At 41.6% G+C, this 72,089-nt stretch overlaps 3 protein-coding genes and 1 pseudogene across 4 annotated transcripts; 3 read left to right on the top strand and 1 right to left on the bottom strand.

Annotated features, from left to right (window-relative positions):
- The first annotated feature begins 7,478 nt into the window (after positions 1-7,478).
- On the top strand, positions 7,479-17,506 carry LOC139396410 (5-hydroxytryptamine receptor 3A-like). The gene is made up of 8 exons (XM_071143448.1): positions 7,479-7,574; positions 7,679-7,723; positions 8,000-8,106; positions 8,312-8,481; positions 10,809-10,930; positions 12,557-12,767; positions 16,354-16,503; positions 17,283-17,506. The coding sequence occupies exons 1-8, from the start codon at positions 7,479-7,481 to the stop codon at positions 17,504-17,506; spliced, it is 1,125 nt and encodes a 374-aa protein (XP_070999549.1).
- Positions 17,507-28,947: 11,441 nt separating this feature from the next.
- LOC139396409 (5-hydroxytryptamine receptor 3A-like) lies at positions 28,948-33,751 on the top strand. The gene is made up of 6 exons (XM_071143447.1): positions 28,948-29,043; positions 29,157-29,201; positions 29,822-29,928; positions 30,139-30,308; positions 32,224-32,345; positions 33,509-33,751. The coding sequence occupies exons 1-6, from the start codon at positions 28,948-28,950 to the stop codon at positions 33,749-33,751; spliced, it is 783 nt and encodes a 260-aa protein (XP_070999548.1).
- Positions 33,752-34,098: 347 nt separating this feature from the next.
- On the bottom strand, positions 34,099-70,741 carry LOC139396413 (exocyst complex component 7-like; annotated as a pseudogene).
- On the top strand, positions 50,010-59,710 carry LOC139396412 (5-hydroxytryptamine receptor 3A-like). Of its 2 annotated transcripts, none has more exons than XM_071143450.1 (8): positions 50,010-50,105; positions 52,053-52,097; positions 52,182-52,288; positions 52,503-52,672; positions 56,566-56,687; positions 57,633-57,843; positions 58,219-58,368; positions 58,828-59,710. In XM_071143450.1, the coding sequence occupies exons 1-8, from the start codon at positions 50,010-50,012 to the stop codon at positions 59,049-59,051; spliced, it is 1,125 nt and encodes a 374-aa protein (XP_070999551.1). In that variant the 3' UTR covers positions 59,052-59,710. The 2 variants fall into 2 exon arrangements, with proteins under 2 accessions (XP_070999551.1, XP_070999550.1); XM_071143449.1 differs by having other exon boundaries at positions 58,807-59,710.
- Positions 70,742-72,089: the final 1,348 nt, after the last annotated feature.

The following is a 72,089-nucleotide window of genomic DNA, read 5'->3' as shown; positions in this document are numbered from 1 at the left end:
TTTGTGGTGGAGGTAGACGCCTCAGAGGTTGGTGTTGGAGCTGTCCTGTCTCAGAGGGGTGAAGACAAGAAGCTTCATCCGTGCGCTTTCTTCTCACACCGGCTTACCCCGGCTGAGAGGAACTACGATGTGGGGGATCGTGAACTCCTAGCGGTTAAGATGGCATTGAAGGAATGGAGACACTGGCTCGAGGGGGCTTCTCACCCGTTTCAAGTGCTCACGGACCACACAAATCTGGAATATATCCAGCAGGCGAAGCGGTTGAACTCTAGACAAGCTAGATGGTCTCTTTTCTTCAATCGATTCCAGTTTATCCTCACCTATCGGCCCGGGTCGAAGAATCTCAAACCGGATGCCCTGTCCCGAGTCTACGCTCCTGCCATTCGAGATGACACGGACATGCCTGTCCTTCCTGCTGCTAAGATCGTGGCTCCGATCTCGTGGCAAGTTGAGGATACCGTGAGACGAGCTCAAGCTTTCGAACCGGACCCGAAAGGAGGCCCTGCCAATCGGTTGTTTGTCCCCAAGGCAGTGAGGACTCAGGTCCTTCTGTGGGGGCACTCCTCTCGCCTCACCTGTCATCCGGGCGTAGGTCGCACCTTGGAGTTCATCCAGCGTAAGTTCTGGTGGCCTACCATAAGAGAAGACGTTGCCACTTTCGTCAATGCCTGCCCTGTGTGCTGCCAGGGCAAATCTTCTCACCTCCGCCCTCAAGGACTCCTTCACCCTTTACCTGTTCCCCACAGACCCTGGTCCCATATCTCGTTGGACTTTATTACTGGCCTTCCTCCATCCCATAGCAATACTACTATCCTAGTCATAATCGACAGGTTTTCTAAGGCGGCCAGGTTCGTCCCTCTGACTAAGTTACCTTCTGCCAAGGAAACTGCTGAGTTGGTAATTAATCATGTGTTCCGAGTCTTCGGCATTCCTCAAGATATGGTTTCTGACAGAGGTCCCCAGTTCGCCTCAAGGTTTTGGAAGGCCTTCTGCCAACTCATGGGGGCTTCTGCCAGTCTATCTTCAGGGTACCATCCGGAGTCCAACGGTCAAACAGAGAGGATGAATCAAGAGCTGGAAACCACCCTCCGATGTATGACTCGTAACAACCCGTCCACATGGTCGTCCTTCATTGTTTGGGCCGAATACGCGCACAACACCTTGCGCTCCTCCTCCACTGGTATGTCCCCGCACGAGTGTCAGTTTGGCTATGCCCCTCCATTGTTCCCGGACCAGGAGGCAGAAGTCAGAGTGCCTTCAGCCTTGAAGTTTGTCAGACGCTGTCGGCTTATGTGGAGGAAGACCCGTCTTAATCTTATGCGTTCCTCACAGAGGTACCAACAACAAGCCAACAGACGTCGCCGTCCCGGGCCTACCCTGCGCCCCGGCCAGAGAGTCTGGCTCTCCACAAGAGACTTACCACTACGGGTGGAGTCTCGCAAGCTGTCCCAAAAATACATCGGTCCCTTTAAGGTTGCCAAGAGAGTTAACCCAGTTTCTTATCGCCTACACTTACCCAGATCCCTTAAGATTAATCCGACGTTTCACATTTCCTTATTAAAACCTGTTGTTTTTTCTCCCCTTGTCCCGGCAGACAGACCTCCCCCTCCGCCTCGTGTCATTGGAGGCCAGCCGGCTTATACCGTCCATCGGATACTGGATTCCTGCCGGGTGCAGCGGTCCTGGCAGTATCTGGTGGACTGGGAAGGCTACGGTCCCGAGGAGCGCTCCTGGGTTCCTGCCAAAGACATACTGGACCCTGACCTCATTCGTCGGTTCAGGGCCCTCCACCCCGAGAGAGCTGGTAGGAACGTCAGGAGCCGTTCCTAGGGGGGGGATTCTGTCAGGATTTGGCCAGGGTTGTTCCGGTTTTTGGTCACTAGATGCCCCCATTGTGCTTTTTGACCTTTTGTTTTCCCTTGATCCCCATTATTATTTGCACCTGTGCCTCGTTTCCCCTGATTGTATTTAAACCCTTAGTTTTCCTCAGTTCTTTGCTCTGTGTTTGTATGTTAGCACCCAGCCCTAGTATTCTGTGAACTCTTGTTCCCGGTGGACTCTCTTGTGGAATTCTGTTTTTGTTCTTGTTTATTTATTTTTGAGTATCTTTTGAGGCTTTTTATGCTATTCCTACCACCTTGTGGATTTACCTTTTTGTCTTGGAGGATTACCTTTGTTCTTGTGGAATTCCTTTTGAGGTTGTGGAGTTACATGTTTTCCTGAAGGACTTCTCTTTTTACTTCATTAAATACATCGTCTCAAGTACTGCTGTGTCTGCCTCATCTTCTGGGTTCTGCCGACTATTCGTGGCTCAGTAGGTTAAGTGACTGTTTCTCACTCCGGAGACCCGGGTTCGTAACCGCTGCTGACACTTTTTATTGATCTATACAAAATATTAAATACTTTAGCTGACTGTCTAGCATAAAATAAGAGATATCTCTAAATCCCCAAAACATCACTACAACTCTACACATCAATACTGGAACAAGGATATTTGCAGACCCTGAGCTTTTAAAACAATGCATACACATACAGTTGTGCAGCATAAAGGACTTGCATTAGGTCATTAATAAACAGTTCAATACAAACAAAGACAGTTATGATATGTAACTATTTGTCATTTTAAAGTGTTTTTCATGGAAGGGACCCAAATGCCACTGTAATTCAAGAATGACCCAAGTGTAAATAAGACGCTGGGTTTGATCTTGAATAATCAAACCCATTAGGTTTCCTCACCATTGAGTGTACACATGGAAAGCTAACTGTCATTCCTGTAAAGCACCGCTCAGCACAAGGCCCTGATTAATCAATCCATTTACAATGTTTGTTTTATATTTGTTTATCAAATTGGTCAGAGAGGATATACCAAGTGAGTTGAGTTTATCTCTGCCCAAACCCTGACACATCTACTACTGTAAGTGTAACAGGGGTATTTCAGTAGCAATAGCTTCAGAGGAACTGGGCTGGAGACGGGATGGTTCAGGCCCAACCAATTTGTACTGTATTTGGCAGTGTGCTGGACACCTCTGACTGATTCAGGTCAGGTCAGGGTTACGACTCATTTGTGGCACAAAAATGAGAAGCTAGTTTTGAAGTGGGACCGGTTTGTCGGATTGAAATTAACATATTGGAGTAAGGGAACCGTGCTCACATCTACTGTATGCGTTGCTCATTTCACCCCGGAGGACTTCGATGGCTTAATATACCCAGTGGACTGCAGCACACAGAATGATACTGTCACATCTGCTCCTGCTACCCCCCCTAGTGGACATCCGGTGTCTTCTTGACCTGCAGCCTTTCCCCCAGTTCTCTCCCTCTCCCTCTTCTTCTCTCTCTGTGTGTGATTGTGTGGTTGGAGACAGGTGTGCTGGACTCAGAGCAGTTCCCCACCAGCTGCAACCCGTTCCATAATCAAGACCTCTACAAATACTCAATCCTGCCACTTCCACTCTGTCAGATCGTAGTCTCCGTTCACGCATCTAGCTATTTGTTGTTATTTAAGATCCTGCTGTGCCTATTTCCGTGCCTGACACTGTTTCTCTTCTCACTGCAGTTTTGCCGCTCTAACTCTGGTTCCACATCTCGTTACCCTGTTCTGGATTCAACTCATCACTTCCTTGGATTCCCCTCCAGACCTGTTTACCCTGTCCCAACGCAGCTCACTCCAACCTCAGCCTCCATAACTGGTTTCCTACAACTCATCCAAGCTTCGCTGGATCTGCACTTCATCTCTTAAGCATTAAGAAGGAAAGAAATTCAACAGATTAACCTTTAACAAGGCACACTTGTTAATTGAAATTCCAGGTGACTACCTCATGAAGCTGGTTGAGAGAATGCCAATAGCGTGCAAAGCTGTCATCAACGCAAAGGGTGGCTACTTTTGAAGAATTGCAAATTTAAAACATATTTTGATTTATTTAAATAGTTTGTTTACTACATGATTCCATATGTTGTATTTCCTAGTTTTGATGCCTTCAGTATTATTCTACAAATCAAAGTTTATTTGTCACGTGCGCCGAATACAACAGGTGAGATGCTTACTTACAGGCTCTAACCAATAGTGCAGGAAAAAAAAGGTGTGTGTGGAAATAAAACAGTAAAGACATTTGAAAATAACAGTAGCAAGGCTGTATACAGACACCAGTTAGTCAGGCTGATTGAGGTAGTATGTAGATCTGGTTAAAGTGACTATGCATATATGATGAACAGAGAGTAGCAGTAGCGTAAAAGAGGGGTTGGCGGGTGGTGGGACACAATGCAGACAGCCCGGTTCGCCAATGTGCGGGAGCACTGGTTGGTCAGGCCAATTGAGGTAGTAGGTACATGAATGTATAGTTAAAGTGACTTTGCATATATGATAAACAGAGAGTAGCAGCAGTGTAAAAGAGGGGTTGGGAGGGGGACACAATGCAAATAGCCCGGGTAACCATTTGGTTACCTGTTCAGGAGGCTTATGGCTTGGGGGTAAAAACTGTTGAGAAGCCTTTTTGCCCTATACTTGGCACTCCGGTACCACGCGGTAGTAGAGAGAACAGTCTATGACTGGGGTCTTTGACAATTTTTAGGGCCTTCCTCTGACAATGTAGAAAATAGTCCAAATTAAGAAAAACCCTTGAATGAGTCCAAACGTTTAACTGGTACTGTACATCCACAAGTCCTAATTGTCTCAGACCACGGGGTCTTGGTCAAAACATATTTTGCGAAACGCTGACCCTTAAGCCATTTGCTGATTCTGAACGGATGCTGCAGTAAATGTTCACACTAAACGGTTAAGTTACAGGTTACTGTTAGTCCACAACCAGCTGTCAAAACAAGCTGCTTCCTGAGCCACTAGTGAGGAGATGGCAACCTTTCTCCATTACCCAGAGAGGAGACGGCACCACTGAAACCACAATGCTGTCTGGTGCCCATGCATGAGGACATTTCAAATAAACCAACTCAATCCCTTTTGTATTATTGTCTGTATGAAGTCTGTATGCTCAACAATATGATAACAGCCTACGGTCCTATTGAGGTCCAGTGAAACATATAGCCAACTACAGGGTTTAGAGGCAGGTGGAGGTGCAGTATATCCACTTCTGCCTAGTCACAGTAATTAGTAATTACCTGTCTGTTGTGGGTTGTTGTTTACACAAGATGGTGAAATGAATCCTGGGAGGTTCATTTAAAAACTCATTATTTGGGGATTATGGCCAAGCACATCCTGTACAATACCGAGGATAATATTCTAATGTAGACAGTTTGTGGGGGTGTGTGTGGCTGTGGAAGACTGGGGCAACAAAATGTTAAAGAGCAGAGCCTTTATAAGGGTCATCCCAGGTGAGGCTTTGGCTTGAGAGGAAAGTAGAAGGCAAGTGGTGATCACTAAGCATCTAAAGGTAGGTTTTCAGTCCTTTTAACAGTTTCATTAGAGGAAACTCGTCTTAATTTATACTAAGACTGCGTGTGCTGACTCTACAGTATGTGCTTTGTGACAGGAGGACGTGCAGGGATGAGACCCATGGACCACAGTGTGCTGAAATGTTGCCTCTTCTCCCTATTCTTGCTAACAGGTAAGATATTGGGTTCCATTTTACTCTTCTTAAAACAGGCGCGAATTATGCTAGAATAATGTAATCTTTGTTCCTATTAGGAGATACGAAGTAAAGAGTGTAAAACACTTTTATGATATGCGATTGCAAACAGCAATTTTCATTTTTATTTCTTGTCACAAACAGATATTATTAAAGTCATGAAAAAGAAACATGTCCAATGAAAAATCAAATAAATATAACCCAGCTAGCACATTTGGTTCCTTGGAACTTGCGGGAACGTATGTTTTTGGTTTTACATTGGTTGTGGGAACACAGCCATACGTTTCCTGACTGGTAAAACTGAACGTTTTTTAAACATTCTGAGAGCAGAAGTGAAAATGTTATCTGTTCTGAGAACATTTATTTTTAGGTTGCAGGAAGGTTCTGATAACGTTTTACTCTGGTTCCTTGAACATTTTCCTGGGAGTTATATTTTATTATAATATCGAATTATATTTGATTAAATATGCAGACAGACAGATTAAAAGTAAGTTTACATTGTAATGCCTCTGACAGACAAATTTCTAGCTCCGTCCATAACTTTTGGACTTTATAGCATTCCCAGAAAGCATGGATTATTGAGTCATTGTTAGTTTTACACTTAAGACATGACTGAATGTGTAATTTTTAAGCATACATTTTCATTAACTGTAATGTCGTTAATTAAGCTCTTACATTCCCTCCATCTTGTGCCAACATCAGTTATTTTTAAGCCTTGGTTCCAATAGTTTATATATATATATATTAAGAGATTGACAGTTGTATATGCTCTCTCCAAGGTTTTGTATATCTTATATCATACGTACATCATTTTTTGACTCATATAGATTTCCTCAGGGTTGCTCTGATGTCCAGAAGATTTCAAATCTAAATTTCGTGATATGTAACTTTGAAGTTGCAGGTATTTGAAAATATCTACATTGGTCAGTCCAACATTGCGTTTTAATTCTGTCATGGAAATAAATATGTTTCCTGTTAAGCAAGTCATTTTATCAAATCAATTCATTTTATGGTTTCCATTCTTTTAGATTTTCATATGGACCAATTTATCGGAGAATTCTGAAAAGCTATTCAATGATTGTTCCATGGGGTTGTTTTTTTAGGGAGTAATATTGCTTCTTGTAAAATACGTTTCATTTTCTTCTATATTGTTATATTGTTCTGAACTATGACGTTGTTAATGTTCTTAGCTTTATCCATTGAAAATAGACAAAAACAAAAATAAATTATTTTTTGGGATGAGGATGCACATCTTTTTTACTCATATAACAGACCCCATTTCAAAGGTAACAAGCACTCATTAAGATCAGGTGTGGCCAATTAGTGGGCGCGACCAACCCACCTGAACACACTTTACAAGGTAGAGGATGGAGTTTTGTTGATTGCTGAGATCAAAATCGATATGTTTTTACATAACAATCTTCAAACATTCTCATTACAACAATTTTCTTGTGGTTTTTATAGAAAGTTTTCTTGTATTTTTTAAAAATTGTATTACTTTCTCAGAACGTAACTGATAATGGACTAGTGATAAGAGTATCAGGTTTAGATACAGTGCAATATACAGAGAGCATGATCACTTTTTACAGTGAGTCACTACTTTGAAGACATGCAACAACCTTATCCCATTTCATTTTGACTGTGTAAGCCATTTATTGTACTGTGTTGAACTATTGAAAAGCCTCTTTGGTTCCTAGAAAAGCGCTATATAAATCCAATATTATATTCTGAAATTAAATACCCATCTCTGGTTCCACAGTATCTGCATCAGGCACTCTATCCAATGCAGCAATTACTACTATCCAACCACTATCTAATACAGCCAGTGCCTCCCAACCAGCCAACACAGCCACTTCATCCAGTGCAACCACACCATCCTGTTTGACCCGTCGATGTCTGGCCAGCATGCTGATTGCGAAAGAAGCTCGGAGTCCGCCACAGTCTCCACGGTGCATCTCAATTATCCGTGTGCCGTCAATCGTGTACGAAACTCTGTCTGTCGTAAGTCCCTTTCCTTTTAATTGAGTTTTCTACAATGTGATGAGTTTCAGAGATAACATATTGACATTTCTATCACTGTGATGAATTATCCTGTTCCTAATAAGGATACAAAAAACCTCCGCTTCGAGAGTCGTCTGGAAGTCCCGCTGGTAAGTACCCTCTTAGGAAGAAAAAAAAAGGTGCTATAACCTAAAACGGTTCTCCGGCTGTCTTCATAGGAGAACCTTTTGAAGAACCCTATTTGATTCCAGGTAGAATCCTTTCCACAGAGGGTTTACCCTGGAACCAAAAAGAGTTTTCCTATGAGGACAGCTGAAGAACCCTTTTGGAACCCCCTATTATAAGAGTGTAGGCACAAAACATCCAGAGACATTCAAGTAAATGTGACATTTTGTAATACCACTCATTATGATTATACACTACAGTCTTGGGAAGACCCTGATTTATCATGGGACACATCAGTCTATCATCATGATGTGGTGGTCCTGCCTGTCAGCAAAATCTGGACTCCTGAACTCCATGTGACTAATGGGTGAGTCCACTTACAACAGAATACAATTACTTATGTTATGTTTCATTTTATAACAGTCAATTTATGTGTAATCTTCTAAATAGCAAGTGAAACATGGACAGAATTAGAGACAGTACTAATATGTTTTAAGTGGCCAAATGTTTAGTTGTGACAGTTTTAGTAGATCAATCCTCAGTTGTCTGTCCTCAACCTCTCATGTCTAAAGAGTGCAAACAACGATGAAGCACAGCAACAAGGATTTGCTGGTGCACAGCAACGGGACTATAGAGCACATGGTCATCATGAACACTGTGGTGGGCTGTGAGGTCAATCTGTACAACTACCCCTTCGCTTCAGATTTCTGTGCCATCGCCCTTAATGTGTGGGCAATTAGTGGTAAGTGCATCATTTCAAACCTAATTTTGTCTGCTAAATGGCTCTTGCACACCATTATTTACCAAAGCTCTTACTAACCAAAAACAACAAACCAAAAAACTTTTTTGTTGTCCCCTACTAAAGATTCCATCTTTAACTAAAGTTATCTCCCAAATTAAATAATGTTAATTCATAAGTTAATAACAAATCATAATTATATTAACAACATGACAAATGCAAGCTCTAATTCGTTGTATAGCCTAGTTGAAGGCGGTGGCGTGAAATAGACACATGCGTGGGTAAATGGTAAGCTTTCACCTAGCCTCAAAGCGGAAGTTCAGGATTTTACAACTTAATGTTAGATGGTTCCTCACCCTAAAAGTAGTATGGGCAAGGAGAAATTGTAATCCATGGTTCGGTTCTCTGAACAGCCACTACAAACTTTAGCCACCGCTAACAAAAAATCTATGCGAGTGAAAGGGGAAATCATGCAATTGTCAAAATGTCAATTTTACAAAATATTTTTTTTAATTTGTGGTAGTTTTTCCATCCCCTCCTGAGAACCAAGCTAAAACCGAACAAAGAGCCTAAAATCAAGGAATGAACGAAAGCAAATATGTTGTGGACCGTTACACCCCTAATGCCTATTGATATAAAACATTGTTTTTGTTATAAACTATGGTATGATCTCTGAGTGAGAGAACTGGTATCAAATACAGTGCCTTGCGAAAGTATTCGGCCCCCTTGAACTTTGCGACCTTTTGCCACATTTCAGGCTTCAAACATAAAGATATAAAACTGTATTTTTTTGTGAAGAATCAACAACAAGTGGGACACAATCATGAAGTGGAACGACATTTATTGGATATTTCAAACCTTTTTAACAAATCAAAAACTGAAAAATTGGGCGTGCAAAATTATTCAGCCCCTTTACTTTCAGTGCAGCAAACTCTCTCCAGAAGTTCAGTGAGGATCTCTGAAGGATCCAATGTTGACCTAAATGACTAATGACGATAAATACAATCCACCTGTGTGTAATCAAGTCTCCGTATAAATGCACCTGCACTGTGATAGTCTCAGAGGTCCGTTAAAAGCGCAGAGAGCATCATGAAGAACAAGGAACACACCAGGCAGGTCCGAGATACTGTTGTGAAGAAGTTTAAAGCCGGATTTGGATACAAAAAGATTTCCCAAGCTTTAAACATCCCAAGGAGCACTGTGCAAGCGATAATATTGAAATGGAAGGAGTATCAGACCACTGCAAATCTACCAAGACCTGGCCGTCCCTCTAAACTTTCAGCTCATACAAGGAGAAGACTGATCAGAGATGCAGCCAAGAGGCCCATGATCACTCTGGATGAACTGCAGAGATCTACAGCTGAGGTGGGAGACTCTGTCCATAGGACAACAATCAGTCGTATATTGCACAAATCTGGCCTTTATGGAAGAGTGGCAAGAAGAAAGCCATTTCTTAAAGATATCCATAAAAAGTGTTGTTTAAAGTTTGCCACAAGCCACCTGGGAGACACACCAAACATGTGGAAGAAGGTGCTCTGGTCAGATGAAACCAAAATTGAACTTTTTGGCAACAATGCAAAACGTTATGTTTGGCGTAAAAGCAACACAGCTGAACACACCATCCCCACTGTCAAACATGGTGGTGGCAGCATCATGGTTTGGGCCTGCTTTTCTTCAGCAGGGACAGGGAAGATGGTTAAAATTGATGGGAAGATGGATGGAGCCAAATACAGGACCATTCTGGAACAAAACCTGATGGAGTCTGCAAAAGACCTGAGACTGGGACGGAGATTTGTCTTCCAACAAGACAATGATCCAAAACATAAAGCAAAATCTACAATGGAATGGTTCAAAAATAAACATATCCAGGTGTTAGAATGGCCAAGTCAAAGTCCAGACCTGAATCCAATCGGGAATCTGTGGAAAGAACTGAAAACTGCTGTTCAAATGCTCTCCATCCAACCTCACTGAGCTCGAGCTGTTTTGCAAGGAGGAATGGGAAAAAATGTCAGTCTCTCGATGTGCAAAACTGATAGAGACATACCCCAAGCGACTTACAGCTGTAATCGCAGCAAAAGGTGGCGCTACAAAGTATTAACTTAAGGGGGCTGAATAATTTTGCACGCCCAATTTTTCAGTTTTTGATTTGTTAAAAAAGTTTGAAATATCCAATAAATGTTGTTCCACTTCATGATTGTGTCCCACTTGTTGTTGATTCTTCACAAAAAAATAGTTTTATATCTTTATGTTTGAAGCCTGAAATGTGGCAAAAGGTCGCAAAGTTCAAGGGGGCCGAATACTTTCGCAAGGCACTGTATCTGCTTTTCCAGGATGTGGCATGTTCCTGGACTTTGGGAATGTGAGCAAAACTAGTGCAAACCGTGGGGACTGGCTAACCGAGGAGGTGGAACTCAATGCTAAAGGAGGCAGAGATGATCGCAACTATCTTTGGGTTAGTGAGTGTTCCTGGTGATTTCAGTTGTATTTTATTTATGTGGGACTTGTAAAGGTACCTTCTTATTTTTATGGGCAAAGCTTAAACATTTACACTCAAAAAACAATACACTTTTTCAAAACAAATGATTTCTGCCTGGCTTTTTATTTTATTTATTTAAACTTTATTTAACTAGGCAAGTCAGTTTAGAACAAATTCTTATTTACAATGACGGCCTTCCAAAAGGCAAAAGGCCTCCTGCGTGGACGGGGGCTGGGATAAACACAACACTACATATAGAGAGACCTAAGACAAAAACATAGCAAGCCAGCAACACATGACAACACAACATCATGGTAGCAACACAACATGGTAGCAGCACAAAACATGGTACAAACATTATTGGGCACAGACAACAGCACAATGGGCAAGAAGGTAGAGACAACAATACATCATGCAAAGCAGCCCCAACTGTCAGTACGAGTGTCTGTGATTGAGTCTTTGAATGAAGAGATTGAGATAAAACTGTCCAGTTTGAGTGTTTGTTGCAGCTCGTTCCGGTCACTAGCTGCAGGGAACTGAAAAGAGGAGCGACACAGGGATGTGTGTGCTTCGGGGACCTTTAACAGAATGTGACTGGCAGAACAGGTGTTGTATGTGGAGGATGAGAAGTGCAGTAGATATCTCAGATAGAGGGTTTTATAAATAAGCATCAACCAGTGGGTCTTGCGACGGGTATACAGAGATGACCAGTTTACAGAGGAGTATAGAGCGCAGTGATGTGTCCTATAAGGAGCATTGATGGCAAATCTGATGGCCGACTGATGAAGAACATCTAGCCACTCGAGATAACCCTTACCTACCGATCTATAAATTATGTCTCCGTAATCTAGCATGGTCCTCTGAATCAGGGTTAGTTTGGCAGCTGGGGTGAAAGAGGAGTGATTACGATAGAAGAAAGTCTAGATTTAACTTTAGCCTGCAGCTTTGATATGTGCTGAGAGACAGTGTACCGTCTAGCCATACTCCCAAATGCTTGTATCAACCCCTCAGAGGTAGTAAACACACCTGTGGGGAGAGGGGCATGAACAAGGAAAGCTTGCTGGACACTAAGAAAGCTTTGTTGTAGAGTATTTAACAAACTCCTGGGAGGGACCAGCTGACTATAAGACTATCATCTACATATTTTTATTTTATTTTTTTACCTTTATTTAACTAGGCAAGTCAGTTAAGAACAAATCCTTATTTTCAATGGCGGCCTAGGAACAGTGGGTTAACTGCCTGTTCAGGGGCAGAACGACAGATTTGTACCTTGTCAGCTCTGGGATTTGAACTTGCAACCTTTCAACTGCTAGTCCAACTGCTAGTCCAACTGCTAGTCCAACGCTCTAACCACTAGGCTACCCTGCCGCCCCATATAAATGGATGAGAGAGCTTCCTACTGCCTGAGCTATGTTGATGCAAATTGAGAAGAGCGTGGGGCCTAGGATTGAGACTTGGGGTACTCCCTTGGTGACAGGCAGTAGCTGAGACAGCAGATTTTCTGACTTTAAACACTGCACTCTGAGGTAGTTAGCAAACCAGGCCAAAGACCCCCCAGAGACACCAATACTCCTTAGCCGGCTTATCTGTCTGTCTTCACAGGTGTCGCTGAAAATGCGGTCTGAAAACCCGTTTCTGTCCCTGGTCCTGCCCAGTATACTAATCATCTTGGCTGATGTGGGCAGCTTCTCCCTGCCGCTGGGAGAGAGCAAGCGCATCCCCTTCAAGGTTAAACTGGTTCTCAGCTTCATCATGTTCCTCAACATCCTCAAGGACCTTCTGCCTGGAGGAGGCCAGTGCAGCCCCATCATCCGTGAGTATCCTGTGTGTAATGCACAAGAATGAAACAGCATTTTGTTATAAACGGTGTGTATGTATCAGAGTTATAGAGCGACTGCGCCAAAAAACAAAACATTCCTTTTGCAAACAGCCAATCAAACATTTATTCTAGTGTAAAAACTGACATTTTTGTCATAAAATCAGCCTCTTCCAAAACTGAATTTGGTACCTAAGTGTGTCACAGCGTAAATTAAGGTTGGGTTTGTATTCCAATCATGTCATCAATTCATGCCCCCTTTTGCCCAGGTGGCACCGTGTTGTTTGTGGAAGAGTGGGCAAGTTTGTTTTGCATGGCCCGGTGCCCCTGGTGGGTGGAGATTTCTCCAATGCTGTGTAGCTCAGTTGGTAGAGCATGGTGCTTGCAATGCCAGGGTTGTGGGTTCGATTCCCATGGGGGACCAGTATGGGGATAAAATCTGAAAATGTGTGAACTCATTACTGTAAGTCGCTCTGGATAAGAGCATTTACTAAACATGTAAAATGCAATTGACTCGTAGGAAATGAACCAATGGAATGGTCGAAAATGAGAGAACCCTGCCCACCCGGGGAACTAGGCCATGTCAAATTATTCATATTTCCTCGTGCACCGAGAAACAGTCTTCTTCAGACAATACGGTGTAGATGGGTGGTCTGCCACATATTATGTTTGGCAGGAGCTTGATGTGCAATGCACATATTGATCGTGAAATACTCTACCCATAAATACCCATAAAATTGTTCAACAATCTTGGGCAGGATATGGATTAACTGTTACATCTCATGCTAGCTACTACTTCTGTGGGCTGTCAACCCTTAAACTGCCTGGTGTTGTTGGTGACTTGTGGTGAGTTGGTTACACTAGCAAGCAAAGTTAGCTAGCTACATTATTTGATAATACTAATGTGCCAGGCTAGCTATGACACTATCATGTAACTAACAGTTAGCTAAATACAAAGCTAACATTAGCAAGCTAGCTACCTTGATCTTGCAGTTAAAAAAGCTGTTAGCAAGGGATCTTGATTGGCTATCAGGGCAGATCTTGCTAACTATAGCCTATTCATTGCCATTTCAGGTTGGCTAGGATGTAGCCAGCTTGCTTTCAATAATCTTTCAATTCCAACTGGCAAGCCAAAAGATCCCTGCTAGTTAACATTAGCGAATGTAACTAACTATACCTAATTTCAAGTCAGATTTGCAAATTAAGCAGCTAGCAAGCTAGAAAAACAAGTAAAAATGAGATTTTACTGAGTTACAGTTTAAATAAGGAAATCAGTCAATTGAAATAAATTCATTAGGCCCCAATCTATGGAATTTACATGACTGTGAATACAGATATGCATCTGTTGGTCACAGATACTTGGATCAGAAAACCAGTCAGTATCTGGTGTGACCACTATTTGCCTCATGCAGTGCGACACTCCTTCACATAGAGTTGACCAGGCTGTTGCTTGTGGCCTGTGGAATGTTGTCCCACTCCTCTTCAATGGTTGTGCAAAGTTTCTGGATATTGGCGGGAACTGGAACATGCTGTTGGAACACAAGTTGATCCATAGCATCCCAAACATGCTCAATGCGTGACATGTCTGGTGAGTATGCAGGCCATGGAAGAACTGGGAAATGTTCAGCTTCCAGGAATTTAGTACAGATTCTTGCGACATGGGGCAGTACATTATCATTCTGAAACATGGTGATGGCGGCGGATGAATGGCATGACAATGGGCCTCAGGATCTCGTCACGGTAACTCTGATTTCAAATTACCATCGATAAAATGCAATTGTGTTTGTTGTCCGTAGCTTATGACTGCCCATACCATAACCCCACCTCCACCATGGGGCACTCTGTTTACAACGTTGCAAACCGCTCACCCACACAACGCCAAACACGCTGTCTGCCATCTGCCCGGTACAGCTGAAACCAGGATTAATCCATGAAGAGCACACTTCTCCAGTGTGCCAGTGGCCATCGAAGGTATAGGATTTGCCCTATGAAGTCGGTTACGACGCCAGTCAGGTTAAGACCCTGGTAAAGACAACAAGCAGGCAGATGCGCTTCCCTGAGACTGTTTATGACAGCTTGTGCAGAAATTCTTCAGTTGTGCAAACCCACAGTTTCATCAGCTGTCCGGGTGGCTGGTCTCAGACCATTATGGGATCAGCCGTCTTGCTTCAGGGGGAGATGTGGCGATATGCTGATATCTACAGTATCTAATGACGTCAAGTTCATAAACCCACTGCCAGGCATGCACAGTACAACCTGTGATGTTCTATACCGAACAAAAATATAAAACGCAACATGTAAAGTGTTGGTCCCATGTTTCATGAGCTGAAATAAAAGATCCCAGAAACGTTCCATATGCACAAAAAGCTTATTTCTCTCAAATTTTATGCACACATTTGTTTACATCCCGGTTAGTGAGCATTTCTCCTTTGCCAAGATAATCCATCCACCTGACAGGTGTGGCATATAAAGAAGCTGATTAAACAACATAATTCCACAGGTGCACCTTGTGCCGGGGGACAATAAAAGGCCACTCTAAAATGTGCAGTTTTGTCACAAAACACAATGTGTCAGCTCAGGACCGCTGAGCTGACTGAAGACCGCGGGCTTTCAACTCGCAGTAGTTGATATCGTTTCCACGGTAACATGTATTTACATCACATGATGAAACTTTTAAACTATGTTGCAAGGTACATTCGCAGCAAGGTTATGTAGAACGAGTATCACATGAAACATTCCAGACACTGGTTCTTGCCATCTTGGCATACTTTTGATTTGACAGAGAACTATATGCTAGCCTAAGGTTAGACAGGCTAGCCTAAGGTTAGACAGGCTAGCCTAAGGTTAGACAGGCTAGCCTAAGGTTAGACAGGCTAGCCTAAGGTTAGACAGGCTAGCCAGCTCCCCCCAGTTTGGCAAAACATATGGTCGATAAGAGTTTCTATTCGCCTCTTCTTTTCTACTTTAGCCTACACACAGAACTGAATTAGATGACCATCTTGAGATGGCGAGTCACTCAGGTGGGGTGAAACCACAACCCAAAGACAACTTTTGTTTGGCTTCAATCACGACCGCTAGCATTTCATGAGACAAATCTAAAACGATGCCAAATTAGGAAGTTCAGCCGCCCTTTAAGAATGTGCAGAAAGCTCACTCCACAGCTAGCTTGAAATGTTGCAGAGGGAGCTATGAAATTGGATATTTTTCTATAGCTCAATTGTTTGGTACGGTGTCGAGGTGGACGGCTGATGTGTGTTTGGGAGCAGTGATCCTGAACAGCAACAGTGATCCTAGTGATCCGTTGGGAGCAGAGATCCTGAACAGCAACAGTGATCCTAGTGATCCGTTGGGTGCAGAGATCCTGAACAGTGATCCTAGTGATCCGTTGGGAGCAGAGATCCTGAACAGCAACAGTGATCCTAGTGATCTGTTGGGAGCAGAGTTTCACTATTTCCAGCCCGGTATGTCACAGGGACAGTAAAGAAAGATATACTGGTAGCAGCGCACTGATGTTGGTTTCATGTATACAGGACCTCTCTGCCACCATATAACACTCACACATCTCTCTCGTTGTTTTCCATAGGAAAGCACTTCTGTTTCTGTTTGGTCATCCTGGTGTTGAGCACGTTGCAGTCTATGGTGCTCACACGCCTGGCTAAGTGTGGCACTCTCTGGCCCTGCAGCCTCTCCAAGTCCAAAGACTCACTGCTTAAAGACACAGACAATGAAGAGGGTAAACGTTTTCATTATTCTGTCATCTCAGTTAACCACAGAGCAAGATATATTTTTTTCTGGTTGCCAAAGAAGACGTTACCAAACCTCCTTATTAGGGCAGCCAGAGTTAATCAGTTAAGTGCACAATATTTGATTTACTATTAAATCGCATTGTGTGAAAGTGTTGAATACACTGAAAACATCATACATAATCTATACAGCAAAAATGTACAATACCATGTAAAAACAAGTGGACATTGAGATGAAATAATGCCCTTTCTTTGACCTAATTTTACTAACTGTTACATTAGACAGAATCAAGACGTCAATATTCTTAATGTTTCTTTGTATTTAAAAATCCTAAAATTACAGCTCCCTTTGGAATGTATTTCCCCTCCCCCAGTTAATTGTTGACAGCCCTAGTCTTTATGCAACCATTTATAACCTGACCATGATGTCATAATGACTTTATTGCAATCAGTCTACATTAAGGGGTAACCCCATTTAAATATATGCTTATAGGGGGAATTTAAACCATTTACTGACACTGTTACTGTTTGAGAGTTTTTATTTTTGCTATTTCCAATTGGTGGTCAAATATGACACCTGTTGGCACTTTTAGGGTTAAAAAAATAAAATCATCACCATAAACAAGTCGAGGTATTTTGTTAATGCACAACCATTCTTACTCTCTAGCTGCAGTTGACGTCTTACCCAGCCTATTTCTCGCATGTCCACAAATAATAATGTTAATCATGTTATCCCTTTTCCTCTCATTTACTTTGTCTGATATTAAAGCCTCAGAGGAAGAGAAGAATACATCCCTCCAGAAGGTGGTGAAGTTTCTCAACAAAATGGCTGCACAAGACCACAAAAATGCTATACACCATCGCTTTGCCAACAAAGTGGACTTGATCTGTTTCTGTATCTATCTCACCGTCCTCATTGTTTACGCAGTCATCATTTTATATTTCTCCTTTGGTTCTCAATGTGAGATCAACCATTTAGAATTCTGGCATTAAATTCTTTATTTGCGTTTAACAATGATATGTAAATAAATATAAAGTATGTGTGTATTCTTCAGTAGAGATTTAACAATATTTATTTCAATATGTTTGAGCTAAGAATTAAATTGATTAGGACTATGCATCCTACCTTTGAAACACCTCTGCATATCTATCCATTTTCCATTCTTCCTGTGCCATCCAAATTCCTGCATAGCCTACTGGTCAACGTACTGTAGTCAAAAATAATGCGAACGATGATGGTCAGCGATGAAGATAAGTCTAGCAACTTGCTGGTGCCGAGGCCCAGCATGATGACTCAATCACGATTTATGGTATTGTTTGAATGACAGACCATGTGGGGGCTATTACAGGGGTCAAACACCTTATCTGTGGCAATCTCGATGGAAACACATTACCATGGAAGTCCTGGGGGTCACTGACGCCAGGATAAGATGTAAAGACTGATGAAACTTGAATCGACTAAATTAATGTCACTGTGTGAATGAAATTGTCATGTTTGGATTGTTTCAAGAGTTCATAAAGGGCTATGTATTTTGGTATGTTTTATAATACTATGTTATGAACTTTGATATGTTTTATAATACTATGTTATGAACTTTGATATGTTTTATAATACTATGCTATGTATTTTTATATGTTTTATAATACTATGCTATGTATTTTTCTACGCTGTTAAGACTTTTGTATTCTCTTTATCGTGAAGATTACTGGTATGTACCATTTGCTAATTGTATTCTTATTGCGTAACTAATAAATTTGATTACTTTCAAATAGATACAAACCGTAGTCCTCACATTTGAGTAATATTCCTTGAATTATTATTTGGTGGAATGGTAAATGGTATTCACAATATACATAGCATATGTATCTCTAACTGTGCATCTCTGAGCTAAGGTTAACTCAATAATGTAATGCTAGGACATCGATTGCAAGATATTACCTCCTTGTCCCTTAGCCTCTTAATGATTGCCTAATGGTAAACCTACACACATCTTACAGTATTCCGAATGGTGACGCAAGGCTTGCAACCTTGGCAATACCCACTGGATCCGATAATGGGCCCATAGTGTTCACATGATAATGGAGTCAGGTGGTATATCATAGTAGGGTCATAGACCCCTACACTAATTCTGTCATCCTCAGACGAAGTGAATGTTCACTATTCTACATTACCAGGTTGTTAGCTAGCTAGGTAACATGACTAAACAACCCACTGGGCAAAAACTGGTTGAATCAATGTTGTTTCCATGTCATTTCAACCCCCCAAAAATGAATGTAATGACATTGAATCAACATGGACAACTGATAGGATCAGCAGAAAGTCATCAACATTAAGGGCATTTTTTTTCCCACCCAGCTTTTAAACCAAATCCAATGATGTGGTGACATTTGTTGTTGAATTCATGTTAGTTGACAACTCAACCAAATTTAAATCAAAACTAAACGTTGAACTAACATCTGTGCCCAGTGGGAATGTTGTTTGTTATCAAACCCCAAAAATAGCGACCCACAACATGGTTATATACAATGCGCATAACAAGAATAACAAGTAGCCTCTTAGAGAAAAGGGTTCCAAAAGGGTTCTGCGGCTGTCCCTATAGGTGAACCCTTTTTGGTTCCAGGTAGAACCCCCTGTGGAAAGGGTTCTACATGGAACCTTAAAGGATTGTACCTGGAGCCAAAATGGGTTCTTCAAAGGGTTATCCTATGGGGACAGCCTTGTTATCTAAGAGTGTAATATGGGGCACAACTTTTGAACGGTGTGGGCTACAGACACACAGTTTTCAGCAGTGGAAAGGTGCAAACATGATTGTGACGAAACCGTGCTCCGTTTGTCCTCTATGGCAGTCAGGGGTTGACCCTTAATGAATACATGGAAAGGGGACTGTAGCTGTAGTATAGATGCAGTGTGAAGGCCTTAAATTATCTCCTAACTAAGCAGGTTCTCAACCTTCCTGTTTCAAATTTAAGAGTATTATCTGGTGAGAACGCATTAATTAAATATACCGGTGCTGTTGAGTGGAACAAACTATGACAGCAAGTCAGAGCCATGCCGACCACAACTTCATTTAAAAAGAATGTCAAAAGCTGGCGAACTGCAGCCCCCCAAACGATTCCTTCTCGTTTGAGTTTGAGCAGAGACTGTGTGTATGTTTTGTGTCCATCATAACATTCAATAATACATTCATTGCATTTCATCTTGCACCATGCGATCAATTACCAGTCCTAAACATGTATTTTTCACCCTCTACAGTATGCTGTTATTGCTGCCAGCAGCATGATCTCTTTTACAGTTGTTGGTTGGAGCAGGTCTCCACAGCCGCTGAGCCGGAGGAGTTTGTATTAAAGGCTCTGCATGGTCAATCTGACAGTGGTCGTACAGCACTTACTGCGATACCGGCTCCGCAAAAGTCAGTGCAGACATACGGTGGCTTGCGAAATTATTCACCCCCTTGGCATTTTTACTTTTTTGTTACCTTACAAATGAATTAAAATAGATTTTGGAATTAAATGGAATTAAAATAGATTTTTGGGGGGGGATTTGTATCATTTGATTTACACAACATGTCTACCACTTTGAAGATGCAAAATATTTTTTATTGTGAAACAAACAAGAAAAACAGAAAACTTGAGCGTGCATAACTATTCACCCCCAAAGTCAATACTTTGTAGAGACACATTACAGCTGCAAGTCTCTTGGGGTGTCTATAAGCTTGGCACATCTAGCCACTGGGATTTTTGCCCATTCATCAAGGCTAAACTGCACTCCCTCCATACGAAGCCCCCCGACCACATTGGCGGTTCAAGCATAAATTGGCTTTTAATCCTGTTGTAGTCATTGCAGCCAGCAGGTCAAATGAACAACGAAATGAACGAGTCTCTCAGAAAAACTTGTCATGACTCTCGAGTCAGTATAAAGAGTCATTAAAAAGAACAAATTGTTTGCAAACTGCACATCACTACTGGAGAGACCCTACTTATTTATACAGTAGTTGGCAGTGTGATGGACCCCTCTGACTGATTCAGGTCATATTCAAATCAGAGTAATTGTCTGTGAGTAAATCTGGAATGTGGTTCAAGTTGAGGTATAGAGAGCAGCCATTCAAGGTCAACCTTTTCTGCAACAGTAAATTCCTAGGGGGTACTCCATGGTTTATCTTCTATTCTTTTACATTCTTAACATGGACATTCAATTGTGTGATAAAAAATAACCTTGAAATATAACTTCTATATATTCTGTGATGCAGCAACCTACTACAATATTTTTGTTATTGTTGAATTTTACAGTGTTAAATGATGATCATATTTGACAAAAAGGGAAATTATAATCAGTGTTTTACTGTTGCATTGAGCATTAACATATACATGTCCTAAATCTAGACTACAGTTGACCACACATATATTGAGCATTAACATATACATGTCCTAAATCTAGACTACAGTTGACCACACATCTGTTGTGCAACACTTCCCCTTACTGGAGAAGAAACAAATGTCTGTAGAAAACTGTTTTGTCAAAAAAAATATTGTTGACAAAAAAAAATATACATAACAACACTCAGCTGTCAAAACAATCAATATTATAGTGGTTTATTTTGATTATATGATATTAGTAGCTGTAAATGAAATTTTCTTCCAAGCTGTGCACGCACACCAGAGTTACAGTGCCTTGCGAAAGTATTCGGCCCCCTTGAACTTTGCGACCTTTTGCCACATTTCAGGCTTCAAACATAAAGATAAAAAACTGTATTTTTTTGTGAAAAATCAACAACAAGTGGGACACAATCATGAAGTGGAACGACATTTATTGGATATTTCAAACTTTTTTAACAAATCAAAAACTGAAAAATTGGGCGTTATTCAGCCCCTTTACTTTCAGTGCAGCAAACTCTCTCCAGAAGTTCAGTGAGGATCTCTGAATGATCCAATGTTGACCTAAATGACTAATGATGATAAATACAATCCACCTGTGTGTAATCAAGTCTCTGTATAAATGCACCTGCACTGTGATAGTCTCAGAGGTCCGTTAAAAGCGCAGAGAGCATCATGAAGAACAAGGAACACACCAGGCAGGTCAGGGATACTGTCGTGAAGAGGTTTAAAGCCGGATTTGGATACAAAAAGATTTCCCAAGCTTTAAACATCCCAAGGAGCACTGTGCAAGCGATAATATTGAAATGGAAGGAGTATCAGACCACTGCAAATCTACCAAGACCTGGCCGTCCCTCTAAACTTTCAGCTCATACAAGGAGAAGACTGATCAGAGATGCAGCCAAGAGGCCCATGATCACTCTGGATGAACTGCAGAGATCTACAGCTGAGGTGGGAGACTCTGTTCATAGGACAACAATCAGTCGTATATTGCACAAATCTGGCCTTTATGGAAGAGTGGCAAGAAGAAAGCCATTTCTTAAAGATATCCATAAAAAGTGACGTTTAAAGTTTGCCACAAGCCACCTGGGAGACACACCAAACATGTGGAAGAAGGTGCTCTGGTCAGATGAAACCAAAATTGAACTTTTTGGCAACAATGCAAAACGTTATGTTTGGCGTAAAAGCAACACAGCTGAACACACCATCCCCACTATCAAACGTGGTGGTGGCAGCATCATGGTTTGGGCCTGCTTTTCTTCAGCAGGGACAGGGAAGATGGTTAAAATTGATGGGAAGATGGATGGAGCCAAATACAGGACCATTCTGGAAGAAAACCTGATGGAGTCTGCAAAAGACCTGAGACTGGGACGGAGATTTGTCTTCCAACAAGACAATGATCCAAAACATAAAGCAAAATCTACAATGGAATGGTTCAATAATAAACATATTCAGGTGAGAATGGCCAAGTCAAAGTCCAGACCTGAATCCAATCGAGAATCTGTGGAAAGAACTGAAAACTGCTGTTCACAAATGCTCTCCATCCAACCTCACTGAGCTCGAACTGTTTTGCAAGGAGGAATGGGAAAAAATTTCAGTCTCTCGATGTGCAAAACTGATAGAGACATACCCCAAGCGACTTACAGCTGTAATCGCAGCAAAAGGTGGCGCTACAAAGTATTAACTTAAGGGGGCTGAATAATTTTGCACGCCCAATTTTTCAGTTTTTGATTTGTTAAAAAAGTTTGAAATATCCAATAAATGTCGTTCCACTTCATGATTGTGTCCCACTTGTTGTTGATTCTTCACAAAAAAATACAGTTTTATATCTTTATGTTTGAAGCCTGAAATGTGGCAAAAGGTCGCAAAGTTCAAAGGGGCCGAATACTTTCGCAAGGCACTGTAAGTGGCCATTTACTGACTCTGAATGGATCCTGCTGTAAATGTTCACAATAGCCAGCCAAGGAGACAAGCATGGGGACTAGTCTTGATAAATCAATCAGACAGATTTTGGTTTACACTGAATCTCCGTTTGGATATTGGTTAGGCTACAATTAGGCTGGAGGAAATGTTAGCTAAATTGAGTGCTGCTCATGATCATCTTGTGTAGTTGGCTCATTTATTAGAACATTTTGTTATTTAGTTTAACAAGTGGATTATTTTGCTCTTCACTTAGTATCCCAGGCCTACTCCTGACCAGAATCCTGTGACTTCACTGACTTGTCTGATAATCTATCAATGTGATTTTGTTTCACTGAATCTCCGTCTGTATAGGCTATCTGGTTAAATGATTTCTGTTTGGGCAAATAAGTGGAGGTGTTTTAGCTCAATTATTCGTTTGGTCATCTGTCACAGATCAGAAACATTTAGCATGCAATGATGTAGTCTAAATTCAGAGTTGGCCTATTGTTTTGCTCGATCGACTCCAAAAACCCGCAGAGGTTGTGAAATATGAACACGAGACTCACACGCTTTTGAAAATAGGATTACTATTATTTTCTATCAGTATCATGATGACGATAAGACCAGACACCAGCTCCCTAACAAAGTGGACTGAGTCTCGTTTAAAAATGGGCTCGGTTTAAAAATATCACTTTTTTACATGATGGCGGTTCCACGTACTTTCCCTTGACAAGTTGTGTGGGAAAAATACTATTTGTATTTTATTCTGTTATATTCTTACTATAAAGTATATGTATGTTGACTGTGATCGGGTAGGTGTGTCTTGTCTGTTAAATGAACAAAATAACAAACTATTGATTTTATTTGGCTGTACAGCCCCGTAACATAGGTCTAATTAAACTCGAAATATGCTATTATGTTCTTTTTAAAATACTTTTTATTAGTCAGGTTTCTTAGGACCTGCCTAAACAAATTAATAATATACATACAGTTGAAGTCGGAAGTTTACATACACCTTAGCCAAATACATTTAAACACACACATTACCGGGGGCAAACTACCTGCCCTCCAGGACACCTCCAGCACCCGATGTCTCAGGAAGGCCAAAAATATCAACCACCCGAGCCACTGCCTGTTCACCACTCTACCATCCAGAAGGCGAGTCAGTACAGGTGCATCAAATCTGGGAACGAGACACTGAAAAACAGCTTCTATCTCAAGGCCATCAGACTGTTAAACAGCCATCACTAGCATACTGACCACTTTAATAAATGGAACACTAGTCACTTTAATAATGGCATTTTAATAATGTTTACATATCTTGCATTACTCATCTCATATGTATACTGTATTCTATATTATCTATTGCATCTTAGCATCTGCTGCTCTGACATTGCTCATCCATATATTTATATGTTCTTATTCCATTCCTTACTTAGATTTGTTGTGGAATAGTTTGATATTACTTGTTAGATATTGTTGCACTGTCAGAACTAGAAGCACAAGTATTTCGCTACACTCGAAATAACATCTGCTAACCATGTGTATGTGACCAATACAATTTGATTTGCTGATCTAGGGTGTAATCATTAGTCCAACAGTTGCAAACGAGAGTTTCTGTTGGACAGATTCAGATATGTTTATCCCCATTTCACTCTGTTTGCTTCCATTTCAGAAATGTTTTTCAACAGAATGGGTGGAATGGGTGCAGTCCTGATCACACGTAAACACAGTTACATTTCATAGCAGCCAGATCATAGAATTCCTTCTCGCATCTACCTGCTGTCCTACTCAACTTTTTCCTTTGCTTGGTAACTAGGTAACATAGCATCCCTCTCTGTTTGAGCCATGTGTTTGGGATAGGCTAAACTAGCTAGCTGCATTCGCTAGCTAAGTGAATGTGAAAAAAATACTAAATATAACTAGCTTTCTCTCTCTCTCTCTCTCTCACTTGCTTCTCCATTCTTTAAGAAATCTATTTGTTCAAAACTGTTCTGTTTTCTTTCTCTCTCTTTGAGTCAACTACTCACCACATTTTATGCACTGCAGTGCACCGCTTCTGATCAGTCAAAGGTAGTAATTACATGTCTGTTGTGGTTGTTGTTTACACAGGATGGTGAAATGAATCCTGGGAGGTTAATTTAAAAACTCATTATTTGGGGATTATGGCCAAGCACACACTGTATAATATCAAGAATCATAATAACGTGTAGACAGTTTGTGGGGGTGTGTATGTTCTCATGGAAGACTGCCGTGACCACATGTTCCAGAGCAGCCTTTATAAGGGTCAGCCCAGGTGAGGCTTTGGCTTGAGAGGAAAGGAGAAGGCAAGAGGTGATCACTAAGCATCTAAAGGTAGGTTTTCAGTCCTTCTTCTAACCGTTTCATTGGAGGAAACTCGTCATTTCTACTAAGACTGCGCACCAATGTCTAACTGACCATGTACTTTGTGACAGGAGGACGTGCAGGGATGAGACCCATGGACCACAGCGTGCTGAAATGTTGTCTCTTCTCTCTACTCTTGCTAACAGGTAAGACATTGGGCTCCATTTTACTCTTTTTAAAACAACACAAATTGCACCAGAAGAATGTCATCTTTATTGTTCCTATTAGCATTCGTAAAGTATTCAGACCCCTTGACTTTTTCCACATTTTGTTACGTTACAGCCTTATTCTAAAATTGATTAAATCGTTTTTTACCCTCATCAATCTACACACAATACCCCATAATGACAAAGCCAAAACAGGTTTTAAGAATTGTTTGACCCCCTCCCCCCAAAAAAGAAATATCACATTTACATAAGTATTCAGACCCTTTACTCAGTACTTTGTTGAAGCACCTTTGTCAGCTATTACAGCCTGAAGTCTTCTTGGGTATGAAGCTACAAGCTTGGCACACCTGTATTTGGGGAGTTTCTCCCATTCTTCTCTGCAGATCCTCTCAAGCTCTGTCAGGTTGGATGGGAAGCATCGCTGCACAGCTATTTTTAGGTCTCTTCAGATATGTTCGATCAGGTTCAAGTCCGGGCTCTGGCTGGGCCCCTCAAGGACATTCCGAGACTTGTCCCAAAGACACTCCTGCGTCGTCTTGGCTGTGTGCTTAGGGTCGTTGTCCTGTTGGAAGGTGAACCTTCACCCAAGCAGTCTAAGGTCCTGAAAGCTCTGGAGCAAGTTTTCATCAAGGATCTCTGTGTACTTTGATTTGTTAATCTTTCCCCCAATCCTGACTAGTCTCCCAGTCTATGCCGCTGGAAAACATCCCCACAGCATGATGCTGCCACCACCATACTTCACCGTAGGGATGGTGCTAGGTTTCCTCCAGACGCGACGGTTGGCATTCAGGCCAAAGAGCTCAATCTTGGTTTCATCAGACAGGGGAATCTTGTTTCTCATGGTCTGAGAGTCCTTTAGGTGCCTTTTGGCAAACTCCAAGCGGGCGTTTTACTGAGGAGTGGCTTCAATCTGCCACTCCACCTGCAGAGATGGTTGTCCTTCTGGAAGGTTCTCTCATCTCCACAGAGGAACTCTGGAGCTCTGTCTGAGTGACCATCGGGATCTTGGTCACCTCCCCGACCAAGGCCCTTCACCCCCAATTGCTCAGTTTGGCCGGGCGGCCAGCTCTAGGAAGAGTCTTGATGATTCCAAACTTCTTCCATTTAAGAATGATGGAGGCCACTGTGTTATTGGGGACCTTCCATGCTGCAGAAATTTTGTTACCCTTCCCCAGATCTGTGCTTGACACAATCCTGTCTCTGAGCGCTACGGACAATTCTTTCGACCTCATGGCTTGGTTTTTGCTCTGACATGTTTTTGCTCTGACAACTGTGGGACCTTATATGGGGCGGCAGGGTAGCCTAGTGGTTAGAGACATGTAGCCTAGTGGTTAGAGTGTTGTACTAGTAACCAGCAGGTAGCCTAGTGGTTAGAGCGTTGGACTAGTAAACGAAAGGCTGCAAGTTCAAATCCCCAAGCTGTCAAGGTACAAATCTGTCGTTCTGCCCCTGAACAAGCAGTTAACCCACTGTTCCTAGTGTAACAGTATAATTTTAAACCTTCCCCTCGCCCATACCCGGGCGCGAACCAGGGACCTTCTGCACACATCAACAACTGACACCTACGAAGCGTCGTTACCCATCGCTCCACAAAAGCCGCGGCCCTTGCAGAGCAAGGGGAACTACTACTTCAAGGTCTCAGAGCAGGTGACGTCACTGATTGAAACGCTATTTAGCGCCCACGCTAACTAAGCTAGCCGTTTCACATCCGTTACACTCACCCCCCTTTTGACCTTCCTCCTTTTTCCGCAGCAACCAGTAATCCGGGTCACGGCACCAATGTAACAGTATAATTTTAAACCGTCCCCTCGCCCATACCCGGGCGCGAACCAGGGACCTTCTGCACACATCAACAACTGACACCTACGAAGCGTCGTTACCCATCGCTCCACAAAAGCCGCGGCCCTTGCAGAGCAAGGGGAACTACTACTTCAAGGTCTCAGAGCAGGTGACGTCACTGATTGAAACGCTATTTAGCGCCCACGCTAACTAAGCTAGCCGTTTCACATCCGTTACACTCACCCCCCTTTTGACCTTCCTCCTTTTTCCGCAGCAACCAGTAATCCGGGTCACGGCACCAATGTAACAGTATAATTTTAAACCGTCCCCTCGCCCATACCCGGGCGCGAACCAGGGACCTTCTGCACACATCAACAACTGACACCTACGAAGCGTCGTTACCCATCGCTCCACAAAAGCCGCGGCCCTTGCAGAGCAAGGGGAACTACTACTTCAAGGTCTCAGAGCAGGTGACGTCACTGATTGAAACGCTATTTAGCGCCCACACTAACTAAGCTAGCCGTTTCACATCCGTTACACTAGGTCGTCATTTAAAATAAGAATTTGTTCTTGCCTAGTAAAATAAATATAGATGTGCCTTTCCAAATCACGTCCAATCAATTGAAGTTACCCCAGGTGGACTCCAATCAAGTTGTAGAAACATCTCAAGGATGATCAATGGAAAGAGGATGCACCTGAGCACAATTTCGAGTCTCACAGCGAAGTCCTCCAGACTTATGTAAATAAGGTTAGGTTTTTTATGATTTATACATTTGCAAACATTTCTAAAGACCTGTTTTCACTTTGTCATTATGGTGCATTGTGTGTAGATTGATGAGGATTTTATTTGATTTGATCTATTTGAGAACACAACAAAATGTGGAAAGAGGGAAAGGGTCTGAATACTTTCTGAATGCACTGTATGTACAAAGGTATGCGAACACCTCTTCAAATTAGTGTATTCCAGCTATTTCAGCCACACCTGTTGCTGACAGGTGTATAAAACCAAGCACACAGCCATTCAATCTCCATAGACAGACATTGTCAGTAGAATGCCCTTACTGATGAGCTCAGTGCCTTTCAATGTGGCTCCGGTCAACTGTAAGTGCTGTTATTGTAAAGTGGAAACAGCTAGGAGCAACGGCTCAGCCGCGAAGTGTTAGGCCACACAAGCACACAGAACGAGACCACCTAGCGCTGAAACGTGTAGTGTCTAAAAATGGTCTGTCCTCGGTTGCAACACCAATCTGCCTCTGGAAACAACATCAGCACAATAACTGTTTGTCGCGAGCTTCATGAAATGTCCACATACTTTTAGTCATGTAGTGTATTGGGGCGATAATGGACTAGCGATAGAGTATCAGGTCACTTTTGACAAATATTGAGTCACTACTATGAAGACATGCAACAACCTTATCCCATTTAATTTAGATTAAGTTGGTCATTTCTTGCACTGTGTTGTTGAACTATTGGAAAGCATCATTGGTTCCTGGAAAAGCACTATATAAATCCAATGTATTATTCTGAAATGATATACCTGTCTCTGGTTCCACAGTGTCTGCAGCAGACCCTCCATCCAATGCAGCCATTTTAGCTAGTGAAATGACTCCAGGCAATGCATCCAATACAGCCAATGCAGGCCAAGCACCCAATACATCCAACACAGCCAGTGCAAACCAACCATCCAACACAGCCAGTGCAAACCAACCATCCAACACAGCCAGTACAAACCAACCATCCAACACAGCCAGTACAAACCAACCATCCAACACAGCCACTTCATCCAGGGCAACGACACCCTCCTGTACAACACGTCGATGTCTGGCCAGCATGCTGATTGCGAAAGAAGCTCTGAGTCAGCCACAGTCTCCATCATGCATCTCAAATATCAGTGTGCCGTTAATAGTGTATGAAACTCTGTCTGTCGTAAGTCACTTTCTGTTCCTTTTAATTGAGTTTTGTACAATGTGATGAGTTTCAGAGATAACCTATTGACAGTTATATCATTATGTGATGAGGAATTATTCTCTTCCTAATAGGATACAAAAAACCTCCGCTTCGAGAGTCGTCTGCAGGTCATACTGGTAAGTACACATCAAACATCAAGGGAGACATTCAAGTAAATGTGGCATTTTGTAATACTTCTCATGACTATGATTCTTCCCCCAAGCCATAAGACTGCTGAACAATGAATCAAACGGCCAGCCGGACTATTTACATTGACACCCCTCCTTTTGTTTTTACACTGTTGCTACTCACTGTTTATTATCTATGCATGTCAAACTTTACCCCTACCTACATCTATAAATGACCTATGACCTAGACTAACCTGTACCCCCACACACTGACTCGGTACCGGTACCCCCTGTATATAGCCCCCACACTGACTCGGTACCGGTACCCCCTGTATATAGCCCCCACACTGACTCGGTACCGGTACCCCCTGTCTATAGCCCCCACACTGACTCGGTACCGGTACCCCCTGTATATAGCCTCGTTATTGTTATTTTATTGTGTTATTTTTTACTTTAGTTTATTTAGTAAATATATTCTTAACTCTTGAACTGCATTGTTGGTAAAGGGCTCGTAAGTAAGCATTTCACGGTAAGGTCTAAACCTGTTGTATTCAGCATTTCACGGTAAGGTCTAAACCTGTTGTATTCAGAGCATGTGACAAATAACATTTGATTTGATTTAAAACTAGTCTTGGGAAGACCCTGATTTATCATGGGACACATCAGTCTATCATCATGATGTGGTGGTCCTGCCTGTCAGTAAAATCTGGACTCCTGAACTCCATGTGACTAATGGGTGAGTCCACTTACAACAGAATACAATAACCTACCAGTAAGTTATATTTAACTTATTCTTGATTCCTTTTATAACATGATCTTCTAAATAGCGAGTAAAACATCTACAGAAATTAGAGATACAGTATTTATTTTTGGAGTGGCCAAATGTTTAGGTGTGACAGTTTAGTAGATCAATCCTCAGTCTGTTCTTAACTTCTCATGTCTAAAGAGTGCAAACAACGATGAAGCACGGCAACAAGGATTTACTGGTGCACAGCAACGGGACTATAGAGCACATGGTCATCATGAACACTGTGGTGGGCTGTGAGGTCAATCTGTACAATTACCCCTTCGCTTCAGATTTCTGTGCCATCGGAATCAATGTATGGGTATTTAGTGGTAAGTGCATCACTTCAATCCTCATTCTGTCTGCTAAACCGCTCTTGCACACTTACTTACTTACCAAAGATCTTAATAAAAACAAGATGTTACTAAAAACAACTAAAACATTTTTAAATCTGTGTAGCCTACTTCAATTCAGTATATAATGCAATTCAGTTTATTTGTCATCTTTGGAATTTTCTATGCTCCCTGACTGTCTAGTTTTTATTTTGGGGCTGGACACAGTAAATATTATTTTGGTGGTTTTTTAAATTGATTTTTATTTGAATTTATTTTGGGCAACAGACATATACAACTAAATGTACAATGTGGACCCAGAGGATATCACTTGAAAGTATTCATTAAAACGTTTCCAAAGTGGTCCTCAATGATAAAAACAATAACACATATAACCTCAAGACCATCCATTTTCAGATCTGAACGAGGGTTAAAATGCATATCATTCCTAGTAAACACACACGCCGCCACTGTTTCGGTCAACTCTATGAATGCTATAACCTGATAGCTCAACCTCACCGTCCTCAATTGACCCATCGAGCCATGTTAGGGGGCTGGAAACAGTGAATATCATTTTGGTACTTGTTAGTGGGCTGGACACAGTTAATATTATTTTGGTGCTCATTAGTGGGCTGGACACAGTCAATATTATTTTGGTGCTCATTAGTGGGCTGGACACAGTCAATATTATTTTGGTGCTCATTAGTGGGCTGGACACAGTCAATATTATTTTGGTGCTCATTAGTGGGCTGGACACAGTCAATATTATTTTGGTGCTCATTAGTGGGCTGGACACAGTGAATATTATTTTGGTACTTGTTAGTGGGCCGGACACAGTGAATATTATTTTGGTGCTCATTAGTGGGCTGGACACAGTGAATATTATTTTGGTGCTCATTAGTGGGCTGAACACAGTCAATATTATTTTGGTGCTCATTAGTGGGCTGGACACAGTCAATATTATTTTGGTGCTCATTAGTGGGCTGGACACAGTCAATATTATTTTGGTGCTCATTAGTGGGCTAGACACAGTCAATATTATTTTGGTGCTCATTAGTGGGCTGGACACAGTGAATATTATTTTGGTGCTCATTAGTGGGCTGGACACAGTCAATATTATTTTGGTGCTCATTAGTGGGCTGGACACAGTGAATATTATTTTGGTGCTCATTAGTGGGCTGGACACAGTCAATATTATTTTGGTGCTCATTAGTGGGCTGGACACAGTCAATATTATTTTGGTGCTCATTAGTGGGCTGGACACAGTGAATATTATTTTGGTGCTCATTAGTGGGCTGGACACAGTCAATATTATGTTGGTGCTCATTAGTGGGCTGGACACAGTGAATATTATTTTGGTGCTCATTAGTTGGCTGGACACAGTGAATATTATTTTGGTGCTCATTAGTGGGCTGGACACAGTGAATATAATGGTTCACAAAAATGTTGGATTGGATCAGTCCTTGGATTTTTGGCTCTGTTTTTTCTCGGTTTCAGGAAGGAAAAAATTGTATGAACTTGAGAAACATTGCTTTGATATTGATGACCTTAGAACCTGATACCAGAGCCACTGTAAGAATGGATCCTATCAGTGATGTTGTTACACCACAGTGGCTCCCTCAGAAATATTAGTTAGGCTACTACCACTGTAGTAGGGTTTAAAACATTGACTACTTTACTCAAAATCATTTCTCACACAAAACAGTTTTTCCATCCATTTAGTTTTTCCCATCCTCTCCTGAGAACCCAGATAAAACCGAACCAAGAGCCAAAAATCATTGGAATGAACAGGAACCAAATATGTTGTGAATCGTTACACCCACAATGCCTATTGTTAGAAACAAATATTTTTTTGTTATAAACTATGTTATGATCTATGAATGACTGAACTGGTATCAAATATCTGTTTTTACAGGATGTGGCATGTTCCTGAACTTTGGGAAAGTGAGCAAAACTAGTGCAAACCGCGGAGACTGGCTAACCGAGGAGGTGGAACTCAATGCTAAAGGAGGCAGAGATGATCGCAACTATCTATGGGTTAGTGAGTGTTCCTGGTGATTTCAGTAGTTTATGTAGAGTAAAGTATCTTTATCTATGGGTTAGTGAATGTTCCTGGTGATTTCAGTAGTTTGTGTGACATGTAGAGTAAAGTATCTTTATCTATGGGTTAGTGAATGTTCCTGGTGATTTCAGTAGTTTATGTGACATGTAGAGTAAAGTATCTTTATCTATGGGTTAGTGAGTGCTCCTGGTGATTTCAGTAGTTTATGTGACATGTAGAGTAAAGTATCTATCTATGGGTTAGTGAGTGTTCCTGGTGATTTCAGTAGTTTATGTGACATGTAGAGTAAAGTATCTTTATCTATGGGTTAGTGAATGTTCCTGGTGATTTCAGTAGTTTATGTGACATGTAGAGTAAAGTATCTTTATCTATGGGTTAGTGAGTGCTCCTGGTGATTTCAGTAGTTTATGTGACATGTAGAGTAAAGTATCTATCTATGGGTTAGTGAGTGTTCCTGGTGATTTCAGTAGTTTATGTGACATGTAGAGTAAAGTATCTTTATCTATGGGTTAGTGAGTGTTCCTGGTGATTTCAGTAGTTTATGTAGAGTAAAGTATCTTTATCTATGGGTTAGTGAGTGTTCCTGGTGATTTCAGTAGTTTATGTGACATGTAGAGTAAAGTATCTTTATCTATGGGTTAGTGAGTGTTCCTGGTGATTTCAGTAGTTTATGTGGGGCATGTAGAGTAAAGTATCTTTATCTATGGGTTAGTGAGTGTTCCTGGTGATTTCAGTAGTTTATGTGACATGTAGAGTAAAGTATCTTTATCTATGGGTTAGTGAGTGTTCCTGGTGATTTCAGTAGTTTATGTGGGGCATGTAGAGTAAAGTATCTTTATCTATGGGTTAGTGAGTGTTCCTGGTGATTTCAGTAGTTTATGTATGTAAAGATACTTTACTCTTCCTGTTTTATAAGGCAAAGCTTGACCAAAAATTACACTCAAAAAAGACAATACGCTTGAATCAACATTAGCTAGATGCACACAACCGATGGTGAAGGATGTGGACTCATTGACATTAGAATTCTGAAAACGCCTGACAGTTTGATTTTGAAGTGTAATGCTCTTCCCTTTCAATGTCAAACTAACGTTTAGATGCAAAAACTCTTTCTCTCTTGCCTACCTGTCTGTCTTCACAGGTGTCGCTGAAAATGCGGTCTGAAAACCCATTTCTGTCCCTGGTCCTGCCCAGTATACTGATCATTGTGGCAGATGTGGTAAGCTTCTCCCTGCCGCTGGGAGGGGGCGAGCGTATCTCATTCAAGGTTACACTGGTTCTCAGCTTCATCATGTTCCTCATCATCCTCAACGACCTACTGCCTGGAGGAGGCCAGTGCAGCCCCATCATCCGTGAGTATCCCGTGTGTAATGCACCAGAATGAAACAGCATTTTGTTATAAACGGTGTGTATGTAACAGAGTTAAGAATGTTCCATAAGCTTATTTCACAGCTAGCTTGAAATGTCGCCAAGGGAGCTATCGAATTTGATATTTTTCTGCAGCTCAATAGTTTGTTTGGTATGTTGTCAATTTGGGAGCAGTGATCCTGAACAGCAACAGTGATCCTAGTGATCCGTTGGGTGCAGAGTTTCACTATTTCCAGCCCGGTATGTTACAGGGACAGTAAAGAAAGATATACTGGTAGCAGCACACTGATGTCGGTTTCATGTATACAGGACCTCTCTGCCACCATATAACACTCACACATCTCTCTCGTTGTTCTCCATAGGAAAGCACTTCTGTTTCTGTTTGGTCATCCTGGTGTTGAGCACGTTGCAGTCTATGGTGCTCACACGCCTGGCTAAGTGTGGCACTCTCTGGCCCTGCAGCCTCTCCAAGTCCAAAGACTCACTGCTTAAAGACACAGACAATGAAGAGGGTAAACGTTTTCATTCTTCTGTCATCTCAGTTATCCACAGAGCAAGATATATTTTCATGGTTTCCAAAGACATTAACAAAACGTCCTTATACAACCATTTATAACCTGACCATGAAGTCATAATGACGTTACTGCAACCAGTTTCACTGGGGACCCCATAAATGACTTTCATCATCATAAACTAGTCAAGTTGTATTTTAATGCTCAACCTTTTAATTCGTACCCTTTAGCTGCAGTCTTTCCCAGCATCTTTTCTTGTTAGCATCATTTGTCTGGCGTTTACGCTGGTCCGGACAGCTACTCCATTTCATCTTTCATCTGTCACTGAAAACTATGTCATGAATGGTTTAAGGTTTAAATGAAGGATGTGCCGAGTACAAAACAAATATCGGACAAGACGAATATCATAACAGATATGGAAACTTCCAGATGCAATAATGATACAAGTATTTTTTTGTAATTACCTGTGATCAGAACATGTTCAGCTGCCAGCACGCATCTGTGTCACAAATAGTGTGAAGCGTTGTAAATAACCTAACTAAATCGCCTGTAAAGAAACGGGCGGGGTATAGGATAAGGCTGCTGTCACGATTAGAACAAGCGCATCTCTCCCTCTCTCACTTCCTGACTGTCATTCCCCGGCACCAGTCACACATGTGCCGGGTTCACGTGCTTATCGATACTTCCTAACTTGTTGTAGTTGTACACGGGAGGTTGGTGGCACCTTAATTGGTGAGGACAGGCTCATGGTAATGGCTGGAGCGGAATGAGTGGAATGGTATCAAATACATCCAACACATTGTTTCCATTCCATTAGCTCTGCTCCGGCCATTATTATGAGTCCTCCGGTCAGCTGCCTCCTGTGTTATACACCTACCTAGAGAAGAACCTTTTAACCACTTTCAGGAACACGTGTTCTGTCAACAATGTCACTAAATAATGTAGGAAATCTAAACAAGGCACAGCAACCCTGGCTATTGGCGCCGTACAGACAACATCAGCTGCTATAGAATCACACAGGGTCACAGATACATTATCAGTGTTTCCGGCCCAGAATGGAGCCAAACTTTAACCATACCAACACTGGCAGACATTTGATACTGGCAGTTTAACAAGTCATCAACAGATACGAGTTTAATATTATTCATCTTAAATTCCTCACTAAATCCTGTGCATTTTTAGCTGTCGGGATCGTTTCTTAGCTTTGACCAATGTGTGAATGAGTGAAGGAACATACAGATGCGTTGTGAGTTGTGCTCTTTGTGACAGCGCAGTAATTTGTGAATGAGGTATGTTCTTTACCTGCATTTAAAGCACACTTCTGGGTTTTCTGATCTCGAGTAAATCCGATTATAACAATCAACTGTGATAAAACGAATACGGTTACAAATAGTTTTAACAAAAATGTCTTCATTTTTTATCTCTTATTTAATAGTGTTTTATTTAAGTAATAAGGCCTGAGGGGATGTGGTATACTGTATGGCCAATATATCACGGCTAAGGGCTGTTCTTAAGCACGTCACAACGCAGAGTGCCTTGATACAGCCCTTACCCGTGGTACAGTGCCTTGCGAAAGTATTCGGCCCCCTTGAACTTTGCGACCTTTTGCCACATTTCAGGCTTCAAACATAAAGATATAAAACTGTATTTTTTTGTGAAGAATCAACAACAAGTGGGACACAATCATGAAGTGGGACAACATTTATTGGATATTTCAAACTTTTTTAACAAATCAAAAACTGAAAAATTGGCCGTGCAAAATTATTACAGTTTTATATCTTTATGTTTGAAGCCTGAAATGTGGCAAAAGGTCGCAAAGTTCAAGGGGGCCGAATACTTTCGCAAGGCACTGTATATTGGACATATACCACAAACCCCAGAGAGACCTTTTTGCTATTATAAAACTGGTTAAAATTAGTGCAGTAAAAATGTATGTCTTGTCATACACGTGATATACGGTCTGATATACCACGGCTGTCAGCCAATCAGTATTCAGGGCTCGAACCACTTATTTTATAATAACTTATTATTAATTTTTTTCCTCTCTCTTACTTTGTCTAGTATCCAAATCTGATATTGCTGTCATCAAACTGAAAGCCTCTGAGGAGAAGAAGAAGAATACAGCCCTCCAGAAGGTGGTGAAATTTCTCGACAAAATGGCTGCACAAGATCAGAAAAAAGCAAGACGCCATCGCCTTGCCAACAAAGTGGACTTGGTCTGTTTCTGTATCTATCTCACCGTCCTCATTGTTTACGCAGTCATCATTTTATATTTCTCCTTTGGTTCTTCATGCGAGATCAACCATTTAGAATTCTGGGAATACTAAATTGTTAATTTGCTTTTAACAAAAATATTAAAAGAAATGGTGGCCATATGATAGAGAAAGCATTCCTATATCGTTCCTATTGTGGCGTCTGTGAGCGCACGGGCAGCGCCATTGAGGCAATCTCCATTTTGAAGTAGTCCATTTTCTTCTTCTACGATTTCAATGAGTTGGTAAACAAACTGAAAGGGTGCATCCTGCCACATGTAGTGAACAGGTATAAAGTTAAGGTTGATGATTTACTGCCACATGTAGTGAACAGGTATAAAGTTAAGGTTGATGATTTACTGCCACATGTAGTGAACAGGTATAAAGTTAAGGTTGATGATTTACTGCCACATGTAGTGTACAGGTATAAAGTTAAGGTTGATGATTTACTGCCACATGTAGTGAACAGGTATAAAGTTAAGGTTGATGATTTACTGCCACATGTAGTGAACAGGTATAAAGTTAAGGTTGATGATTTACTGCCACATGTAGTGTACAGGTATAAAGTTAAGGTTGATGATTTACTGCCACATGTAGTGAACAGGTATAAAGTTAAGGTTGATGATTTACTGCCACATGTAGTGAACAGGTATAAAGTTAAGGTTGATGATTTACTGCCACATGTAGTGAACAGGTATAAAGTTAAGGTTGATGATTTACTGCCACATGTAGTGAACAGGTATAAAGTTAAGGTTGATGATTTACTGCCACATGTAGTGTGCAGGTATAAAGTTAAGGTTGATGATTTACTGCCACATGTAGTGTACAGGTATAAAGTTAAGGTTGATGATTTACTGGCACATGTAGTGAACAGGTATAAAGTTAAGGTTGATGATTTACTGCCACATCTAGTGTACAGGTATAAAGTTAAGGTTGATGATTTACTGCCACATGTAGTGAACAGGTATAAAGTTAAGGTTGATGATTTACTGCCACATGTAGTGTACATGTATAAAGTTAAGGCTGATGATTTACTGCCACATGTAGTGAACAGGTATAAAGTTAAGGTTGATGATTTACTGCCACATGTAGTGTACATGTATAAAGTTAAGGCTGATGATTTACTGCCACATGTAGTGAACAGGTATAAAGTTAAGGTTGATGATTTACTGCCACATGTAGTGAACAGGTATAAAGTTAAGGTTGATAATTTACTGCCACATGTAGTGAACAGGTATAAAGTTAAGGTTGATGATTTACTGCCACATGTAGTGTACATGTATAAAGTTAAGGTTGATGATTTACTGCCACATGTAGTGAACAGGTATAAAGTTAAGGTTGATGATTTACTGCCACATGTAGTGAACAGGTATAAAGTTAAGGCTGATGATTTACTGCCACATGTAGTGAACAGGTATAAAGTTAAGGCTGATGATTTACTGCCACATGTAGTGAACAGGTATAAAGTTAAGGTTGATGATTTACTGCCACATGTAGTGAACAGGTATAAAGTTAAGGTTGATGATTTACTGCCACATGTAGTGTACAGGTATAAAGTTAAGGCTGATGATTTACTGCCACATGTAGTGAACAGGTATAAAGTTAAGGTTGATGATTTACTGCCACATGCAGTTATGGAATGTTTGCTCACAATAATTAATTGGCTGATCCCTACTGATGACCCGAATGGAATCATGTGATCCTTCCTTAGTCCTTCCTTCAAAATGGTTCAAGTCCCATGCTGCTGCCAATGCTAATACAGGCGTTTGGCCACAAGAGGTCTCTATCACTCTCTATGGTTTGGTCATCACAAATTTGGCAAGAACTAGCAAAAAGCTACCGTTTGAGCTTCTGTGTGGGAAAAAAATGTATTTGTGTATTCTTCACTAGAGCTTTAAATTTCAACATGTTTAAAAATAGATAGTCATATGTAGAATAATGCATTTAGCAATTAGAATTCTAATTAATACATGGACAGTGGACTGTAGCTGTAGTATTAGTAGTGTGGAAACAAATCAACAGTGTGTTATTTCCTATAGAGGCAGTGTGAAGACCTTATATTATCTCCTAACTAAGCAGGTTCTCAACCTCAGGCTGAGATATCAAATAGTCTCTCGATCATCTCCTCCACCTGCGCTGGGCTGTATTTGTGGTATCTCTCAGGGTGTTTGGAGAAATCATGGTCACATCTTTGTAAAGGACCATAATAAATGAATATCACAGTACCAGCGTTCTGTATGAAATTCTTACTGCATCAATATTGAACAGTGCTGAATTAAAAATATACTTGACATACAGTGCCTTGCAAAAGTATTCATCCACCTTGGTGTTTTTCCTATTTTGTTGCATTACAACCTGCAATTTAAATGGATTTTCATTTTGGATTTCATGTAATGGACATACACAAAATAGTCCAAATTGGTGAAGTGAAATGAATAAATCAAATGTAAAAAATATAGAACGGAAATGGCTATGAAGCCCCTAAATAAGATCTGGTGCAACCAATTACCTTCAGAAGTGACATAATTAGTCAAATAAAGTCCACCTGTGTGCAATCTAAGTGTCACATGATCTCAGTATATATACACACCTGTTCTGAAGGGCCCAGATTCTGCAACACCACTAAGCAAGGGGCACCACCAAGCAAGCGGCACCATGAAGATCAAGGATCTTTCCAAACAGGTCAGGGACAAAGTTCTGGAGAAGTACATATCAGAGTTGGGTTATAAAAAAATATCAGAAATTTTGAACATCCCATTAAAAAAATGGAAAGAATATGGCACCACAACAAACCTGCCAAGAGAGGGCCGCCCACCAAAACCCACAGACCAGGCAAGGAGGGCATTAATCAGAGAGGCAACAAAGAGACCAAAGATAACCCCAAAGGACCACTTTAAGCCGTACACTCCATACAGCTGGGCTTTACGGAAGACTGGCCAGAAAAAAGCCATTGCTTCAAGAAAAAATAAGAAAACACTTTTGGTGTTCACCAAAAGGCATGTGGGGGACTCCCCAAACATATGGAAAAAGGTACTCTGATCAGATGAGACTAAAATTGAGCTTTTTGGCCATCAAGAAAAACGCTATGTCTGGTGCAAATCCAACACCTCTCATCACCCTGAGAATACCATCCCCACAGTGAAGCATGGTGGTGGCAGCATCATGCTGTGGGGATGTTTATCATCGGCAGGGACTGGGAAACTGGTCAGAATTGAAGGAATGATTGATGGCGCTAAATACAGGGAAATTCTTGAGGGAAACCTGTTTCAGTCTTCCAGAGATTTGAGACTGGGACGGAGGTTCACCTTCCAGCAGGACAATGACCCTAAGCATACTGCTAAAGCAACACTCAAGTGGTTTAAGGGGAAACATTTAAATGTCTTGGAATGGCCTAGTCAAAGCCCACACCTCAATCCCAATTGAGAATCTGTGGAATGACTTAAAGATTGCTGTACACCAGCGGAAGCCATCCAACTTGAAGGAGCTGGATTAGTTTTGCTTTGAAGAATGGGTAAAAATCCCAGTGGCTAGATGTGCTAAGCTGATAGCAACATACCCCAAGAGACTTGCAGCTGTAATTGCTGCAAATGGTGGCTCTTCAAAGTATTGACTTTGGGGGAGGGGTGAATAGTTATGCACACTCAAGTTCTGTTTTTTGTTGTTGTCTTATTTCTTGTTTGTTTCACCCAAAAATATTTTGCATTTTGAAATTGGTAGGCATGTTGTCAAATGATACAAACCCCCCAAAAATCAATTTTAATTCCAGGTTGTAAGGCAACAAATTCAGAAAAATGCTACTGTAGATATCAAAACATACATGGTACACCTCAGAGTTTCAGCTACAGTATTTGAAACATATCATTTATCCAACCACTATAGAAGTATTTTTACAAATTCAATTTTAAATGCAATGGGCAAATTATAAATCAATATCATGTTTGCAATTCCTTTTCGGTCCACTTTTCGGTACATTTTGTTATTTTGATTTCCGAGTCAAAACGGAGTGAAAAAACTGAAAACGAGAGCCTTATACCCATCGAGTCACTTCCCGTGGAAGGATCAACTGGTTTCAGGGAGACGAGGACCGAACCTACAGGCACAAACAGAAGACTTACACATAAAAGTCTTGGACGATGTAGGAGTGCGGTGTCAAAGCCTGACAAATCGTGTCAATACAATATATAAAAAGCCAAACGGATCCTCTATCTGCCCCAAAATGTATTTTGAAGCTCATTAAAGAAGGGCGTGTGGTCAATGGTGAGAGCTTATGGTGAGGCAGGAAAAGCCTGACCCTGGTGCGTGTGTTTGCATGTGTGTTCATTTCTGGACTGATGTAATGGATATAAATTCCATTAAAGAAATGCACTAGAAGGTGAATATAATTGCTTAAAACCACACATTGCATTATATTATAGCACTGCAGTGGTAGTTTTAGTGCTGTTTTAAGGCACCTATTGTAGACATACTGCCTAGTAGCCAACGCAACTTGTAGAATGTGCAACTCAATGCATTCAATCCTGACTTTTTGTTTTCAGAGCATCTCCACAAACAACAGACAAGGAGCCAGAGATCATCAGACACCAGTGGATAACTGAAGTACCAAAAAAGCCAGTAGATGTCATACTGACAGAGACTTTTTTAAAGTATAAAGTACAAGTCATATTATATACTGAAGTGGTGCAGCGGTCTAAGGCACTGCATCTCGGTGCAAGAGGCATCACTACAGTTCCTGGTTGGAATCCAAGCTGTATTACATCCGGCCGTGATTGGGAGTCCCATAGGGCGGCAGGGGTAGGTCGTCATTGTAAATAAGAATGTGTTCCTAACTGACTTGCCTAGTTAAATAAAACTATGTAAATAAACATTAAGGGCAGACGTGCGTTCTGTTTGCTATGTTGCAGAACGGTTTGTCCCGAACAACACGTTTTCCAAAAATGCCGTTGTAACGTTCTTGAACAGACTTTTTAGGTATGTTTGCTCCCGTTTGGTGGGTGCGGCGAAGTGTGAATTGAAGCAATGAGTGACATGTTTAAAGGGCAGTGGCCATGCTGACAGAGTTCCCCAACCCAACCCCTCCCATTCATTTTTTTACTGATCGTGCAGCACAGCACCATTTCCATTCAATTGAACGTTCCAGAACGTAAACACGTACTGACCTCAGCCCTGGTTTCACTGACACAGATTAAGCCTAGTCCTACACAAAAAAAAGTACTTTCAATAAATCAACTCCATTGAGTTTGATTTTTAGTCTAGGACTAGCCTCAATCTGTGTCCATTAGCAGCAACATAAATATTACACTAAGTAGGTACAGAGCCATAGTGGGCAAACTATTCTCCAACTTGCCACTAAAATTACCATGACATTCTCATTCATTATTTAGTTTTATTGTGGCCATGGAACCTTTGGGCCAGCATAGCACCCACCAAAATTGTAATGTCAAACACCCTACGAGAGTTTTTAAACCCAGTCTCTACGTTCAGCGGTGTAAACTTTTAACATTAGGATATCCTGTGGGAGCAGCAAGAACCTTTTAGCAGTGAGGTTGCTAATAGGTCAAAGAATATGGCTCCGTTTCACAACCAGGGGCAAATTAGCAAGATTTACTACATTGAAATTAGGACTGTGTTTTCCTTTTTTTTATACTCTTGACACAAAAACAACTGGAAAATGGGCTTTCTGTTCACTTTACATTTTCAAACAGCTCCATACAAGTGTGATCTATTACCTTTCAGTAGAGGTGGTAGTACATTACTGTCATCTAGTGGATGAAAAATTGTACAACATGGGTATTCTGTACATACACTACCATTTTTGAGACTTGACCCAGGATTAGGACCATGCCTTTGGGCAGTTCTTTTCTAGGCGGTAACACCATTTACATAAAACTCAGTAAAAAAATAAAAATAATGAATGGTCTCTTTCCTAAATTAGCCTTGGATGGAGATAGGGATTTGGACATGTGGTTTTATTTAATTCTCCTTACTGACCAATGATTATGCCAGCGATTCTGATACAACCATTAATTCATACATTGTGCCCCTGGCCTGAGAGGATGGAAGTTCAATATGTAGCTAATGTTCTGTAGTGGGCTAATGTTAACTAGCGGCACATCGTTGCCCGTGAAAGGAATTTAGGTTGCGAGCAAGTATTTTAGCCAGGTAGCCTAGGAGAACAAAAACTAAAAGTGTGTACTGTATGACAGGGTCATGAAAGACGGGAGGATGGCATTGGCGTTTCTCTCAGAAGTAGGGTGAGTCAACATGTTTTTTCAACTTTGCATGCACACGCACACACAGTCTTGTACAACTAACCTTGTGGGGACACACAATTCAGTCTCATTCAAAATCCAATTTTCCCTAACCCTAACCTTAACCTGAAAACCTAACCTTAGCCCTAAACCTCATAACCCTAATTCTAACCCTAACACCAATTCTAACCTTTACCCTAAACCCCCTAGAAACAGCAGTTGAACTTGTGGAGACAACAAAATGTCCCCAGTTGGTCAAATTTTGGTTTGTTTACTATTCTTGTATAGATAAACACGTCCACACACAAACAAATCAGTACTGAACAGCCACATAATTTTATCCATGCCTCGCTACTGGTAGCTGATTTTGGTAGTTACCTGTATGTAATTAACCTATAGAATAAGTAGCACATGATTGTAAAAATAAAATAAAACTGTGTGTGTATCTGAAGAAGTCATCTTTTAAAAGTGGCACGTTTGGATGTCTGCCTGTTTATATAAGCCTCAGTTATTGGTAGGACCAGACCGACATAACTCAGGAATAAAATGTGTCTGTTGCTAGTAATGTAATAGATAAAAAGAAAATGCTTCAGCCACTAAAATCATCGTTGGTCAGGGTGAAAGCCTGTCAACAATTACATAAACACTCTCCTGACTTCTGTTGAGAACTACACCCATGTAACATATCTGCATGCATTTCTCCACAAATTGTATTTTTCTAAAGGATTGTGCTTATTAGAAATTCCTCCTGAGGTGTGTATGGATAAATACATAATGGGCCAGTTTTCCAGACACAGATGAAGCTATTACTGTGGAGAACATGTGTCTGGGAAACTGGGAGTCATTCTGCCATGTTTACAGACTAGAGATGGGCTGGTATATCCTCTTCTCTATGGCTCTCAAACACACAGTAATGGAACATTTCTGCTGAAACGCAGAACACCATATCATCCATGATCCATCTACTGTGGTCATGGTAGAGGTGCAGTGTACATGTGGACCCCCAAAGTACATCTGGTTATTCTCAACAGAAAAGTCTGGAAATGATTCAGTTGTTCCTGATGCTTTCATCAGAGGAAGGAACCACCATGCTAAGTGGGTGGGGGTTATATCCTGCCTGTTTGGCCCTGTCTGGGGGTATCGTCGGGTGGGGCCACAGTGTCTCCTGACCACTCCTGTCTCAGCCTCCAGTATTTATGCTGCATTAGTTTATGTGTCGGGGGGCTAGGGACAGTCTGTTATATCTGGAGCATTTCTCCTGTCTTATCCGGTGTCCTGTGTGAATTTGAGTATGCTCTCTCTAACTCTCTCTCTCTCATTTTCTCTTTCGGAGGACCTGAGCCCTAGGACCATGCCTCAGGACTATCTGGCCTGATGACTCCTTGCTGTCCCCAGTCCACCTGGCTGTGCTGCTGCTCCAGTTTCAACTGTTCTGCCTGCGGCTATGGAATCCTGACCTGTTCACCGGACGTGCTACCTGTCCCAGACCTGCTGTTTTCAACTCTCGAGAGACAGCAGGAGCGGTAGAGATACTCTGAATGATCGGCTATGAAAAGCCAACTGACATTTACTCCTGAGGTGCTGACCTGTTGCACCCTCCACATCCACTTTGATTATTATTATTTGACCCTGCGGAACACCTTTTTAATATTTTTGAACATCTTGACCATGTTCTGTTATAATCTCCACCCGGCACAGCCAGAAGAGGACTGACCATGTTCTGTTATAATCTCCACCCGGCACAGCCAGAAGAGGACTGGCCATGTTCTGTTATAATCTCCACCCGGCACAGCCAGAAGAGGACTGGCCATGTTCTGTTATAATCTCCACCCGGCACAGCCAGAAGAGGACTGACCATGTTCTGTTATAATCTCCACCTGGCACAGCCAGAAGAGGACTGGCCATGTTCTGTTATAATCTCCACCCGGCACAGCCAGAAGAGGACTGGCCATGTTCTGTTATAATCTCCACCCGGCACAGCCAGAAGAGGACTGGCCATGTTCTGTTATAATCTCCACCCGGCACAGAAGAGGACTGGCCATGTTCTGTTATAATCTCCACCCGGCACAGCCAGAAGAGGACTGGCCATGTTCTGTTATAATCTCCACCCGGCACAGAAGAGGACTGGCCATGTTCTGTTATAATCTCCACCCGGCACAGCCAGAAGAGGACTGGCCATGTTCTGTTATAATCTCCACCCGGCACAGCCAGAAGAGGACTGGCCATGTTCTGTTATAATCTCCACCCGGCACAGCCAGAAGAGGACTGGCCATGTTCTGTTATAATCTCCACCCGGCACAGCCAGAAGAGGACTGACCATGTTCTGTTATAATCTCCACCCGGCACAGCCAGAAGAGGACTGGCCATGTTCTGTTATAATCTCCACCCGGCACAGCCAGAAGAGGACTGGCCATGTTCTGTTATAATCTCCACCTGGCACAGCCAGAAGAGGACTGGCCATGTTCTGTTATAATCTCCACCCGGCACAGCCAGAAGAGGACTGACCATGTTCTGTTATAATCTCCACCCGGCACAGCCAGAAGAGGACTGGCCATGTTCTGTTATAATCTCCACCCGGCACAGCCAGAAGAGGACTGGCCATGTTCTGTTATAATCTCCACCCGGCACAGCCAGAAGAGGACTGACCATGTTCTGTTATAATCTCCACCCGGCACAGCCAGAAGAGGACTGGCCATGTTCTGTTATAATCTCCACCCGGCACAGCCAGAAGAGGACTGGCCATGTTCTGTTATAATCTCCACCCGGCACAGCCAGAAGAGGACTGGCCATGTTCTGTTATAATCTCCACCCGGCACAGCCAGAAGAGGACTGGCCATGTTCTGTTATAATCTCCACCTGGCACAGCCAGAAGAGGACTGGCCATGTTCTGTTATAATCTCCACCCGGCACAGCCAGAAGAGGACTGGCCATGTTCTGTTATAATCTCCACCCGGCACAGCCAGAAGAGGACTGGCCATGTTCTGTTATAATCTCCACCCGGCACAGCCAGAAGAGGACTGGCCATGTTCTGTTATAATCTCCACCCGGCACAGCCAGAAGAGGACTGGCCATGTTCTGTTATAATCTCCACCTGGCACAGCCAGAAGAGGACTGGCCATGTTCTGTTATAATCTCCACCCGGCACAGCCAGAAGAGGACTGGCCATGTTCTGTTATAATCTCCACCTGGCACAGCCAGAAGAGGACTGGCCATGTTCTGTTATAATCTCCACCCGGCACAGCCAGAAGAGGACTGGCCATGTTCTGTTATAATCTCTACCCGGCACAGCCAGAAGAGGACTGGCCATGTTCTGTTATAATCTCCACCCGGCACAGCCAGAAGAGGACTGGCCATGTTCTGTTATAATCTCCACCCGGCACAGAAGAGGACTGGCCATGTTCTGTTATAATCTCCACCCGGCACAGCCAGAAGAGGACTGGCCATGTTCTGTTATAATCTCCACCCGGCACAGCCAGAAGAGGACTGGCCATGTTCTGTTATAATCTCCACCCGGCACAGCCAGAAGAGGACTGGCCATGTTCTGTTATAATCTCCACCCGGCACAGCCAGAAGAGGACTGGCCATGTTCTGTTATAATCTCCACCCGGCCCAGCCAGAAGAGGACTGGCCATGTTCTGTTATAATCTCCACCCGGCACAGAAGAGGACTGGCCATGTTCTGTTATAATCTCCACCCGGCACAGAAGAGGACTGGCCATGTTCTGTTATAATCTCCACCCGGCACAGCCAGAAGAGGACTGGCCATGTTCTGTTATAATCTCCACCCGGCCCAGCCAGAAGAGGACTGGCCATGTTCTGTTATAATCTCCACCCGGCACAGCCAGAAGAGGACTGGCCATGTTCTGTTATAATCTCCACCCGGCACAGCCAGAAGAGGACTGGCCATGTTCTGTTATAATCTCCACCCGGCACAGCCAGAAGAGGACTGGCCATGTTCTGTTATAATCTCCACCCGGCACAGCCAGAAGAGGACTGGCCATGTTCTGTTATAATCTCCACCTGGCACAGCCAGAAGAGGACTGGCCATGTTCTGTTATAATCTCCACCCGGCACAGCCAGAAGAGGACTGGCCATGTTCTGTTATAATCTCCACCCGGCACAGCCAGAAGAGGACTGGCCATGTTCTGTTATAATCTCCACCCGGCACAGCCAGAAGAGGACTGACCATGTTCTGTTATAATCTCCACCTGGCACAGCCAGAAGAGGACTGGCCATGTTCTGTTATAATCTCCACCCGGCACAGCCAGAAGAGGACTGGCCATGTTCTGTTATAATCTCCACCCGGCACAGCCAGAAGAGGACTGGCCATGTTCTGTTATAATCTCCACCCGGCACAGCCAGAAGAGGACTGGCCATGTTCTGTTATAATCTCCACCTGGCACAGCCAGAAGAGGACTGGCCATGTTCTGTTATAATCTCCACCCGGCACAGCCAGAAGAGGACTGGCCATGTTCTGTTATAATCTCCACCCGGCACAGCCAGAAGAGGACTGGCCATGTTCTGTTATAATCTCCACCTGGCACAGCCAGAAGAGGACTGGCCATGTTCTGTTATAATCTCCACCCGGCCCAGCCAGAAGAGGACTGGCCATGTTCTGTTATAATCTCCACCTGGCACAGCCAGAAGAGGACTGGCCATGTTCTGTTATAATCTCCACCCGGCACAGCCAGAAGAGGACTGGCCATGTTCTGTTATAATCTCCACCCGGCACAGCCAGAAGAGGACTGACCATGTTCTGTTATAATCTCCACCCGGCACAGCCAGAAGAGGACTGGCCATGTTCTGTTATAATCTCCACCCGGCACAGCCAGAAGAGGACTGGCCATGTTCTGTTATAATCTCCACCCGGCACAGCCAGAAGAGGACTGGCCACCCCTCATAGCCTGGTTCCTCTCTAGGTTTCTTCCTAAGTTCTGGCCTATCTAGGGAGTTTTTCCTAGCCACCGTGCTTCTACACCTGCATTGCTTGCTGTTTGGGGTTTTAGGCTGGGTTTCTGTACAGCACTTTGAGATATCAGCTGACGTAAGAAGGTATATAAATACATTTTATTTAATTTTGAACCCTTCTGATGCTATACATAAACACTATTACATCAGAATTACTCTCTAATTTAAACTGTGGGTAGTTTCATATGTCCAGACAATTAGTCCACAACCAGCTGTCAAAACAAGCTGCTTCATGAGCCACTAGTGAGGAGATGGCAACCTTTCTCCATTACCCAGAGAGGAGACGGCACCACTGAAACCACAGTGCTGTCTGGTGCCCATGCATGATGACATTTCAAATAAACCAACTCAATCCCTTTTGTATTATTGTCTGTATGAAGTCTGTATGCTCAACAATATGATAACAGCCTACGGTCCTATTGAGGTCCAGTGAAACATATAGCCAACTACAGGGTTTAGAGGCAGGTGGAGGTGCAGTATATCCACTTCTGCCTAGTCACAGTAATTAGTAATTACCTGTCTGTTGTGGGTTGTTGTTTACACAAGATGGTGAAATGAATCCTGGGAGGTTAATTTAAAAACTCATTATTTTGGGATTATAGCCAAGCACATCCTGTACAATACCGAGGATAATATTCTAATGTAGACAGTTTGTGGGGGTGTGTATGTTCTCATGGAAGACTGCCGTGACAAATGTTCCAGAGCAGCCTTTATAAGGGTCATCCCAGGTGAGGCTTTGGCTTGAAAGGAAAGGAGAAGGCAAGTGGTGATCACTAAGCATCTAAAGGTAGGTTTTCAGTCCTTCTTCTAACCGTTTCATTGGAGGAAACTAGTCATTTCTACTAAGACTGCGCACCAATGTCTAACTGACCATGTACTTTGTGACAGGAGGACGTGCAGGGATGAGACCCATGGACCACAGCGTGCTGAAATGTTGTCTCCTCTCTCTACTCTTGCTAACAGGTAAGACATTGGGCTCCATTTTACTCTTCTTAAAACAGGCACAGATTACACTAGAAGAATATCGTCTTTCTCGTTCCTATTAGCAGATTTTAAGTAAACATTGCGAAACAAGCATTTCAAATGGTTAACAAGCTGAAATATTCAAAACATGTTTCAAACTGCCTCGTCCCATTTTGACGCACTGCTTGGGCTGCGTGTGAAAAATGCAGCACATTACCTTTCAAACAGATTATCTTACTAAAGTCATGAAAACAATTAGAAATAAAATATTCAAATACATTTTTAAGTGTATTGAAGCTGTATAACATGTTGCACTAAAAGCTGGCAATGTAGTATGTTGTTTGATCTAAACCTGGTACTCTTATCTCTAGTCCAGTATCACTCCAATATAACTGATTTAGAGTACCAGGTTTAGATCACTTTTCAGACTTATTGAGTCACTACTATGAAGCCATCAGAAATACTCTAAATGGGGAGATGGGAAACTCCATTTGATTCGTATTAACGCCCATTGTGTACAATGTCCACGCGTTGTCAATTGGCCGCACAGTGCATTCTGGGTAAATCTGGGACAAGAAGCGCACTCCTTCAATGAGCGAATGGGAGTCAATTGAGCGCTAGCTCAAAAATCCAACACTAGCATGAATTACACGGAAAAAAAGCACATTAGAAATATATTCAGAGATCTGAGATATGTATCTTGTTTACCTAGTTTTTTTTATTTGTGACATTACTTACTTAAGAAAATAAACATGTTATGCGTCTGGAAACTAACTTTCTACAAGGGATTTCGGCACGATTAGATTAACAACCGCGTGAGACAACATATGACAACGTGAACGCGATTGTCAATGAGCGGAGATTCCTATCTCCTCATTTCTTAAAGTATTTCTGCTACCATGAAGCAAGTCAACAACCTTATCCGATTGAATTTAGATTGTTTTATTTATTGTACTGTGGTTGTTAAAATATTGGAAGGCATCATTGGTTCCTAGAAAATCGCTATATAAATCCAATGTATTATTCTGAAATGATATACCTGTCTCTGGTTCCACAGTGTCTGCAGCAGACCCTCCATCCAATGCAGCAATTTTAGCTAGTGAAATGACTCCAGGCAATGCATCCAATACAGCCAATGCAGGCCAAGCACCCAATACATCCAACACAGCCAGTACAAACCAACCATTCAACACAGCCGGTACAAACCAACCATCCAACACAGCCAGTACAAACCAACCATCCAACACAGCCAGTACAAACCAACCATCCAACACAGCCACTTCATCCAGTGCAACGACACCCTCCTGTACAACACGTCGATGTCTGGCCAGCATGCTGATTGCGAAAGAAGCTCTGAGTCAGCCACAGTCTCCATCATGCATCTCAAATATCAGTGTGCCGTTAATAGTGTATGAAACTCTGTCTGTCGTAAGTCACTTTCTGTTCCTTTTAATTGAGTTTTGTACAATGTGATGAGTTTCAGAGATAACCTATTGACAGACATATAATTATGTGATGATTAATTATACCACAGCGTTGTTGAATACTAATTTCTAATTGGCTGAAAGGGCATTCTAAAATGGATATTAAAACCAGCTAACGGGAGAGTTGAAAAATATATTGTGCAAGTTGGAAAATAAATTGGGACACCTTGCAATCATGATGCATTATGTGCCTACACATGCAGACCGTACTTGCTACAAAGTTACAAAAAGCTAAACCAACAACCACACAAACCGAAATTGGATACATTGTAAACCCAGGTACAACGGGGAAAACTTCGCTAGCTATCATTGATTTGTTTTTGCAGACTGAGTAATGAACATACATGTTTGCAGTCATGACGGCGGCGCTATGCGGTCAAATCTTCCCACGTTTCTAGTTTGGCCAGCTGTTCTCAACTGGTATTTTTGATTTAGGTTCCCAGATTTGCTTGCAACAAACTATTTAGCCAGTTTATAGCCTAGTGTTTGATATGCAATGCAATCTTCTCGTAATGAACAGTGTCGAGCGTCCTGACGGGAAGGCAAACTTTAGCTATGTCAGGCAAAATCCGACATGATGAGCTCACTGTTGTGATGTATCCAAATTAATGTCAATAGAAAAAATCTTAAACAAATCTACTTTGCTGTTATTCTGACTGCAGAGATCGTGACTGTGTTAGCCATAGCTTGTTGGCTAACTAGCAAGAAAGGGACAAAAACAGTGGTGTAAAGTAAACATACTTTGAAGTACTAAAGTTGTTTTTTTGCGAAATCTTTACTTTACTATTTCTGAAAACTTCACTACATTCCTACAGAAAATACAAATAATAATAAAATGAACTTTTTACTCCATTTTCCTTGACACCCAAAAGTACTCGTTATATGTTGAATGCTTAGCAGGACAGGAAAATGGTCCAATTCACTCACTTATCGAGAGAACACATCCCTACTGCCTCTGATCTGGCAGACTCACTAAACACATGCCTCGTTTGTAAATTATGTCTTAGTGTTGGAGTGTATCCCTGGCTGTCCATCCATTTTAAAAACAAGACAATTGTGCCGAGACAATCTGCTTTGCTTAATAAGGAATCTATTTATACTTTCACTTTTGATACTTAAGTATATTTTTAGCAATTACATTTACTTTTGATACTTAAATATATTTAGAACCAAATACTTTGACTGAAGTAATATTTTACTGGGTGACTTTTACTTGAGTAAAAGTATAGTATAAAAGTAAAGTATACCTTATTAGAAAGTTACTCAAGTATGACTATTGAGTACTTTTTCCACCACTGCAAAAACGTTGGCAGCGAACACAACAAATAGAACGCGTAAATATCTAACTAATCGAACGAACGACTGGGTCTCTAGCAACAAAAATGTGAATGTATGAATTATCTTTATGAAAATATTAAAACATTTTTATGCCTAGCAGTAAATGTGTGCTTTAGTATTTTCTTTGGCAACTGTGATATAAGTGAGAGAAACTCCTCAGTTCTGTACATTACAATGGAAAAATAAACTGCAAAGGGACTTGACACCGCCGCGTCGTCCATTATTTCCAAGGTAATCATTATCTTCTCAGATATAATGGCGGTCTGCAAACCAACGTTAAAGGTGCATGCCGCCACCTACTGTGCTGGAGTGAGGTCAATCACGGTTTACAACATTTCTAAATCATCCTACCTAAATGTAGTACTTCTGTGAAAAAAAAGAGCCCTACTAACTTCTAATAGACCCTCTCCCATCCCCAAAATCCCCCCCAACGATCCTACACTTCCATCTGTCCCTCTCTTCAACATACTTACAATATAACACATGCTCCACCGTTTCTTTCCAAGGGAATGTACAGAACGTTGGCATTTATCCCTTATTATCTTCTAAATAGGACACAAAAGATCTTCGCTTCGAGAGTCATCTGCAAGTTATGTTGGTAAGTACACATTAAAAATAATCCAGAAACATTCAAGTAAATGTGCCATTTTGTAATACTACTCATTATGATTATACACTACAGTCTTGGGAAGACCCTGATTTATCATGGGACACATCAGTCTATCATCATGATGTGGTGGTCCTGCCTGTCAGTAAAATCTGGACTCCTGAACTCCATGTGACTAATGGGTGAGTCCACTTACAACAGAATACAATAACCTACCAGTAAGTTATATTTAACTTATTCTTGATTCCTTTTATAACATGATCTTCTAAATAGCGAGTAAAACATCTACAGAAATTAAATAGAGATACAGTATTTATTTTTGGAGTGGCCAAATGTTTAGGTGTGACAGTTTAGTAGATCAATCCTCAGTCTGTTCTTAACTTCTCATGTCTAAAGAGTGCAAACAACGATGAAGCACGGCAACAAGGATTTACTGGTGCACAGCAACGGGACTATAGAGCACATGGTCATCATGAACACTGTGGTGGGCTGTGAGGTCAATCTGTACAATTACCCCTTCGCTTCAGATTTCTGCCCCATCGCCATCAATGTATGGGCACTTAAAGGTAAGTGCATCATTTCAATCCTCATTCTGTCTGCTAAACTGCTATTGCGCACTATTACTTACCAAAGATCTTATTAAAAACAAGATGTTAACAAAAACAACGAAAACATGTTTTAAATCTGTATAGCCTACTGCAATTCCGTATATGATGCAATTCAGTTTATTTGTCATCTTTGGAGTTTTATATGCTCCCTGACTGTCCTCCCTACCAATGATGTACAGTGCCTTCAGAAATTATTCAAACCCCTTGACTTATTCCACATTTTGTTGTTATGGCCTGAATTCAAAATGATTAAATATATTGTTTCTCTCTCACCCATCTACACACAATACCCCATCATGAGAATGTCTTTAGAAATGTTTGCATATTTATACAAAATATTACAAATACAGAACTTGAATTTACATAATTATTCACACTCCTTTCCTATGGCACTACAAATTGAGCTCGGGTGCATCCAACTTCCTTTGATCATCCTTGATATGTCACTATCCACCTGTCTATGTAAGGTCCCATAGTTGACAGTGCATGTCAGAGCAGAAATTATACCATAAGGTCCTAGGAACTGTCCGTAGATCTCTGGGAATTGTGATGAGGCATATCTGGGGAAGGGTATAAAATAATTTCTAGAGTGTTGAAAGTTTCCAAGAGCACAGTGGTCAACATCATTGGGAAATAAATAAAAACATGGAAACTACCCAGACTGCCTAGAGCTGGCTGTCAAATCAAACTGAGAAACCGGGCAAGAAGGACCTTGGTCAGGGAGGTAACCAAGAACTCAATGACCACTCTGATAGAACTACAGAGTTTCTTGGCTGAGATGGGAGAACCTGCCAGAAGGACAACAGTCTCTACAGCACTTCACCAATCTGGGGTTTATAGGAGAGTGGCCAGACGGAAGCCACTCCTGAGAAAAAGGCGCATGACAGCACGTCTGGAGTTTGCAAAAAGGTATATGAAAGACTCGAGCATAAGGCAAAAATATTCTGTGGTCTGATGAGACAAAAATGGAACTCTTTGGCCTGAATGCAAACCACTATGTCTGGAGAGGACCAGGCACAGCTCATCACCCTCTAACGCCATCCCTACCCTGTTGAGCAGTAGGGATTGAGAGACTGGTAAGGATAGAGAGAACATTGAATGGAGCCAAATACATCCTTGATGAGCACCTGCTTCAGAGTGCAAACGACGTTAGACTGGGGGTGAATACTTGCAGCCAAAGCAACGATGGAATGGCTTCAGAACAAGAATGTGAAAGTCCCTGAGTGGCCCAGTCAAAGCCCAGACTTGAATCTCATTGAAAAAAACTTAAATTGCTGTTCATCGCCGCTCCCCATCTAACTTGAAAATATGCAGGGAAAAATGGGAGAAAATCCCCAAAAATCAGATGTGTAACACATTTATTTTTAGAATAAATCAAGGGGTATATAAACCCTGGATTGCTGATGCTATGTATTAGCCATTGAGAGGCATTGAAGCCATTCCCCCAGTAGGAGCAGTGCTCCATAGGAATGAATGTAATTCTACAGTATTTCAATTAAATGTTTCAAGGACAAAATTACATGCATTTAAGTATTGTTCTGTTATTGTGGTGACAGTAACATTTGTAATTCCAAAAAAGTATATTTTAAAACTCCCCTAAAGTCTATGCCCACGACCCTGTGGAAATCGAATTAGCATAATAATCCCCATAAAAATCTGTCAATTTAAGATGATATCTGTTTTTCTCATGAAATGTGTTTCAATCCACTGCGCCTGCCAATATCGCCATTCCGCATCTGCGATGAAAGGTGTCAGAGCTAGGGCGGTATTTATCAGACCATGAGACATCCCGAAAATTGGTCTTCTCACAAAAATGTCTTTAGAGTCCATACGGTTTGGCCTACAAACTATTAAGATGAGACTCTCAGGAACATGACGGTTCTCTCCGTTTTTGCTCTATGACCCCCACAACAGTCACAGGACTGGTCTGAAGTCAGTACTGCCGATATGCCAACTTCTGTCTGTAGCATCCGAACAGTTTTGACTACACACTATGACCCTTCTATGGAAAGGTGAGTCTCTCACGAGCCTAGTTTAAGTTTTTTTTTTAAATGTATGCAATAATATATGGAGATAAGGGGTTAAATACTATCTGTGTATCCATGTATGAAGCTGTTATTCAAGGTGTTTCTATGGAGTCTGTAAAATAATAAATGTAGCAAAAACAAATGTAGACATTAATAAATTCTTCCAAAAAAATACAATGATGGGGGGGTGCCAAGATGTAGGCACGGTGGTTCAACACAGCGCCCCCCATCAGTCATCTACTGTACAGTGTGTATATATATACATCATTGTCCCTTCCAGGTTTGTGGTGACAGAGGTGTGTTTGGGCCGGTGTAGCATGCTGCAGAACCAATTGGCCTTTTGGGCTGGACACAGTGAATCTTAGGGGTGTAATGGGTCAAACATTTTGATTTGGTTCAGTCCTTGATTTTTTTTTTTGCTCAATTTTCAGGAGGGGAAAAAATGACCATTATACCATCCTGTGTAAATGATAACGATGGACAATCTTTAATGTAGGCTTAAGATATCTCCCACATTAAATAAGGTAAATGAATAAGTTAAGCACGAATAAGAATTATATAAACAACATAACAAATGCAAGCTTTTATGTGTTGTATAGTTCACATCAGTGAAATAGACAGATACTGGGGTGAATGGTTTTAGCAGTATTGCATGACGATAGACATGAGAACTGGGGGTGTTATAAAAGAGCATCTTTTATGTGTTGTATAGTTCACATCAGAGTGAAATAGACAGATACTGGGGTGAATGGTTTTAGCAGTATTGCATGACGATAGACATGAGAACTGGGGGTGTTATAAAAGAGCATCTTTTATGTGTTGTATAGTTCAAGTCAGAGTGAAATAGACAGATACTGGGGTGAATGGTTTTAGCAGTATTGCATGACAATAGACATGAGAACTGGGGGTGTTATAAAGAGCATATTTTATGTGTTGTATAGTTCACGTCAGAGTGAAATAGACAGATACTGGGGTGAATGGTTTTAGCAGTATTGCATGACGATAGACATGAGAACTGGGGGTGTTATAAAAGAGCACCGGGTGGAAGACAAACACTATGTTCTGAGCGGTATGAAACACCATGAGAGGAGGCAGTGTTTTATTAGTGTGTATGCTGAAAGCAAGAACACTCTCTAGAAATCTTCCATATTCTTATTTGATTACTCCTTAAGCTTTAGCCTTATTGGGGAAGTTCATGATTTTACAACTTGATGTTAGATGGTTGGTTCCTCACCCTGAAAGTAGTCTATGGGCCTGGAGAAACATTAACCCATGGTTCAGTTCTCTCTGAACAACACTTTAGCCACCGCTAACAAAAAAAATCAATGGGAGTGATCGGGGCAATTGTCAACATTTCATGGCCAAATCAACCATATTTAGTTTGATGTTACTTAATGGTGATTTGGACACTTGTTTTTTTTTATTGCATTTTGCAAATGATTTCTCTTTCTCTTTTCTCTCTATTTCTCTTTTCTCTGAGACCCCACGCTAACAAACAAAGGATATGGCTGCCAGAATGAATCAAAGTGAGGTTGTTTCACCAAAGTGGCTCTGAGATATGTGTTACAGTAGGCTACCACCACTGAAGTATTAGTATAGATAGATTTTGTATTATTATTTCGACAACAAAAAAATTACGTAAAAAAAAATGGGTCATTTTTCCATAATTCTTCTGAGAACCAAAATAAGAGTCATATCAAGAAATGAACTGAACAAAAAATGTAAATCTTTACACCCCTAAAACAACAGATTTTTAGGGGTGTGAAGCTACGTACGGTATGATCTTTGAATGACTGAATTAGTATCAAATATCTGCTTTTCCAGGATGTGGCATGTTCCTGAACTTTGGGAAAGTGAGCACAACTAGTGCAAACCGTGGAGACTGGCTAACCGAGGAGGTGGAACTCAACACTAAAGGAGGCAGAGATGATCGCAACTATCTATGGGTTAGTGAGTGCTCCTGGTGATTTCAGTAGTTTGTGTGACATGTAAAGTATCTTTATCTATGGGTTAGTGAGTGTTCGTGGTGATTTCAGTAGTTTATGTGACATGTAGAGTAAAGTATCTTTATCTATGGGTTAGTGAGTGTTCGTGGTGATTTCAGTAGTTTATGTGACATGTAGAGTAAAGTATCTTTATCTATGGGTTAGTGAGTGTTCGTGGTGATTTCAGTAGTTTATGTGACATGTAGAGTAAAGTATCTTTATCTATGGGTTAGTGAGTGTTCCTGGTGATTTCAGTAGTTTATGTGACATGTAAAGTATCTATCTATGGGTTAGTGAGTGTTCCTGGTGATTTCAGTTGTTTATCTGGGACATGTAAAGATACTTTACTCTTCCTGTTAAGGGCAGAGCTTAAACAACATTTACACAGAAAAAAACAATACACCTAAATAAAAATGTATCTGATGTTTTTATACCTTTCATAAGTAGTATTGTGTAGATCTATACATGCACATCCCAGGCTATGTATTGTGTAGATCCATACATGCACATCCCAGGCTATGTATTGTGTAGATCTATACATGCACATCCCAGGCTATGTATTGTGTAGATCTATACATGCACATCCCAGGCTATGTATTGTGTAGATCTATACATGCACATCCCAGGCTATGTATTGTGTAGATCCATACATGCCACAATTCCAAATTTGCAGTGCGTTTCTTTTCCCATTAATTGGGGTTAAGGCATAGTTGGATCTGCACAACCGATGGTGAAGGATGTGGACTGATTGACATAAGGCTTCTTTTGAGTTCTGAAAACATCTGACAGTCTGATTTTGGAATGTAATGCTCTTCCCTTTCAATTTTAAACAAATGCTATACGTTTAGACGCAAGAACTCGGAAAAACAAATGATTTCAGTCTGGCCTACCTGTCTGTCTTCACAGGTGTCGCTGAAAATGCGGTCTGAAAACCCGTTTCTGTCCCTGGTCCTGCCCAGTATACTGATCATTGTGGCAGATGTGGTGAGCTTCTCCCTGCCGCTGGGAGGGGGCGAGCGTATCTCATTCAAGGTTACACTGGTTCTCAGCTTCATCATGTTCCTCATCATCCTCAACGACCTACTGCCTGGAGGAGGCCAGTGCAGCCCCATCATCCGTGAGTATCCCGTGTGTAATGCACCAGAATGAAACAGCATTTTGTTATAAACGGTGTGTATGTAACAGAGTTAAGAATGTTCCATAAGCTTATTTCACAGCTAGCTTGAAATGTCGCCACGGGAGCTATCGAATTTGATATTTTTCTGCAGCTCAATAGTTTGTTTGGTATGTTGTCAATTTGGGAGCAGTGATCCTGAACAGCAACAGTGATCCTAGTGATCCGTTGGGTGCAGAGTTTCACTATTTCCAGCCCGGTATGTTACAGGGACAGTAAAGAAAGATATACTGGTAGCAGCACACTGATGTCGGTTTCATGTATACAGGACCTCTCTGCCACCATATAACACTCACACATCTCTCTCGTTCTCCATAGGAAAGCACTTCTGTTTCTGTTTGGTCATCCTGGTGTTGAGCACGTTGCAGTCTATGGTGCTCACACGCCTGGCTAAGTGTGGCACTCTCTGGCCCTGCAGCCTCTCCAAGTCCAAAGACTCACTGCTTAAAGACACAGACAATGAAGAGGGTAAACTTTTTCATTCTTCTGTCATCTCAGTTATCCACAGAGCAAGATATATTTTCATGGTTTCCAAAGACATTAACAAAACGTCCTTATACAACCATTGTTAACCTGACCATGAAGTCATAATGACGTTACTGCAACCAGTTTCACTGGGGACCCCATACATTACTTTCATCATCATAAACTAGTCAAGTTGTATTTTAATGCTCAACCTTTTAATTCGTACCCTTTAGCTGCAGTCTTTCCCAGCATCTTTTCTTGTTAGCATCATTTGTCTGGCGTTTACGCTGGTCCAGACAGCTACTCCATTTCATCTTTCATCTGTCACTGAAAACTATGTCATTTTACAAAAAGGTCATTTTTTATTCATTTTTCATTTTTTATTTAATCATGTTATATTAATAATAGGTTTTCCTTTTTTCTCTCCTTTACTTTGTCTAGAATCCAAGTCTGATATTAAAGCCTCAGAGGAAGAGAAGAATACAGCCCTCCAGAAGGTGGTGAAGTTTCTCAACAAAATGGCTGCACAAGACCAGAAAAATGCTTTACACCATCGCTTTGCCAACAAAGTGGACTTGATCTGTTTCTGTATCTATCTCACCGTCCTCATCGTTTATGCAGTCGTCATTTTATATTTCTCCTTTGGTTCTCAATGTAAGATCAACCAATTAGATTTCTGGTCATAAATTCTTTATTCGCTTTCAACAACCATTTAAAAAAAAATATTGGTGTATTTTGGGTCTTCAGAAATTTTGCAAGCACAAACAAAAAGCTAGTTGTTTTGAGTTTCTGGGTAAAATAAATAGATGTGTTTATTCTTAAGTAGGGCTTTAACAATATTTATTTAAACATGTTTAGAACTAGCCAGTCATGTGTAATAATACATTTAGCAATTAGGGCTCTAATGAATACATGTAATGGGGACTGTAGTGATATAATCCCCCAGAATAGAGGCCTAGAACTCTAATGAATACAAGTAATGGGGACTCTAGTGATATAATCCCCCAGAATAGAGGCCTAGAACTCTAATGAATACATGTAATGGGGACTGTAGCGCTATAATCCCCCAGAATAGAGGCCTAGAACTCTAATGAATACATGTTATGGGGACTGAAGCTGTAGTATTAGTAGTGTGAAAACAAATCAACAGTGTGTTATTTCCTATAGAGGCAGTGTGAAGGCCTTATATTATCTCCTAACTAAGCAGGTTCTCAACCTCAGGCTGAGATATCAAATAGTCTCTCGATCATCTCCTCCACCTGCGCTGGGCTGTATTTGTGGTATCTCTCAGGGTGTTTGGAGAAATCATGGTCACATCTGTGTAAAGTACAGGTAAAGGACCATAATAAATGAATATCACTGTACCAGCGTTCTGTATGAAATTCTTACTGCATCAATATTGAACAGTGCTGAATTAAAGAACACATGAATTGTACATAGAGACCAAACATACATCCCAGTTTCACCTACAATATTTGAAAAGCATCAGTTATTCAACCACCTTATGTGTGCTGAATTCCAAATGGACCCCCTATTCCCTAGCCACCCTTGCAGATCTAAGAGGATTGGATAGGTAGAAGCAATTCGACAACATTTTCACTAGGCCAATCAGAAGGCAAGATGAAGGTATTACCATAATGCTTGTATCCATCCAATCCGCTCAGATCTACAGGAGTAGTTGGGGAGTAGGGGCTGGTGAATAGGGGCTGGGGAGTAGGGGCTAGAGTGTAAGAGCTAGGAAATAGTGAGTAGGGGCTATGAAGTAAGAGCTAGGGAATAGGGGTTGATTCTGAATTCAGCAGCAGTCTCCAGTAATAAGCTCTGATATGCCATGACTCCCCTCAGCAGAAAGGCTGTGTAGGCCTTGGACACCATCTCTCTCTGGGCCTGACAGATGGCCTGGCGCTGCTCTCTGTCTGGGATGGCCCACGCTTTCTGAGCCTTATACAGTTCCTCCAGGCCCTCGTTGAAGCTCTGGACGACACGAGGTCAAAGGTCATATCATTTTTGGGGGGGACCGTCATGTTATCACAATGAGGGCACTGTTTTGTAACAGAAAATGCAAACATTACAATCTTTGGTGTCCATAAATATAGCATGTCACAAACGGTGCCCCATAAATACGAGCCCTAAGCTGACATTCAGATTCAGAAAACTTTAATGTCCTCAAAGAGGCAATTCATCTTGCAGCAGTCATAAAATATATAACATCAACAAATATAAAATAAGCTGACATGTTGGGTTTAGACGTTTGTGATCATTCTGTTTGTGAGTATGAATAAGGGTTGTTGTGTAGAGATGTAACATGGTACTGATTAGGGCTGGGAATTGCCAGGGACCTCACGATACCATATTATCATGATACTTAGGTGCCAATATGTTATGTATTACGATTCTATATGTATTGTGATTCTCATGATTCTATATGTATTGTGATTCTCATGATTCTATATGTATTGTGATTCTTATGATTCTATATGCATTGTGATTCTTATGATTCTATATGTATTGTGATTATCATGATTCACTATGTATTGTGATTCTCATGATTCTATATGTATTGTGATTCTCATGATTCTATATGTATTGTGATTCTTATGATTCTATATGTATTGTGATTCTCATGATTCTATATGTATTGTGATTCTTATGATTCTATATGTATTGTGATTCTCATGATTCACTATGTATTGTGATTCTCATGATTCTATATGTATTGTGATTCTTATGATTCTATATGTATTGTGATTCTCATGATTCTATATGTATTGTGATTCTCATGATTCTATATGTATTGTGATTCTCATGATTCTATATGTATTGTGATTCTCATGATTCTATATGTATTGTGATTCTCATGATTCTATATGTATTGTGATTCTTATGATTCTATATGTATTGTGATTCTCATGATTCTATATGTATTGTGATTCTCATGATTCTAAATGTATTGTGATTCTCATGATTCTATATGTATTGTGATTCTCATGATTCTATATGTATTGTGATTCTCATGATTCTATATGTATTGCTATTCGATACTGTGATTTAATTGCGATTTGATGTTCCAAACATATTGCTCACCATATGTCTGCTGCTGAGACGAGAGAGAGACATGAGAAAACTAGTTTTGATCAGTCATGGAAATAAAAAAGTGCTGAAAACAAATTGTTTCCCTAATAAATTGGCGCCTTATTTAAAATGAAGATGGGAGAACAAGCTATGAAGGAAAAATACTGGAGTTTTGGTGCAGGAACAACCAACTAGCACAAATATAATATTGCGGTATTGTCAAAACGATACGATACATCGTCAAAGATAATATCTCGATATGCATCTGTATCGACCCCCCCCCCCCATCACTAGTACTGAAACAGATCCTTTAGGTACATGGAGGAATCTGGCCTCCTTGTCTTACCTTGAACTTGTCTTTAATCACCTGACAGTCTTTCTCTTTCAACTGAAGCCCGATGGTGATGACATATGAAGAATAGAAAAGGTGTGATTAGGTTTGAATAAAACAAGCAAATCCACTTAAAGGTAGATAGTGTCATTTGAGAAATATCCTTTTTTAATTTAATATACAGTATCAAATCAAATCAAATTTTATTTGTCACATACACATGGTTAGCAGATGTTAATGCGAGTGTAGCGAAATGCTTGTGCTTCTAGTTCCGACAATGCAGTAATAACAAGTAATCTAACTAACAATTCCAAAACTACTGTCTTGTACACAGTGTAAGGGGATAAAGAATATGTACATAAGGATATATGAATGAGTGATGGTACAGAGCAGCATAGGCAAGATACAGTAGATGGTATCGAGTACAGTATGTACAAATGAGATGAGTATGTAAACAAAGTGGCATAGTTTAAAGTGGCTAGTGATACATGTATTACATAAGGATACAGTCGATGATATAGAGTACAGTATATACGTATGCATATGAGATGAATAATGTAGGGTAAGTAACATTATATAAGGTAGCATTGTTTAAAGTGGCTAGTGATATATTTACATCATTTCCCATCAATTCCCATTATTAAAGTGGCTGGAGTTGAGTCAGTGTCAGTGTGTTGGCAGCAGCCACTAGTGGTGGCTGTTTAACAGCCTGTTTAACAGTCTGATGGCCTTGAGATAGAAGCTGTTTTTCAGTCTCTCGGTCCCAGCTTTGATGCACCTGTACTGACCTCGCCTTCTGGATGATAGCGGGGTGAACAGGCAGTGGCTCGGTGGTTGATGTCCTTGATGATCTTTATGGCCTTCCTGTGACATCGGGTGGTGTAGGTGTCCTGGAGGGCAGGTAGTTTGCCCCCGGTGATGCGTTGTGCAGACCTCACTACCCTCTGGAGAGCCTTACGGTTGAGGGCGGTGCAGTTGCCATACCAGGCGGTGACACAGCCCGCCAGGATGCTCTCGATTGTGCATCTGTAGAAGTTTGTGAGTGCTTTTGGTGACAAGCCGAATTTCTTCAGCCTCCTGAGGTTGAAGAGGCGCTGCTGCGCCTTCTTCATGATGCTGTCTGTGTGAGTGGACCAATTCAGTTTGTCTGTGATGTGTATGCCGAGGAACTTAAAACTTGCTACCCTCTCCACTACTGTTCCATCGATGTGGATAGGGGGGTGTTCCCTCTGCTGTCCACAATCATCTCCTTAGTTTTGTTGACGTTGAGTGTGAGGTTATTTTCTTGACACCACACTCCGAGGGCCCTCACCTCCTCCCTGTAGGCCGTCTCGTCGTTGTTGGTAATCAAGCCTACCACTGTTGTGTCGTCCGCAAACTTGATGATTGAGTTGGAGGCGTGCGTGGCCACGCAGTCGTGGGTGAACAGGGAGTACAGGAGAGGGCTCAGAACGCACCCTTGTGGGGCCCCAGTGTTGAGGATCAGCGGGGAGGAGATGTTGTTGCCTACCCTCACCACCTGGGGGCGGCCCGTCAGGAAGTCCAGTACCCAGTTGCACAGGGCGGGGTCGAGACCCAGGGTCTCGAGCTTGATGACGAGCTTGGAGGGTACTATGGTGTTGAATGCCGAGCTGTAGTCGATGAACAGCATTCTCACATAGGTATTCCTCTTGTCCAGATGGGTTAGGGCAGTGTGCAGTGTGGTTGAGATTGCATCGTCTGTGGACCTATTTGGGCGGTAAGCAAATTGGAGTGGGTCTAGGGTGTCAGGTAGGGTGGAGGTGATATGGTCCTTGACTAGTCTCTCAAAGCACTTCATGATGACGGATGTGAGTGCTACGGGGCGGTAGTCGTTTAGCTCAGTTACCTTAGCTTTTTTGGGAACAGGAACAATGGTGGCCCTCTTGAAGCATGTGGGAACAGCAGACTGGTATAGGGATTGATTGAATATGTCCGTAAACACACCGGCCAGCTGGTCTGCGCATGCTCTGAGGGCGCGGCTGGGGATGCCGTCTGGGCCTGCAGCCTTGCGAGGGTTAACACGTTTAAATGTCTTACTCACCTCGGCTGCAGTGAAGGAGAGACCGCATGTTTTCATTGCAGGCCGTGTCAGTGGCACTGTATTGTCCTCAAAGCGGGCAAAAAAGTTATTTAGTCTGCCTGGGAGCAAGACATCCTGGTCCGTGACTGGGCTGGATTTCTTCCTGTAGTCCATGATTGACTGTAGACCCTGCCACATGCCTCTTGTGTCTGAGCCGTTGAATTGAGATTCTACTTTGTCTCTGTACTGGCGCTTAGCTTGTTTGATAGCCTTGCGGAGGGAATAGCTGCACTGTTTGTATTCGGTCATGTTACCAGACACCTTGCCCTGATTAAAAGCAGTGGTTCGCGCTTTCAGTTTCACACGAATGCTGCCATCAATCCACGGTTTCTGGTTAGGGAATGTTTTAATCGTTGCTATGGGAACGACATCTTCAACGCACGTTCTAATGAACTCGCACACCGAATCAGCGTATTCGTCAATGTTGTTATCTGACGCAATACGAAACATCTCCCAGTCCACGTGATGGAAGCAGTCTTGGAGTGTGGAGTCAGCTTGGTCGGACCAGCGTTGGACAGACCTCAGCGTGGGAGCCTCTTGTTTTAGTTTCTGTCTGTAGGCAGGGATCAACAAAATGGAGTCGTGGTCAGCTTTTCCGAAAGGGGGGCGGGGCAGGGCCTTATATGCGTCGCGGAAGTTAGAGTAACAATGATCCAAGGTCTTTCCACCCCTGGTTGCGCAATCGATATGCTGATAAAATGTATCAAAACATCTACCCTCACCTTGTCACTTGGCTTAAAGGTGGGCAGATTCTTTTCAGTCAGGCACTCGGTCACCTTCAACCAACTGCAACACACAAGCAGCACACATTCACTGCACAGATCAGTCATGTTCAGTAGCATAATCATTCATTGGACTGCCCACAAGTCTGGAACCAACAAGCCTGAACAGCTTATACCCCCCAAGCCATGACTGCTAAATAGTTCAAAAGTTAGTCCTTGTACCTATTGGTTATCTCCATTGGCCCTTTTTGCATGAACTCTTTTGACTTATCGAATACACTGCTGTTACTGTTTATTCTCTACCTCAATTACATCGTACCCCTGCACATCGACTTGGTACTGGTACCCCGTATATACAGCCAAGTTATCGTTAATCATTGTGGATTTATTCCTGGTTATTATTTTCCTATTATTTCTCTCAGCAGTGTTGGGATGGTCCCGCAAGTAAACATTTCACTGTCCGTCTACACCTGTTGTTTACGAAGCATGCAACAAATACATTGTATTCAAGTTGTAGCATAAGATACTTGATTTAATGTAGCATTGTCCCCGTGTGAAGTAATGGTAATGCTTCACTTAAAGCCTGCAGGTATCATGCATTATGATGCAGTTATAATGCATTATGATGCAGTTATAATGCCGGTATCATGCATTATGATGCAGTTATAATGCATTATGATGCAGTTATAATGCCGTTATAATGCATTTTGATGCAGTTATAATGCCGGTATCATGCATTTTGATGCAGTTATAATGCCGGTATCATGCATTTTGATGCAGTTATAATGCATTTTGATGCAGTTATAATGCCGGTATCATGCATTTTGATGCAGTTATAATGCATTTTGATGCAGTTATAATGCATTTTGATGCAGTTATAATGCATTTTGATGCAGTTATAATGCATTTTGATGCAGTTATAATGCCGGTATCATGCATTTTGATGCAGTTATAATGCATTTTGATGCAGTTATAATGCCGGTATCATGCATTATGATGCAGTTATAATGCATTTTGATGCAGTTATAATGCCGGTATCATGCATTTTGATGCAGTTATAATGCATTATGATGCAGTTATAATGCCGGTATCATGCATTTTGATGCAGTTATAATGCATTTTGATGCAGTTATAATGCATTTTGATGCAGTTATAATGCATTTTGATGCAGTTATAATGCATTTTGATGCAGTTATAATGCATTTTGATGCAGTTATAATGCATTTTGATGCAGTTATAATGCATTTTGATGCAGTTATAATGCCGGTATAATGCATTTTGATGCAGTTATAATGCAACTATGATGCAGTTACAATACATTATGATGCAGTTACAATGCATTATGATGCAGTTACAATGCATTATAACACTTGTCATGAGCATGTATGACCACTGTATAATCTATATTATAATATCACAAACCTAGGCAACAAACATGAGCTGGTAGATCAGTCAACCCACACCGGAGAGGGGGGAATTCAAAACATTACATTTCCAAGGGAAAGCAAGTGCCAGGATCTCACAGGAAATATGGGTGTTTTTAAAGTATTCCAGAGTTGACAATATTAGCAGCATATCCAGAGACCGAAAAGCTGAACTGATGAATATCATTTTGAGGAAATTGCATTTAATGATTTACAATGATTCACCGGGCCGTAAGGGCAGTATGCTAACCTGGTTACCAATCTGTTCCTGTCATCATTCCACTCCTTGTCATGCAAAACATGTTTTAGCAATGACAGGGAATACAAAGAGTGGAATGTTAGCAGAAAAGGCTGTGGATTTCAGGCTAGCAGGAGGCAGCTAGTCTCTTCTAATAATACATAATGATCAGGACTAACGTTAGACGATGTTAGATTCCATCACTCCCTTCTTCCTCCTCTGGATTCCTGGTCCCTCACCTGTGCTGGTACACCTGCTTCTGTTGCTCAATCAGTTCCCCGTACTCAACCTCTGGATCCCCGCCGCTGGTTTTAACCACTTCAAACAGAGATGACCTGCAGGTAGATGTCCCTGTCATAACCCCTGTGAGCTGTGACAAATTCACTTACAACCCTGAACTAAAGAACATGGAAAGTCAAAATGTAGGTCACTTTGAGTGATCATTATGTTGTCTAGGCCTAGTTAATATCTCAACCTTAGGGATCTCTAATGTCTCAAATAAATAATTATTATAGTTCCGGACTGTTCTGGAACGGGTGTTCTGGTAAACTGCATGACCAGGTTCGTATTCATTAGGGCACGCCACAGAAAAAGTTTTTAAAATGTTTTGTAACTGAAAAATAAAATGTGCGTTTCTCATTTCTTAATTCCAGGTGGTCCCTCCCCTCCCTGTTTGACTGTTTTCTTCCATTTGTTGCCTAATAAACATGACCCTTGTAATGGGAATATTAATGTTTGTGTTTTTCTTATAACTAATTTCTGAGTTCTATTCATCTGCTGTTCTATAAACCAATTTCTGTGATCACGCAAGTGGCTGACTGTACAAATCACCTATCAGTAGCTGCAATTTGGCAGTACGCCCAGATCGTGTTTTGAGAACGGACGACCGTGTTTTGAGAACAAACAAAAAATATCTCAGTTTCAAGGTCTCAGCTTAGAGAGAAAGAAGCCTCGTGAGGTGTTGGTCTGTCACATGTTATGAACCAGTGTTGGCCTGTCACATGTTATGAAACAGTATTGGTCTGTCACATGTTGTGAAACAGTATTGGTCTGTCACATGTTATGAAACAGTGTTGGTCTGTCACATGTTATGAAACAGTGTTGGTCTGTCACATGTTGTGAAACAGTATTGGTCTGTCACATGTTATGAAACAGTATTGGTCTGTCACATGTTATGAAACAGTGTTGATCTGTCACATGTTATGAAACAGTGTTGGCCTGTCACATGTTATGAACCAGTATTGACCGGTCACATTAATGAAACAAGATGGTAATGATTAATGAATTATGCTAAATCATGCAAATATAACTTGTCTATGTATAGTCATATATAAGACAACTGCTGGGACTGCCCAGGCAGAGCTCCTGATTGACATGTGTACTATGGTGCATTGAGTTGGTTGGAACCTCTCCAGCGCGCTGACAATAAACAATGGTTCATTTAAGATTGACTTTGAGTATCCCTGTGTAAGATTTTTTTCACAACACCCTGTTCATTAATATGCAAGGCCCTAATGCCAGACTCAAGCAACGGTTCATCCACACTGTGTATTACAGCTAACACACACTTTGGAAATGTACAGAGAGGGCCTACTTCTTCATTGACTTGAGGATGTAGTTGTAGTTGTTGAGGAGGAAGATGGCCCCGAGAGCATGGTCCTCGTACACCTTGGCCTTACTCTGTAGGTTGTACTGGAGATGCTCCAGCACTTGACCTGGAAAAGGGAAATCATGAACATCATGTAAAACCACATAGCCACCACATGGGGGCAGTCAAGGTTCCTCATGTAAAACCACATAGCCACCACATGGTGGGAGTCAAGGTTCCTCATGTAAAACCACATAGCCACCACATGGTGGCAGTCAAGGTTCCTCATGTAAAACCACATAGCCACCACATGGGGGCAATCAAGGTTCCTCATGTAAAACCACATAGCCACCACATGGGGGCAGTCAAGGCACTTGAACTAAACACCACCTGTGGCTGATTCTGACTCATAATCAGGGGTGAAAGTAGATTATGGGACCTCCAGTATCGAATTTACTTTCTTTGGAGCCAAAAGCCAGCATATTGCCTTAGCTTAATGGCGTCCGCATGCTTCCCAGCCGAAACAGTTCGGAAGAGTTTGTGCATATATTATGACAACATTTTGTGACGTTTTTCTTCGTTTTGTACTTCGGTAAGGGTTTTTTCAGTTGTTCAGGCACACACATTGTTTTCTTGAGGCAGGTTGAAGTCGGTAGCTGAAGTCTACCCCCCTTCGTCTGTGATTGGTCAACAGTAGGGATTCTTCAGTAAAGTCTTTGTTGTCATTCAGTGAGAGACGACTCGTTTTTATGCATATTTTTTCATTGAGAAACACTGCACCAAACATCTTAGTTAGATGTAAAGTTGCGCAACTAAGATCTCTGCAAAAACGTGCAAATTAATGACATAATTCTTGAACTATCTTAGATCAATTCTGAATAGAAATTTGGCTTGTCACCTAAAACACTCACAAACACAATCAAGAGCATCCTGTCGGGTTGTATCACCGCATGGTACGGAAACTGCTCCGCCCACAACCGTAAGGCTCTCCAGAGGGTAGTGAGGTCTGCACAACGCATCCCCGGAGGCAAACTACCTGCCCTCCAGGACACCTACACCACCCGATGTCACAGGAAGGCCAAAAAGATCATCAAGGACAACAACCACTCGAGCCACTGCCTGTTCACCCCGCTATCATCCAGAAGGCGAGGTCAGTACAGGTGCATCAAAGCTGGGACCGAGAGACTGAAAAACAGCTTCTATCTCAAGGCCATCAGACTGTTAAACAGCCATCACAAACATAAAGTGGCTGCTGCCAACATACAGACTCAAATCTCTGGCCACTTTAATAAATGTAATAAATGGATTTAATAAAGGTATCACTAGTCACTTTAAATAACGGCACTTCAATAATGTCTACATGTCCTACATTACTCATCTCATATGTATATACTGTACTCTATACCATCTACTGCATCTTGCCTATGCCGCACAGCCATCGCTCATCCACATATTTATATGTACATAGTCTTATTCATCCCTTTACATTTGTGTGTATAAGGTAGTTGTTGTGAATTTGTTAGATTATTTGTTAGATATTACTGCACTGTTGGATCTAGCACAAGCATTTCACTACACTCACATTAACATCTGCTAACCATGTGTATGTGACCAATACAATTTGATTTGATTATTTTGAGGAAGTGTAAACTGGCTACGGTGTCTCAAAATGGACAAACCGTACTATTGCCACTTTTTAAAATAATTTTTAAGCGAAGTTATGCGAGCCCACTCGACTTCGGCTAGCCGCCAGCTGAACTGAAGCATGCGGACGCCTTAAGACCCAACGGTTCAGCGTCTTGCCCTTGTCAAAGGTGTCATTCTGGATATTAGACACAGCCATGTTGAACACTCACAGACATAAGGACTCAGTGCTCTCTGATTGTCATTCCCCTTGGACTCCTGACTGTCTGATGGCTGTTCTTCTGATTCATCTGCATCTGGTGAACAAAACAATTCTATATCTACACATCTTATCTCAATGAGGAAAAACCAACCATCTAATAACCATCTAGTTTTGTAACCGAAAACTCAATCTAATAAACAAAGAGAAACACTCCGTACCAGTGTCATGTTGAACGTCCACCTGAACACTACTGGACACCTCCATAGTTACTGTGTCACTGTCTACATCATGAGGATAAAGGATGGACCGAACAGCATCTGCAAAGGACAGCAACTGCTGCAGGAATAGAATTGTCTGGAGACAGTAAGAGAAAAAATAACATATTAGACATATTTAGTTAGGTCAGTTCAAATGGGATAAAAAATAAAATATACTTTATTCTACATTTAGTGAGAAACTGACATGTGTCTTCTGTCTAGTATCCCATGATGCAACAATATAAGGAAACAAACCCCCTCTGGAACAAAACACCCTTGTCCTTACACAAATCTAGATAAGCACATCGGCATTACTGATTCACTTAATTGAATGGAAACTGATGGAGAGGAAACAGAAAAGAGAGCTGTTACATTGCTGTTGAATTCATGCACCGTTCCATCCTTGGACATACTCTCCCTATCAGGGTTGGTCTGTGAGAGAAAGGGGAAAATTACAATTCGGGGTTGAGTTTCTCAAAGCTTCCAGATCGTTTTAGGTCATTGGAATGTACGCAATCACAGCCCAAATACATGATCTCAGTGCTATGAAGCTTTTGGGAAACTCCCCCGCTTGTCTGTCTGATTAAATCACATTATCACAACAATCCAGTCTGAGGTTCCGTTGCTGGATGATGAAAGGTTCTATAATTCAAAGTCCTTCCAACTAAAACAATCTTTGAATGGTTAGAATGTCGTACCTTGACGTGAGCAGAAAAGTCCGTCAGTGCTCTGGCTGCCAGGGTCTTCATAGATGTAACGAGTTTGGAAAGCTTGGCCAAGGTGCCGCTTGTTGTGCACTGACAGGCAATATGAAACATGACATCACACAGTCAGCCATAATAATACCGTGGTGGACTAAAGTTTTCAGAATGACACAAATATTCCTTTTCATAAAGTCTGCTGCCTCAGTGTCTTTAGATATTTTTGTCAGATAATTACAAGCATTTCATAAGTGTCAAAGGCTTTTATTGACAATTACATGAAGTTGATACAAAGAGTCAATATTTGCAGTGTTGACCCTTCGTTTTCAAGTCCTCTGCAATCCGCCCTGGCATGTTGTCAATTAACTTCTGGGCCACATCCTGACTGATGGCAGCCCATTCTTGCATAATCAATGCTTGGAGTTTGTCAGAATTTGTGGGGTTTTGTTTGTCCACCCGCCTCTTGAGGATTGATCACAAGTTCTCAATGGGATTAAGGTCTGGGGAGTTTCCTGGCCATGGACCAAAAATATTGATGTTTTGTTCCCCGAGCCACTTAGTTATCACTTTTGCATTATGGCAAGGTGCTCCATCATGCTGGAAAAGGCATTGTTCGTCACCAAACTGTTCCTGGATGGTTGGAAGAAGTTGCTCTCAGAGGATGTGTTGGTACCTTTCTTTATTCATGGCTGTGTTCTTAGGCAAAATTGTGAGTGAGCCCACTCCCTTGGCTGAGAAGCAACCCCACATATTAATGGTCTCAGGATGCTTTACTGTTGGCATGACACAGGACTGATGGTAGTGCTCACCTTATCTTCTCTGGACAAGCTTTTTTTCTGGATGCCCCAATCAATCGGAAAGGGGATTCATCAGAGAAAATGACTTTACCCCAGTCCTCAGCAGTCCAATCCCTGTACCTTTTGCAGAATATCAGTCTGTCCCTGATGTTTTTCCTGGAGAGAAGTGGCTTCTTTGATGCCCTTCTTGACACCAGGCCATCTTCCAAAAGTCTTCGCCTCACTGTGCGTGCAGATGCACTCACACCTGCCTGCTGCCATTCTTGAGCAAGCTCTGTACTGGTGGTGCCCCGATCCCGCAGCTGAATCAACTTTAGGAGACGGTCCTGGCACTTGCTGGACTTTCTTGGGCGCCCTAAAGCCTTCTTCACAACAATTGAACCGCTCTCCTTGAAGTTCTTGATGATCCGATAAATGGTTGATTTAGGTGCAATCTTACTGGCAGCAATATCCTTGCCTGTGAAGCCCTTTTTGTGCAAAGCAATGATGAAGGCACGTGTTTCCTTGCATGTAACCGTGTTTGACGGAGGAAGAACAATGATTCCAAGCACCACCCTCCTTTTGAAGCTTCCAGGCTGTTATTCAAACTCAATAAACATGACAGTGATCTCCAGCCTTGTCCTCGTCAACACTCACCCCTGTGTTAA

This window comes from Oncorhynchus clarkii, unplaced genomic scaffold (genome assembly GCF_045791955.1).
Source record: "Oncorhynchus clarkii lewisi isolate Uvic-CL-2024 unplaced genomic scaffold, UVic_Ocla_1.0 unplaced_contig_1133_pilon_pilon, whole genome shotgun sequence".
Lineage (NCBI taxonomy): Eukaryota > Metazoa > Chordata > Actinopteri > Salmoniformes > Salmonidae > Oncorhynchus > Oncorhynchus clarkii.
The sequence above is the reverse complement of the archived record's forward strand: the minus strand, read 5'-3'. Positions and strand labels throughout refer to the sequence as shown.

Excerpts from the sequence above, each read along its gene's own strand:
- LOC139396410 (XM_071143448.1), top strand. The coding sequence starts at position 7,479 with ATGCTGATTGCGAAAGAAGCTCGGAGTCCGCCACAGTCTCCACGGTGC. Across the intron at positions 8,482-10,808 it reads TAATGTGTGGGCAATTAGTG|GATGTGGCATGTTCCTGGAC; the intron begins GTAAGTGCATCA and ends CTGCTTTTCCAG. Across the intron at positions 10,931-12,556 it reads ATGATCGCAACTATCTTTGG|GTGTCGCTGAAAATGCGGTC; the intron begins GTTAGTGAGTGT and ends CTGTCTTCACAG.
- LOC139396409 (XM_071143447.1), top strand. The coding sequence starts at position 28,948 with ATGCTGATTGCGAAAGAAGCTCTGAGTCAGCCACAGTCTCCATCATGC. Across the intron at positions 30,309-32,223 it reads CAATGTATGGGTATTTAGTG|GATGTGGCATGTTCCTGAAC; the intron begins GTAAGTGCATCA and ends CTGTTTTTACAG. Across the intron at positions 32,346-33,508 it reads ATGATCGCAACTATCTATGG|GTGTCGCTGAAAATGCGGTC; the intron begins GTTAGTGAGTGT and ends CTGTCTTCACAG.
- LOC139396412 (XM_071143449.1), top strand. The coding sequence starts at position 50,010 with ATGCTGATTGCGAAAGAAGCTCTGAGTCAGCCACAGTCTCCATCATGC. Across the intron at positions 50,106-52,052 it reads TGTATGAAACTCTGTCTGTC|GACACAAAAGATCTTCGCTT; the intron begins GTAAGTCACTTT and ends TCTTCTAAATAG. Across the intron at positions 52,673-56,565 it reads CAATGTATGGGCACTTAAAG|GATGTGGCATGTTCCTGAAC; the intron begins GTAAGTGCATCA and ends CTGCTTTTCCAG.